General features: G+C 42.4%; 1 protein-coding gene and 2 long non-coding RNA genes across 10 annotated transcripts; 2 read left to right on the plus strand and 1 right to left on the minus strand.

The window, feature by feature from the left end:
* The first annotated feature begins 7,610 nt into the window (after positions 1–7,610).
* LOC130923832 (uncharacterized) lies at positions 7,611–12,880 on the plus strand. The gene is made up of 6 exons (XR_009064791.1): positions 7,611–8,174; positions 10,538–10,853; positions 11,668–11,742; positions 11,849–11,983; positions 12,078–12,449; positions 12,544–12,880. It is a non-coding gene; the product is annotated as an uncharacterized LOC130923832 (long non-coding RNA).
* Positions 12,881–28,279: 15,399 nt separating this feature from the next.
* On the plus strand, positions 28,280–40,358 carry LOC130920536 (uncharacterized). Of its 8 annotated transcripts, XR_009064174.1 has the most exons (6): positions 28,555–30,335; positions 30,464–30,616; positions 30,826–30,852; positions 34,126–34,198; positions 34,260–34,439; positions 34,550–40,358. It is a non-coding gene; the product is annotated as an uncharacterized LOC130920536 (long non-coding RNA). The 8 variants fall into 8 exon arrangements; XR_009064173.1 differs by having other exon boundaries at positions 28,280–30,335; positions 30,826–34,198; positions 34,282–34,439; XR_009064169.1 differs by having other exon boundaries at positions 28,283–30,335; positions 30,826–34,198.
* A 4,510-nt stretch (positions 40,359–44,868) lies between these two features.
* On the minus strand, positions 44,869–55,397 carry LOC130920528 (collectin-12-like). Its single transcript, XM_057843834.1, has 8 exons — positions 55,232–55,397; positions 51,738–52,531; positions 51,574–51,677; positions 47,526–47,650; positions 45,851–45,915; positions 45,656–45,741; positions 45,410–45,587; positions 44,869–45,310 (listed from the first exon to the last, which is right to left on the minus strand). Exons 1-8 carry the CDS (start codon positions 55,293–55,295, stop codon positions 45,161–45,163), a joined length of 1,566 nt encoding a protein of 521 aa, XP_057699817.1. The 5' UTR covers positions 55,296–55,397; the 3' UTR covers positions 44,869–45,160.
* Between the last annotated feature and the right edge of the window lie 2,344 nt (positions 55,398–57,741).

Consider the following 57,741-nt stretch of genomic DNA (forward strand, 5'->3'; position numbering starts at 1 on the left):
TAAAAGATATAAATGTTTATTGAATATGCATCTAACGGTATTGTTTAACTGAAAATTCATTGCAAAAGAGAGGCTTTAATTTTTTTTATTATTCATTGTCACAAATGTGATCACACAGAACGCAACCATGCATCTCATCCCCGCATTTCCTTCTTCTCCTGAGTCCTCCCAAATATAACATAAAATTGACGGCGGGGGGGTCAGGCTCTGGGCCTGCAAATCAAGTGAATTGATCAGGCTCGGGCGGGGTTGGGCTGGATTTTTTTAGGCCCAATCTAACCTCTACTCTGACGATGTTCAAAGGACATACATATTCATACAGTCAATGGGACTAAACATATATCACCCTGCTTTATGTGGTAATGCACGATAAATTATTTCTTACACTTAACGTACCAAATCTTATTTTATTGTCCTGACAGCAGACTTTATTTCTTTTCATGTACATAAGTAAACTGGCATATTGACGCATTCACAAATCACACGATCTGTAATTCGCTGCCAACAGACCAGTCGCGCTCTACTCGCTGGAGCGGTGTTGGATTTCGCGGTGAGGGTGGCTTTTAATTCTTCATAACTCCGCATTACTATCGCGCATTCCTCCTCCGTGAAGTAAGGTGCCCGTGCCATCGTCACAAGTAGTTTTTGACTCTGGTCTCCGCCCCCTTTTATGTGAACGCGCAGTAACTCTGATTGGGTTGACATAGGTTCGACTAATCAACCTCATAACTAGCGTCGTAGCACTGATTGACCACAAACTAGATAACCAGGTTTCGTCAACTCCGGTTAGCCGCTGGTAAGCAGGATTACTTCAGTACAGTACAGTACAGTACAGGCCACTGGCATTCACAAAGTCACGATCAAAATCAGTGACGTGCGGTGAGGTTCATGGTTGGTGAGGCACTGACTCCTTTAGTGTCCGATTTCCAAATATATAAACCAAAAACGGTAGCTTATTCAATTGGCTACTGGTTATTTCATATCTCATCAGCATTCTTCACAAAACACGCACACACGGTACATATTATCGATACGTAAAAGTAAGAAAATAGCATGCATTTGCTCTACACCCTCAATGTGTTGGTCGTCGCAATTCTATAATTCATGCAACATAAATGAGAGTAAAGAGTGGTGTACAAAACCACAGAATTCAATTCTGACCTTTAGTGAAATATTCAGTTGTTTTTAAAACTTTTAATTCTGATACTTTAATCAATTTATTACAGATTGCTAAACAAAAAGTGTGAAAAAAAAACAAAGAATATTTTATTTAAGGCCAAAATTTAGTTTTTAAATATTCTATTGTATTTTTCTTGGTCTAAGCTCTTTTTTTTTTTTTTTTTAATTTTTTTTTTTTTTTTATAAGATTGAAATGAAAACTGTTTGTGGTCTTGCGCCTGTCCTTCACCACAAAAACCGGCGTTACTTTGGAAGGGCATAGGTTTGGTCTCAACATTCGTAGGGACGATATAACAGCATAACCTGCATGTAGGTACACTTTTTGCTGGGGACGGGACATTAATTAGACCAAACAGATTGGATGAAGGGGGCAAAGGGCCACATTTCTCATGTATATGAACCTAATTAATTAATAGGCAAAATGATCAATGCAAAATAAATCCTTATCTTCTGATAATAACTTTTACGTGCATTGGTTCAGATGATACACTGTTCGATTCAAAGGTTTAGTTATTGTTGGGTAAAGAGACATACTATACATTATACATAATGAATCAATATTAAAATCTCCACAGATGAAGAATTTTTTTTTGCTTAATAGTGGAAAACAATTGGCTCATCCATTCAGTGAAGGACTCAATACATGAACCTCGTGATTGATAGATTCAACTGACAATTATATTTTTCTTTTTTTCATTGTAGATCTCTATTGTCAAACATTCCAAGTGTTCTTGACATATCTATTCAATTCAATTTTATTCGTATAGCCCTAAATCACAACAAGGTTGTCTCAAAGGGCTTTGCAGAGGCAATGTGATACACAATCAGAAACAGCAAATGAAGCAATAAAGATGAATACATACATTTCGAATCCTGGGCATCCCCCATCCGTAGACCCTCCATGTCGGCAAGGAAAAACTCCAAAAACTCCAGAGTCTTTGGGGAAAAAATGAGAAACCTTGGGAAGTACCACAGTGAGGAGAGATCCACTCCCAGGACAGATAGGCAGGAAGCACCAGGACTGGAATTAGCAGGCGAAGTTACAGTCCGTAAAGATACATTGGAGTAAAGGAACAAGAAGAGGTCCATCTAGCCAGATGAGACGGGGGTGTGACTTGTCTCTGTGATTTCACCTGTCGTGCCTGCACATAGTGAGTCCTCCTGTATTACCCAGCTGTTCCTCGTTGTCTCGTTACCCCTTGTCTGCATGTGTGTGTGTATAAAAGCACCCAGTTTCTTTTCAGTCCTTGTTGCGTCATTGTCAATGTAAGTGTCTATGTCAACGTCAAAGTCCATGTCAGGTTCTCATCAGCAGTATTCACGCCTATCCAAGCCCTTGTGTTCCAAGTGAGTTTTTGAAAAGCAGTCTTTTGTTAGTGACAGTTTTTGTTTGCCTCAGTGCCTTCTTTGGATTATCACAGCCTTTGTTTGTACTTTGTTTTTCGTTGGCTTTAATTAAATCATTTTTGCACCATTCATCTGCCTCGCCTACATTTCCCTGCATTTGGGTCCACCTTGCCCGCCCGCGCTCCCTGACAACTAGCACCTTAGAGACGGTCATTTGCTTTGCTAAGCCCCCCCCAAAAAACACTTGAGGTCAGAAGAGGCAAGATGGATATACATCATTTTTTCAAACCTAAGCTTTCAAAAGCGACAACAACTACTGAGCGAGAACCAAGAACTGAAGATGTGGACCATGAAACACCGGAGAGCATCGCCAAAATGGTGAGCGGAATTTCAGTTGGCTCCACTTCAGACGTTAACCCCCAAAAATGGAAACAAGGTAAAAAAAAAAAAAGTTCATTTTCAACGTATTATTATAAATTATGTTCCTGGCTGGAAATAGCCAAAACAGATGTGGCGTCTACTTCTCCACGAGGTAAGACAGAAAAACGCACACGCTCACACACGCAGACACACACACAGCTGGGGTGCCTGTATGTACGAGCATGGGCTAAGCTACTATCGGAGCATATATCGTGTAAGTTGATTTTATTGCTGACACTGCGTTTCGGGGTCATCAACATTTTTGGCCCCTCTTGCCAGAAAAGTCAAACTCCACCTTATGGTTTTACCACGCGATACTTTTTACTTTGACTTGAGTAGATTTGTGATGAAACACAACTCTTACGCCACTACTTTGGGCTACACTAGAGTCATTACATTTTTCGTCTTTATTGTACATATTGACTTTATTCTCGCCAGAGGTGCCGACAGTGGCCGTCTCAGTTGTACCAATGAGACGTCGCAACAATAACCACCTGACTCCATTATACGTTATAAGTAGCGGTAACAATGTTTGTTCTCCGCTAGAGGGCACTCATGCTCTGGGTGATGTTTCATCGTGTTGTTCTGGTCTGAATTTGAGGGTTTGTGTGTCATCTTTTTGGCCGGATAGGTTATAGTACAGTAATGTAATGACAGTTCATCTACTAGTAGATGAAGTTGTGCTGAGAAAAAAATATATAACATTATTATTATTTTTTTTTTTCATAAGACATTGTAAGCAGTTACTGACAAAGTTACTCCTTACTAGAGTATTCTTTTCAACGAATATTTTTTACTTGTACTTGAGGAATGTTTTGGATAACTACTTTTGCTTTTAACCACCTCAGGTCAGACCTCGAAAAACTCTTGAGTCTGGTCACTCGTACATCGAAGCGCCACTATTTTTGCTATTTGACTATCACTTCACCATTAGCAAATGGACTGGACATTTGTCGCCGTCAATGACACAAAAACACGATCATTCAGAGGCAGCTCTGTGTGTTAATCTTGTCTTAACACAAAATTGGAATTGCCAGTGGGTCCAATGCGTGTCCATTGGCTCTTGATTCAACTCATCGTTGACCATAGCAAATTGAGCCAAGTCTTATCACCAAATTCACAACAACATTAGGAACGTCTTGCAGTCCTCTCCAGCATTTACCACCTACAATATATGCAAGCAGAAAGCTGTTGTGGTGAGAGTTAATACTGGCTCGGAATAAGACTGGTTTGGTTTAACAGAGGTCAGAGGGGGGTTTGAATGACATGAGAAGGTAATCCCATGAAAACGGGAGGTGCGACTACAACAGTTGGCCGATATCCAACCTTATTCTGACCTACTAACGAGCACATGAAATCAACTAATTTTATAGATCAAAAATGTCATTTATTTACACACTGTGGTTATGATCCCCCCCCCCCCGTGAGTCATCACCTTATCGTGGTGGAGGGGTTTGCGTGTCTCAATGATCCTAGTAGCTATGTTGTCTGGGGCTTTAAGCCCCTGGTTGGGTCACCAATGGCAAACAGGTCCTAGGTGAGAGGCCAGACAAAGTATGGCTCAAAAAGACCCCTTATGATGAGCAACATTAATGAACCCCAGTTTCCCTCGCCCGGACGCGGGTTACCGGGCCCCCCCTCTGGAGCCAGGCCTGGAGGTGGGGCTCGAAGGCAAGCGTCTGGTGGCCGGGGCTGTCCCCATGGGGCCCGGCCGTGCTCAGCCCGAAAAGGCAACGTGGGTTCCCCTTCCCATGGGCTCACCACCTGTGGGAGGGGCCAAAGGGGTCGGGTGCGTAGGGAGTTGGGCGGCAGCCAAAGGCGGGGGCCTTGGCGGTCCGACCCCCAGCTGCTGAAGCTAACTCTTGGGACATGGAATGTCACCTCTCCGACTAGTTCCGACTAGATATAGTCGGACTCTCCTCCACACACAGCTTGGGTTCTGGTACCAATCCTCTCGAGAGGGGTTGGACTCTCTTCCACTCTGGAGTTGCCCATGGTGAGAGGCGCAGGGCAGGTGTGGGCATACTTATTGCCCCCCGGCTTGGCGCCTGTACGTTGGAGTTTACCCCGGTAGACGAGAGGGTAGCCTCCCTCCGCCTTCGTGTGGGGGGACGGGTTCTTACTGTTGTTTGCGCTTATGCACCGAACAGCAGTTCAGAATACCCACCCTTTTTGGAGTCCTTGGAGGGTGTGCTAGAGAGCGCCCCCTCTGGGGACTCCCTCATTCTACTGGGGGACTTCAACGCTCACGTGGGCAATGACAGTGAGACCTGCAGGGGCGTGATTGGGAGGAACGGCCCCCCCGATCAGAACCCAAGTGGTGTTCTGATATTGGACTTCTGTGCTCGTCACGGTTTGTCTATAACGAACACCATGTTCAAACATAGGGGTGTCCATATGTGCACTTGGCACCAGGACACCCTAGGCCGCAGTTCGATGATCGACTTCGTAATCGTGTCATCGGACTTGCGGCCGCATGTTTTGGACACTCGGGTGAAGAGAGGGGCGGAGCTGTCAACTGATCACCACCTGGTGGTGTGTTGGCTCCGATGGCGGGGGAAGATGCTGGCCAGACCTGGCAGGCCCAAACGTATTGTGAGGGTCTGCTGGGAACGTCTGGCAGAATCCCCTGTCAGAAAGAGTTTCAACACCCACCTCCAGCAGAACTTCTCCCTTGTCCCGGGGGAGGTGGGGAACATTGAGTCCGAGTGGGCCATGTTCCGCACCTCCATTGTTGAGGCGGCTGATCAGAGCTGTGGCCGTAAGGTGGTTGGTGCCTGTCGTGGCGGCAATCCCCGAACCCGCTGGTGGACACCAGCGGTAAGGGATGCCGTCAAGCTGAAGAAGGAGGCCTATCGGGCCTTTTTGGCCTGTGGGACTCCGGAGGCAGCTGACAGGTACCGGCTGGCCAAGCGGACTGCGGCTTCGGCGGTCGCCGAGGCAAAAACCCGGACATGGGAGGAGTTCGGCGAGGCCATGGAAAACGACTTCCGGACGGCTTCGAGGAAATTCTGGTCCACCATCCGGCGCCTGAGGAGGGGAAAGCAGTGCACCATTAACACTGTGTATAGTGAAGATGGTGTACTGCTGACCTCCACTCGGGACGTCGTGAGCCGGTGGGGAGAATACTTCGAGGCCCTCCTCAATTCCACCGACACGCCTTCCTTTGAGGAAGCAGAGTCTGGGGACTCCGTAGTGGGCTCTTCGATCTCTGGGGTTGAAGTCACTGAGGCGGTTGGAAAGCTCCTCGGTGGCAAGGCTCCGGGGGTAGATGAGATCCGCCCGGAGTTCCTGAAGGCTCTGGATGTTGTAGGGGTGTCGTGGCTGACACGTCTCTACAACATCGCGTGGACATCGGGGACAGTGCCTTTGGATTGGCAGACCGGGGTGGTGGTCCCCCTTTTTAAGAAGGGGGACCGGAGGGTGTGTTCCAATCATAGAGGGATCACACTCCTCAGCCTCCCTGGTAAAGTCTATTCAGGGGTGCTGGAGAGGAGAGTCTGCCGAGAAGCCGAATCTCGGATTCAGGAGGAGCAGTGTGGTTTTCGTCCCGGCCGTGGAACAGTGGACCAGCTCTACACCCTCGGCAGGGTCCTCGAGGGTGCATGGGAGTTCGCCCGATCAGTCTACATGTGTTTTGTGGATCTGGAGAAGGCGTTCGACCGTGTGCCTCGGGGAGTCCTGTGGGGGGTGCTCCGGGAGTACGGGGTACCGAGCCCCTTGGTAAGGGCTGTTCGGTCCCTGTACGACCGGTGTCAGAGTTTGGTCCGCATTGTCGGCAGTAAGTCGAATTCGTTCCCAGTGAGGGTTGGACTCCGCCAAGGCTGCCCTTTGTCACCGATTTTGTTCATAATTTTTATGGACAGAATTTCTAGGCGCAGCCGAAGCGTTGAGGGGGTCCGGTTTGGTGACCTCAGCATTGAATCTCTGCTTTTTGCAGATGATTTAGTGCTGTTGGCTTCATCAAGCCGTGACCTCCAACTCTCACTGGAGCGGTTCGCAGCTGAGTGTGAAGCAGTTGGGATGAAGATCAGCACCTCCAAATCCGAGACCAAGGTCCTCAGTCGGAAAAGGGTGGAGTGCCCTCTCCGGGTCGGGGATGAGATACTGCCCCAAGTGGAGGAGTTCAAGTATCTTGGGGTCTTGTTCACGAGTGACGGTAGGAGGGAGCGGGAGATCGACAGGCGAATCGGTGCGGCGTCTGCAGTAATGCGGACTCTGCACCGGTCCGTAGTGGTGAAGAAGGAGCTGAGCCGAAAGGCAAAGCTCTCGATTTACCAGTCGATCTACGTTCCTACCCTCACCTATGGTCACGAGCTTTGGGTCGTGACCGAAAGAACAAGATCCCGGATACAAGCGGCCGAAATGAGTTTCCTCCGCAGGGTGTCCGGGCTCTCCCTTAGAGGTAGGGTGAGAAGCTCGGTCATCCGGGAGGGACTCGGCGTCGAGCTGCTACTCCTCCGCGTAGAGAGGAGCCAGCTGAGGTGGCTCGGGCATCTGGTCCGGATGCCTCCCGGACGCCTCCCTGGAGAGGTGTTCCGGGTATGTCCCACCGGCGGGAGGCCCCGGGGACGACCCAGGACATGCTGGAGAGACTATGTCTCTCGGCTGGCCTGGGAACGCCTTGGGATCCCGCCGGAGGAGCTGGTTGAAGTGGCTGGGGAGAGGGAAGTCTGGGCTTCCCTGTTAAAGCTGCTGCCCCCGCGACCCGACCCTGGAACAAGCGGAAGATAATGGATGGATGGATGGATGTGTTATGATCTCCAATAAGACTCCAAAGTCGATCTTTTTGTTCTTCTTAGTATTTTACTCATTGCCTGCTATTGACAGCTGTAGACATCCAACTCGTTTAAACTGGAAAGAATGGTTGTGAATGCTCATCTTTCAGTGTCAGTGGCGACACTAGACATCCAATTCATTTTGACTGGAAGGGTTGGCAGTAGTCATTCGCTGCTAGCCTCTCCTAGCCAAAATGGATATGGACGTCTGGTGCCGTCAATGGCAACCAAACGTTGTGTAAAAATGAGTGCCCTATATAGGATTAAAATTGCAAAATCTTTCACTCCAAGTCAAGAAAATGAATGTTTAATAGTTAACACATTTTCTCTTTTTAAGAAATGAACTTCTGATGGAAGGGAAAAAAAAAAGAGCAAAAGTCACTGACCATCCACGTCAAAGTGTTTCCAGATGTCGATGAACTGGGCGGCTGTGAGCTCGGCCAGGTGCAGGTGAGGTTGCTGAGTCTGGGCTGCCATCTCGTCTGTCCCCCGTGGATTGGATGCACTTGCACGCAGGGCCGGCCCAGGCCACTTGGGGGCCCTAAGCAAAATGCCAAGGGGCCCATATTTTTGGCCCACCATTTCGTCACAGAGTACTGTGAAACCCATACATGCAATCCAACCCATACGTCCACATTTTGTATATTAATCAGATTTTGTTGCACTGCATACTTCAAACTTCTCACCCCAAATGATTGTCAGTACTTACAGTAGATGGCGCCAAACCTTTTTCTGATTGGTATACTACTTGATAATAATGTCCGATATAAATGAAATGACTATATCTACGCTCTCCAGTCCAAATGCATATTATGCCAATATTTCGTTTTACTACAATCAGCGGAAGCCGTACATTTGCCGTTGCCGACAGGTGACAGCTTGCTCCGCTTTACTTGATTCGCTCCAGGCTTTTGCCCTGCAGCTAATGGCAATTACCAGTACGACATATTGACAAGCTCAGCTGACAACAGCGTTCAAGTCGGAGTGTCTTGCACAACAACAACAACAACATAAACAACATGCTCAATTACCGCGATACTGTTGTAGGGCTGCAGCTATAGAATATTTTAGTAATCGATTAATTGATGGACCAGTCAGTTGGAATATTCGAGTAATCGGATTAGAAACATGAAAAATTAAAATACCTGAGCTCAGCCTCAAAGAGTATAATTTTTTTTTTTTTTTTTTTTAATGAGGATCTATGTACAACAAAAGAACAATTGGCTAACTTGCATAGAAAAAGTCAGCTAGCTTAAATGCTATAAAATGCTGAAGTTTTTTTCACAATGCTCTTAACAAATGATTCAGACACATATTCCCACAAAAAACGGCTAAATATACCTATAAACTAAATTATGAATACATTAAAAAAACATTAGCTCAAACAAAAACTTAGCTCACGTTGGTCTTAACAGGGAGCAGTTGGATTCAGCCATGTAAAAAGAGGCAGACCAGAGGGCAGTGCATCCACCCTAATCAATAAAAGTAAATGCAAACAATTTCAAAATAAACCATTACAATGCCACTTTCATTAAACAAATACTCAAAGCAACAACATTTAATTCGAATGTTTTTTCTAATCGAATACTCGAGTTCATCGATTAATCGTTGCAGCACTATACTGTTGTTTCTTTTCTTCTACGATTTTCTTCTTTCCTTTCTCTGCTCCAGAGGGATAAATTCTCTTCCACATATCCGTGCATCTATTTTCCAAGCAAGTTTGAGCACCAATCATCGCAAAGCAGGTTTAACGTCACTCCCCAGGTTGCCAGATTGTAATGACAAGAAAATGGATGTTTGCATGGATCAACGGCAATGCGCCCCACATTATTCACGATGCCCTATTAACAACCTATAAAATGAGGTTTCCAGATTGGGGCCCCGCCCCCGAGTGGTCAGGGGCCCTAAGCAGCTGCATAGTCTGCGTATAGGCTGGGCCGGCCTTGATCCAATCCTATTGTTTAGCCACAACTGGATTCATTACCTTGTTACTTTTAATCCTTCACACAGCCGCTGGAAACAAATGTTTTATCCATCTGCAGGCGACCATCGTGATTTTACAGCACTATTTGGGTGTGTGTCTGCCTTAAGGCAAAACACCACCGCTTTTGTCCAACGGCGTCGCTGAAATCGACTAAAACTGAAAAGTGACCAAGTGTTGCCATTGACAGCACTTAAACCTCCACTCCATTTGAACTGGAAGGGCTGGAAGCGAACGAACGTATTCGCTGTCCCCCTCCTTGTTCAAATGGAGTGTATGTTTACTAGTGACAAACAGATTGAAATTCACAGACAAAAAAAAAATAAACTAAATGATTGTACACGTACATGACAAAGCAGTACTAACAAAGCATTTGTAATTGCAATCATTTTCTGGGAGAAATTGAGCATTAACTGACAGAATTGCATGGGTGCCAATACTTTTGGCCAGCAGTGTACGTCGGCTCCTTCATTGATGATGTGAGTATGCGTTGTAAAGTGAATTAATGTCGCTGCACATAGACTGTGAACATTCCTCACAATGCTTGGTGGAGAAACAGTTGTGATGATGTCTTCTTGGGTCCGTTTTTTTCCCCGATCGTACACAATCGTGATCTAGTTTTTATCGGCCATGACTGTTTGCTTGGATGACCAAACGTCCTCTTTGCCCGGACATGTCCACTTTTCACGTCCTGTCCGTTGCATCCGGCTTGATTTATAAATTCTGATGATCTGATGGGATGGTAGCATGTCTGATTAAGTGTTTACGAAAGTGAAATGCCATGGAAATATCCAATCTTGCCTAGCTTTCTAAATAAAACCTGTGATTGCAGGTGAACCAGCTTATGAAATGAGGGAGACTGACCCAGACTGGGCACCACCCCTACATCTGGGACACACATCTGTTACACCGACAAACACTGCACGCTCTGCAAGACGAACGTGAGCAGCTACGGAAAGAGACACTGCAAGCACCAGAGATGGGGGTCCAGCAGGATGCAAACATTGAAGAGCTGCAGACCAAGGAGGGACCATCTGAGCCTGGTGAAATAAACAGTCACCAACAGAATGAGGAAGGGACACCTGACGCTGGAGAAGAAAGTGGTCAGCTACAGACTGAAGAGGGGACACATGAAGCTGGAGAAAAAGGTGATCAGCTAATCACGGAGGATGAGACGCACAACACCAATCAGGATGTGACACAGACTGTGATTATTGACCGTTTTGAAATTTTCACAGAAAACTCATCAAATCTGAAAGCACGTGCCCAAATGTTTTCCAGCTACAAGCACCACCACACTATGAAGTATTTAATATGTATTACACCCAAGGGAGCCATTTGTTTCTTATCAAAAGGCTGGGGAGGGCGTACAAGTGACAAACATATAACCCTGAACAGTGATTTTTTTGTTTTTTAAATATTTGTTACCTGGGGACAATGTCTTGGCTGACAGAGGTTTTGACATACAAGAATGTGTGGGCATGTAGTGTTCAGATGTCAAACTCCCAGCATTTACAAAAAGCCGCTGTCAGCACATTTGAGAATCCATGTTGAAAGGGTCATCGGAAATGTTTGTCAGAAGTATAAGATCTTAAAAGGGAACCATACCCATAAACATGATTCTTCCATGTGAAGGGGAAGAAGCCCCAATGTTGGATAAGGTCACTTTCTACATACTGTACTACATAGACGTCATCATTTTGTAAGTGGGCCAATTTTGCACTTTCCCCAATAAGTTCGTTTTTATTTGGAATTTGGGAATTAGATGAACTCAAGACACCCCTCTCAACATTTTAGCATCTCTGAACATCGTCATTTTTGTTTTTCTAATTGCCAGCTAGGAATGGAGGCATCGTCTTCACAACCAACAAAAATGCAATTTTATTATTACTATCATCTAGAATTTTTCCTCCGTGTCATGTCCTGCTTTTTTGTGTTGACACTTGCCTTTGTGTTTCTCAGTGTACATCAGAAGCGATGACCGGCCACCATGCTTTGCTGCCTAAACTGCGCCTGAGAAGTACATGTACAAACAAGGTATTGTTCTGGATGCCTTTTAAAAAAACAACAACATCTCCTTCATTTAAAAAATGAATTGAACTACATTATTTCTTCTTGTCTGATGTTTTTTTACGCCTGACAGCTAGGAAAAACTGCCATGCCGTCACCGCAGCTCCAACAGACCAGCAGATCCTTGGCCAGCTCACGGTGACCTTTGGGAAATACAAAGGCAAGACCTTCTGTGGCTTATGGAGGAAGATGTCTGCTATGTCAAGTAGTGAGTATAAATAAGAAATTGATGTGTGTCTTTGTTACCCAAAAGAAAATTAAAAAATCAGTTTAAAACAACTACTGCATGCTCTCTTAAAAAGTCTCCTCGATAGCCACGTGAAGGAGAGGCGACGACAGATGGGAAGGTGCGACACCAAAACTGGGGAGTGGTGGCTGAAGGAGCAGCTTCTACGCTACGTGGATATGTTCCCTCCGGTGTCATGCCACTTGGAGCAGAACATCGACCGGGCCATCTGCGGGCATGGCAGCTTCCGGTCCTTCACGTTCGAGGAGATGTGGCAGTTTTATGACCTCTCCAAGTTCTTCCGTAACGATCTCGCCAAAAGCGCAGAAGAATGGAAGATGGTCCAGGAAGCCTTCTGCTTCGTGCGTCAGTGGCTACTGATGACAGAGTAGGACATCAATGTCACGTTAAGCGATTTCGACTGTACATCCTCACAAAGGAGGAGGAGGTCAGTAGGTCGATAAAAAAATAACATAATTTCCTTTGCCAGTGTTTTAATGCATTTCAGGGCTTACCCGTGATATTTATTTTTTGTTCTGTAGCAAGCTAAAGGCAAAGTTGCACCAGCTACGCCCCTCACGTCAGCTTGTGCATCAGCATTAGCAGCATTATCAACATGACCTGCTGTAGCAAATACACCATCTTCAGCAGCAGTAGCAGCAGCACAACAACAAGCACCACCACCACAAGGTGATGATGAAGACTGGCAATGTAAAATACTACGCGCCTGTGCGCTTTTTGCCCAATCTGCACAGGGTCACAAAAAATATTGATAAAAAAAAAAAAAAAAAAAGACCTACATGGTCAAGGCGTCCACGTCCAAAGGACTTTCTGGCAGGTCTTTTGAAAACTTTGTAAATTTTAAGGAGGCGGTCAATGACCTTGTAAAATAAAACATATTGAGATGTACTTCATGTCTCAGCTACTTCTTTTTACACACACAAATAACCATATTGCTCGGCATAGCATATAGTCCTGTATATTGTGCACTTTCCCAATGAGTGCTCACAGAAAATTAAAAACCTAGTCCTTATTTCTCAACACGTCAATATCTGCAAAACACTTGCTTATCATTAAACTTATTTAAGACTCAATACAGGCTGCTTAACTTTTACTGTGTACTATATCTCCTTTATTTAAATACAAGAAAAAAAAAACTGGAATTTGAGTGTAATAACAAATACATTTAAGGCATACAGAAATTGGGAAAAGTCCAAATGCCCATAATTGAAAGTGGGGAAAAAATAGGCCAAGACAACACAACAGCTAAAACAGTAATGAAGAAATCTATAATGCTGCGCTTCGGACCACGACGCCACTTGAAGGAAACAACGTCGAACTTTGGTCCCGCCCTCCCGCAGCCTCTGAACAGATGCTCAACCACCCTGCAGAATGGAAAGATGCCAAGGCCACCCAGAGTTAACTTGTTACCTGTTGGGCAGAATGACATCGTGAATGAAAATTTAAAACCTAGTAACTTACTTCTAATGGAATACTAGTTTCTTAACACTTGTATATCTGATTAACACTTGCATATTGCAGTTTGCTATTGGCCTAGTTCAGGAGTCGGCTATCATTTTATTTATTTTAACATCAACACTACCTCCTTCGTACACTTAAATTTATTTTTAGGTAGTACTAGTGTATATTATTTATTTATGTACTATTGACATTAATTTATTGTGTGATGCACTAATAGGGTGTTGCTATTTTTAATGTCATTGTACTATTTGAATGACAGAGCCTATTCTATTCTAACATTCAAACAGCCGTATTCAACCGCCTGCAACTACCACAGAAAAGACAACACACAAATGGACCTAAAATATGAATGAATGAGCTCATCTGTGTATACGTATTTTATATATTCTGCGGGGGAAAATTCACCTAACAAAGGCATTTAGGATTCTTTTACATTGGCCAAAAACACACCTCCTTAAAATAAATTTAAAAAGCTTTGAAATGTTATAAATATTCTTAATTCCAGAATAAATATGGTTCAAAACATTATTTGAAAGCAGATTTTTCTTGATTTAGGTAAAAAATGACCAACGTTTAGATGTATGTGCTTAATAAGAACAAATGGCAATATTTACTGAAGTAAGTAAGTGGGATAATCTCACATTCATCTGTTAGTCTTTAACGCGCAAAACAAGATGGAGAAAATGATTTGACTAGACTATGTGGGCCTAAAGTGCAGTAAGTAACTGGAATTAGTGCTCATTGTTTAAATACACTTTCAACTCATTCATAAACTGTTTTACAAAAAACTCATAGCTGCCACCCTGGAGGGGATGTTCAATCCGAGTGGGTTCGGTCACAGATTGCAGACCGGAAGAACTGGCCAATCAGAGCAGGGTTGGGGTACCACCCCACACTCTGGACTGATGACCAATCAGAGAGAGCGTCTTTAACAGTAGGGCAGAATGCTACAAATCAGTCAACTTTTTGCAATTTGAAGACAGAGGCCGCATCGCTCCTGACCTTTGACCCTTGACCCTAATGTTTGACCCAGGGCGTCAACGTTGCATGCAGGTGTCGCCAGAGTTCGATTGCACTTCACGTGGGAGGAGGCCCCAAAAGACTGTAAGGTGGTTGTAAAGTGTATTGTGTTAGGGCTCCTTGATTGCAGGCTGGGAGACCAGACGGGCGTAGACGCCGACAGCTGCAAGCCATCGAAATCAGCCGCCTTTATAAGCCAGCTCGTCGTTGCCGCTCGTCGCCAGACCAAACTTTCAGTAATCCCGTCAGTGAAGTCCAGCATTCAGGTATTTACCACATTAATTCTTACCCGGCTAATCAGACCTCTTGTTCCGTCCCAGGATTCCCCGTGCCTGCTCCCTGAATTGTACCGACGCCTGATTGAGCTCCTGTCAACACCTGCCAGCTACACGCCAAGTGCACGTGCGGTGCTGCGACTTGTGCTCAAATAAACTTTTGAAAATCACCACAGCCACCCTTGTCTGCTTTGGGGTCCACTTCCCAGCGCACCCTAACAGCTTGGTCTGGCCATCACGGACCCCGCGGACATGGATCCGAGTTATGCTTCCCCGTCACCCCCCGCCGTTGATCGACACGCTCAAGCCCTCGAATATCTTTACCAAAAGGTAGGAGAAATTTCTGAGGCACTACAGTCTCTCCAGGCGCAGTTCACGCCGCTTCCCCTGCATCCGACGTCACCACCCCGCCGAGACTTCATCTCCCCAACGCCTCGCGAGCCGCACGTGCCACCCCCTGCCCCCTACGATGGCGACTTGGGCTCTTGTCGTGCCTTTTTAGTGCAGTGCGGTCTCGTGTTCGATCAACAGCCACAAACATACGGCAGCGAGCGGGCCAAGATCGCTTACCTGATCGGGTGCCTTCGCGGTCCAGCTTTAGCCTGGGCCACAGCTGAGTGGGACAAGGGCTCGGCGGCGTGCGCCTCATATGACTGCTTCACAGCCGAGATGCGCAAAGTTTTCGACCACCCGGTCCGTGGTAAGGAAGCCGCCAAACGCCTAATGTCCATCCGTCAGGGGGGGCGCAGCGTCGCAGAGTTCTCCGTGGAGTTCCGCACGCTTGCAGCTGAGAGCCAATTCAACGACGCCGCGCTTCAAGAGGTCTTCACCGGCGCACTCAGCGAATCGCTCAAGGACGAGTTGGCTTCCAGGGACGAGCCAGGGAATCTCGATCAGCTCATCGATCGTTCGATTCGAATCGACAATCGACTTCGCGAAAGACGACGTCAACGCAGCGAGCCGCCGCCTTTCAAGTTTCACTGTCCCGCTGCCCAGAGTATGGCCCCTACTTCCGGGTATTCCCCACACATCGTCGCCTCTACACTGCCCTCTGCTGAGAGCCCCGAGCCCATGCAGCTAGGGAGAGCCAGGCTCACTGAGGAGGAACGCACACGTAGGCTCGCTGCCCAGCTATGCATCTACTGTGGCCAAGCAGGGCATTTCCTCCGCCATTGTCCGGTGCGTCCGGGAAACGGGCAGGCTCACCAGTAGGTGAGGAAATACTGGTGAGTCATGCGTTTAACAATTCCTCAGCTCGGCTCCAGCTCCCCGCCACACTTACTTGGAAAGACCAGTCCTGCAGAGTGAAGGCTTTTGTTGATTGTGGTGCTGATCAAAGTTTTATTGATCGCAGGTTGGTGAAACAGCTGGGCGTCGGAACGCGCTCGTTACCTGTCCCGTTAAAGACCATCGCACTCAATGGACAGGTGCTGTTTAGTGTGGGGGAGCAAACCGACCCTGTCCACCTTCTTCTATCGGGTAACCACCAAGAGGTACTCAGTCTATTAGTAATCGATTGCCCTCACACGCCGCTGGTTCTTGGCCTACCCTGGCTCAAGACTCACAGCCCAGCGGAGGATTGGACCCATCCCAAGCTCACTGCATGGAGTGCCTTTTGCCATAAAAATTGTTTAAAATCTGCCCTAGCTCCGGCCTATCCTGTCCAGAACCCAGACCAGCTAGACCTCTCATCAGTCCCTGAGTGCTACCATGACCTGAGCCTAGTCTTCAGTAAAGACCGAGCAGTGGCCCTGCCCCCCCACCGCCCTTATGACTGTGCCATAGACCTACTTCCTGGCGCCGCCCTGCCAAAGGAGCGCATTTATAAGATCTCGGAAGCTGAGAGGGAGGTGCTGCAGTCCTATATCAGAGTCCTTGGCCACAGGTATAATTCGTCCGTCCTCATCCCCGGTCGGCGCCGGCCTCTTCTTTGTGGGGAAAAAGGATGGCACATTGAGGCCCATCATTGATTTCCGTGGCCTCAACAAAATCACCATTAAGAACACGTACCCACTCCCCCTGATGGACTCGGCGTTCACACCCCTCCATGGCGCGCGTATATTCACCAAGCTCGACCTACGCAGCGCTTATCATCTGGTCCGTATCAGAGAGGGAGATGAGTGGAAGACCGCGTTTAACACTCCCCTGGGCCATTTTGAGTATCTCGTCATGCCTTTTGGACTCACTAATGCCCCGGCGGTTTTCCAGAACCTGGTCAATGACGTGCTGAGAGACATGATCAACAGGTTTGTTTTTGTTTATCTTGATGACATCCTGATTTTCTCTCCTAACCTCACAGAGCACGAGCAGCACGTACGCCAGGTGCTCCAAAGACTCCTGGAAAACCGTCTGTTTGTGAAGGCAGAAAAGTGCGAGTTCCACGTCCCAGAGACCAAATTCCTGGGCTACGTCATTGCCAAGGGTGAACTCCGCATGGACCCTGGTAAGCTAACCGCAGTGGTAGAGTGGCCACGGCCCACCGATCGGAAACAACTCCAACGTTTCCTCGGGTTCGCAAACTTTTATCGGGGGTTCATCAGGAATTACAGCAGGGTCGCAGCACCGCTAACGGCCCTCACATCGACCGTTTCACCGTTTCGCTGGTCTGACTCTGCTGACGCTGCCTTCAGGTACCTTAAGCAATGCTTTACTTCAGCCCCCGTGCTGGCACATCCTGACCTTGCCTTACAGTTCATTGTGGAGGTGGATGCCTCTGAAATGGGCGTGGGAGCAGTCTTGTCCCAACGACAGACTGGCGATGGCAAGGTGCACCCCAGTGCATTTTTCTCCCGCAGACTAACCCCCGCCGAGCAAAACTATAGCATTGGGGACCGCGAGTTGCTGGCTGTTAAACTTGCCCTGGAGGAGTGGCGGCACCTGCTGGAGGGAGCTCGCCAGCCTTTCATCGTTTTGACTGATCACAAAAACCTGGAGTACCTCAAGGCTGCCCGGAGGATCTATGTTTTTGGAACGTTTTAATTTCTCTCTCTCCTATATCTCAGGGGCACGTAATGTCAAGCCAGATGCCCTATCCCGCCAGTTCCTGCCTAGTGAGACCAGGGTGGACCCGGCCCCCATTCTCCCTTCCACCTGTTTTCTTGCTGCAGTGGAATGGGAGGTGGAGTCCAAGGTTAAGGAAGCCCTTGGGGAGCACCCGGACCCCCGGCAGGGGTCTCAGGCTAATTTGTTTGTTCCCGCATCAGTCCGGCAACAGGTGCTGGAGTGGGCCAACTCGTCTCGCCTGTTCTGCCACCCGGGTATCCGCAGGAGCCTCGCTGTGTTGCGCCAATGGTTCTGGTGGGCCACAATGCCTGAGGACACACGGGCTTTTGTCACTGCTTGCCACGTTTGCGCCCGCAACAAGACCTCGACCAAACCCAGCTCTGGCCTGCTTCGCCCTCTTCCCATCCCTAGCCGCCCGTGGTCCCATATCGCCCTGGACTTTGTCTCCGGTCTCCCCCCTTCCCGAGGTAACACCGTAATACTCACTGTGGTTGACAGATTTTCCAAGGGGGCCCATTTCATCCCGCTTCGCAAACTCCCATCGGCGAAGGAGACCGGAGAACTGCTGGTCCAGCATGTCTTCCGCCTGCATGGCATCCCGTCTGATATTGTGTCTGATAGGGGTCCCCAATTCACCTCGCAGGTGTGGAGGGCTTTCTGCGCAGCTCTGGACGTTGGTGTGAGTCTCTCCTCAGGTTACCATCCTCAAACCAACGGCCAGTGTGAACGCACAAACCAACAGCTGGAAGCAGCACTCTGCTGTGTCGCACAGTCCTGTCCCAATTCCTGGAGCGACCACCTCTCCTGGGTCGAATATGCCCATAATACCCTGCCGAACGCCTCCTCAGGCATGTCCCCCTTCCTGTGCTCACTGGGCTAACAGCCCCCCTTGTTCCCATCCCAAGAGCAGGACATAGCGGTTCCCTCGGTGCAAAGGCACATCAACCGGTGCACCAAGGTTTGGAGGAGAGCACGCGCTGCGCTAATCCGCTCGTCCGAAAGTTCCCAGGCCCAGTCCAACCGTCGCCGTACACCAGCCCCTGTCTACTCTGTGGGGCAGAAGGTATGGCTCTCCTCAAAACACTTGCCACTAAGAGTTAATTCCAGGAAACTGGCCCCACGTTTTGTCGGCCCCTTTGAAGTAGAGAAGGTAGTGAATCCCTGCTCAGTCCGCCTCAAGCTCCCCAGGTCTCTGCGTGTCCATCCCACCTTCCATGTTTCCCAGGTAAAGCCGGTCTCGTCATGCCCGTTGTCCCCTCCGGTGCAGACTCCCCCTCCTCCATTGTTAATTGACGGGCACCCAGCCTTCAAAGTGAGACGTCTCTTGGACGTCCGCCGTCGTGGCCGTGGGGTACAGTACCTCGTCGACTGGGAGGGCTATGGGCCTGAGGAGCGAAGTTGGATCCCAGCCAGGCAGGTGTTGTGCAGGTCCCTGATACGCGACTTCCATCGCGCCTATCCCGATCGCGTGCCTCGGGCGCCTTGTGTCGCCCGTGGGGGGGGGGGGGGGGGGGGGGGACTGTTAGGGCTCCTTGATTGCAGGCTGGAGACCAGACGGGCGAAGACGCCGACAGCTGCAAGCCATCGAAATCAGCCGCCTTTATAAGCCAGCTCGTCGTTGCCGCTCGTCGCCAGACCAAACTTTCAGTAATCCCGTCAGTGAAGTCCAGCATTCAGGTATTTACCACATTAATTCTTACCCGGCTAATCAGACCTCTTGTTCCGTCCCAGGATTCCCCGTGCCTGCTCCCTGAATTGTACCGACGCCTGATTGAGCTCCTGTCAACACCTGCCAGCTACACGCCAAGTGCACGTGCGGTGCTGCGACTTGTGCTCAAATAAACTTTTGAAAATCACCACAGCCACCCTTGTCTGCTTTGGGGTCCACTTCCCAGCGCACCCTAACATATTGAGTGTAATAGTGAAAGACACATATCAGCTCTGCACCCTGGTCCACCGGCTGAAGCTACACACCAGACTACAACCAACAAAGACGACAGCGGGGAGCAAAGTGAAAGCTCATCATCCTCAGTCAACTCCATGTGTACGAAGATTTGTGGAAGCGAAAATGGCTCACGTTCATGTTCCAAGATCTGCTTAGTGAAGCTGGTCAACGAGAGAAAGCTGTTAAAGTGTATGCTGTGTTGGACGAACAGAGCAACAAGTCTCTTGCTAAGACTGAATTCTTTGAAATTTTCAGTGTAAACTCTCAGATGATGCCATACACACTGAAAACATGCTCAGGTATACAAGAGACAGCAGGTCGACGAGCATCGAATTTCATACTGGAGGCTATGGATGGGAAATCACAACTTCCTTTGCCCACTTTAATCGAGTGTGAGATGGTACCAGACGACAGGACTGAAATTCCATCTCCAAATATTGCACTCCACCACGCTCACTTACAGCCAATTGCCAACAAACTGTATCCTGTCGATCACGACGCTCCCATTCTTCTGCTTTTAGGAAGAGACATCTTAAGAGTGCACAAAGTAAGAGAACAGATCAACGGACCAAATAATGCTCCTTATGCACAACGGCTGGACCTGGGGTGGGTCATCGTTGGAGATGTGTGCCTAGGAACAGTCCACAAGCCTTCGGATGTAAATGTATACAAGGCAAATATACTATCAAACGGACGCACATCTCTTCTTCATCAGTGTCCAAATATTATCAACGTCAAAGAAGACTACAGCGGTATGCAGAAACATCGTGGTTTAACATCACAAGCAAGCAAGGAGAACGAGCATGCTTAACCGAGCACCGATACTCTTGGATGTTCAGTGTTTGATAGAACTCCAGATGACCATAAACCAGCTCCATCAATAGATGACAACGCATTTGACTCTCATGGAGTCAGAGGTCTACCAAAATAATGAAAATAGACAAGTGACACAACCTGGAGTCGGCGCCAAAGATCGTGTGCAACGTCTACGCGGCAAGCTCTGAGGACCGCTACGTCTGTGTGACAGCGCGAACGCCCCTGGAGATGGGCAAAGACGACAGGCTAAAGACTGTCACCACCCGCCACAACACCGACAACCACCAGTGGCAGGACGTGGACTCGCTGCCTCTGATCTACATCTACGACAAATTCCAGATGGCAGTAGCTGCCACCAACCTGGAACGCATGGCTTCCTACTGCCCCAAGAGCTACGCCGAGCAGGACGAGGCGGCCCGTCAGAAAACCGGGTCCATGGATCTGCATTATATATATATATATTTTTTTCATCATTATTCATTCTTTTTTTTTTTCTTTTTTGCATATTTATTGTCTGCTTTTTTTTTTTTTTCTTCTTTCTTTCTTTAGGAAGAATGAAGCCTCTCGAGTAACCTCTGAGAATTTGAAATTTTCTTTGGTTGTATAACATATACTGTACAGTAGATATATATACAGTATATTATATATTTAAAATATATTTTAATAAAACTATTTTTTTTTTCTATCCAAACGGAGGAGGCACATTATAAATATGGCGCAAAACACTCAGATGACTTGAAGTTCTGCTCCGAGACCCCCAATTTGGCCAAATTTCAAAATTGACCTATATGCATGTGTGATACATCATTGGAAAGCTTAAAATCTCAATTTTCTGGGGGAAGAAAAAATTTGAACAGGTGGCCATTTAAAAAAAAAAAAAAATGTTTTTTTTTTTTTAAACAGCGGAAGCCTATCTGGAGGTGAGAGAACGCGACAGCAGAATTACAGACGCCATGACTTTAACGAGATCTTATCGTGTACTTTCATTTATCGATCCGAAAACTCCATGTAGCATGTATCACCAAGTGTCAAGACAGAGCTGTGAATGGCCACAGCTGTTTTTTTGGCGGATTTTATGGGTAAAACATGGTAATATAACAAGAATCGCCACGCAGAAATCACGGACATCAAGGAGTAGTCGAGATTTTCTTTTTCATATATTTACCCTTTTAAACGTCCCCCCCCCCCCCCTAATTTTCTTTGTTTGGATCGATTATGAATCATCTAACATAACGGGGAAAATGCGACAGTAACAAACAAATACAGTTAAGCGATAGTTATGAGGTAGATATCTGTGACTTATTTACAGACGCCAATTGTTTTCATTGTGACGTAATGTAATTAAAAGTTTAAAATATGTCATGTTTAAAAATGATTCAAAATTAAAATAAATATATTCAATAATAATATTAAAATAATAAAAAATTAAAAATATTTTTTTTAAGTCGTTTTTCTTAAACGAAATATTAGACACAGTTTAATGATTCTAAACTCAAAATGGCAGACATTTTGGATAATAAATATAATTACTTTCTTTTTATGGCTTGGCAGAAACAAAAACGGTTGCGTGACGTCTGTAAACGGGGGTTTCCAGGGTAAAACGGACCAACTAAAAATAGTTCGGGGGCTTAATGCGCCATGAATCTGCTATGGCAGCATATAGACATATTGTTCTATCAAACACATCGGTTCTTTTGGCTCAAAATGCTACAGTTTATTTTAAAGAAGGGTGCAAGAGCAGAAACTGCTTTTTCAGTCTTGTCTGTGTTTTCCGCCATATATTAACGTTATATAGGCATCTTTGAGTGAACATCGAGTAAAATTCAAGTGACTCAAGGCCGGGCCAAGTGTTCTCTTTTTGGGGGAATCAATATATGGTCTCCCTACTGTTAGCATCATATCAAAACAAATGAATGTGTCAACAGTGAATGTAGTGGTTTGAAGGGAGATGGCGTGCAAATGTTCACTGAAGTTGGTTTATAGTTAAAATGATGTTGTTTAATGTTTAATAAACTAACACATTAAGAGGTCAGTGAATGTTGACTATATTTCTGTAGTCTACGTTATTTACCAGATACTAAATGTGTGTACATGTATGCACACCTGCACATGAGCCCCACAAAATAATTTGTTTTCATCTTCCTGTGCTCTCTAACCAGAGCCGCTGTAGTGATCAGCACGTCTGAGCCAAATCGTCACAAGTAGAATGTTCTACACTTTTTTTGTTATTATCATTTCGACAATATTTTATTGTTTGTGATGTTAAATTTATATTATCTTGCACATATCTAATGTGGTATAATAATCATAATAACGTTGATATTAAATAAAGAGTCATTTTCATTGGTGAATGACTTTTTGTCATGTGTGGATACATGGTTAAATAAAAAAGGGTTCGATTGATAAATAACATGTTGTTTCATCATTTAAAAAACAAATCATTAAAAAAACAGATTTGGATTTAACATTTTAATTTCGTAGGGTGCGTAATTTTTGAGCCATAGGACAACGGGAGATGAACAACGTTACGATCGCACCTGAAATAAAACGTTGGTTGCGCTTTTGATATTTGACCACGAGATGGAAACAACGTACTTTATAACAATGTCTGAATTGCGTCGTGCTCGCAGTTTTTGGTTTTGTTCATGTATTTTAACTAGATTGCTGGTTTCTTTTCTAAATACAACCCAAACACGGGACTAAGCGTATTGTTTATTCCCCCTGTGAGTGCCGTTGGGCAGAAAGTAAAGTTAAAATAATAATAATAAAATGTAATGCTTTGTCACCAAAGCTGAAGTTGATAAAAAACTAAGAACATCATGTTTTAGCCTACACTCAAAGTTGTCTATCATAGTGTATCATATGGGATTTTTCATTATGTACAATTCGGTTCAAAAGTCTGGGGTCAAAGCGACCCCAAACTTTTGAACGGTAGTGTATGTATAACAAAACTACATACTGTGGTATTGAAAGTTCCCAAATGGCTTTAAAACAGAAAAAAAAAACTTTATTTATATTACATATACATTCATATATGCTGTTTTTTTTTTTTTTTTTTTTTTTTTAACTGTTTTGTTGGGGGTAAGCAATTGAGCAGATAATTGGAACAACAGTTATTAGGATGGGCAGGGCTGCAGGCAAGCAGATAGATGGGCAGGCAGGCCAAAAGACAGGCAGGCAGATAGATACATTCCTATTCTGAGTGCCCTGCTGCCACTTTAAAGGGTACCACGAATAGAAAGACATGTGTTCTTAAACGATAAATTCTAGTACGAGTTATAATCATTTGATCTTAAAACCCCTCTTAATGTTTTCGTTTTAATACAAGTTGCAAAATTTTAAATCAAAAAAGTAACTAGTAGCTCGCCATTGTTGTTGATGTCGCAGGGCGGCGATGTCACATGAGTACACTGCTGTACTTCCACAGTGTCACTCTTTAACTATGTTAGGTAGTGATTTAAATACACCACAAGGTGTCAGTGGCGAGTATTAAATTATCAAGCCAATGACTACATTTGTCCCTCGACGGACGCCGTAGTTTCCTTTTTCGTGCGGGTCCATTTGTGCCTTACGTTCATTTGTACGTTGTCTTCACAACATACAAGACTCTTGACATAGTTTGTATATTGTGACTAAATATTGCCATCCAGTGTATTTGTTGAGCTAAACGAGTTGCTAAAATGTTTAAATACAGTTTCACCAAAGTCTTATGCGTATTTTGCATAATTCAGTGACGTGCGGTCAGGGGAGGCTCTGCCTCACCTGTCATCATGACAAAAAAGTAATTATAGCATTGATTTTTTATTCATATTTGTCCATTGCTCTTTATGTATGACTCATTTCAAACATTTTTATAGTCAAAATCGCTGAATTTGCCTATTTCCTGTTCAAATAAAGAAATGAAACGAGAGGTGCGGCAGCAACGAGTAAAGCCTCACCTCTGATTGCGCAATCCATAACAAACCGGGTTGATACATGGAATTGGAGCGTGCTGGTTGCCGTACATCTGCATGTCGCCATTATAATGTTTCCACATACGTTTATTTGACCTGATTTTCCACAGTCTGGCTAATGTCTTTATCCCTTAAAGTTTAATGTTTGTTAGCGACATATTTAGTTTTGCTGATGGGAAATAAAACCGCAGTGAAAAGGCACAGGCTGCGGCAGATAGTACTCTGCCGCACTGCAAAGGGGCGTACGTGAAACTAGACTTTCCGTTAAAAGTGGACGCGGTTAACACAACACCGGAGCTAAAAGGTTTGCTTCAAACTACGGGACAGAAGATAACTCGCGCTTTTCAAACGGACTGGTACACCGGAAAAGACTGGCTATGTGGCTGTCCTTCGAAAAATCGCCTTTGCTGCTTTCCCTGCCTTTTCTTCTCAACTTGTGCCAATGTCTGGACTAACACGAGATATTGTGACATTAAAAAACTACCACGAAGCCTCAGCAAATATGAGAGCTCGACCACTCACATTCAAAGCCTGATTGCTTTAAAAACTTTTGGAAGCTCAAGGATCGATTTGGCTTTGAAGAACAGCGGAAGCTCAACGGTAGCATCCTCAAGGCTAAGGTAAAAGAAAACCGAAAGAGTTTGAAAGACCTCATTAATGCAACCTGCATCCTAGCTAAACAGGAGTTAACATTTCGTGGTGAAAGCGTGTAAGCTCTTCTAAACGTGGCATATATGTAGAACGATTACATGGTTTTGCTGAGAAAGATGAAAGGTTAGCTAGACATTTGGACACGTCCACTGTGTTTTCTGGCATGTCAAACAGAACACAGAACGATCTAATTGAAGCAATCCTCTCCATTGAGGCGGAGAGATTTTTTTTTAAAGTAAAGGAAAATAAGGAGGACTTTTACAAAAAGGGCGTAGGTTTGCATAGGGACGGTAGGTACATAACACTACCAACTTTTCAGGATGCTAAAATTGTCCCCACAAACTTTTAATTAGCCTTACCTTTTTTGCATGATATAATGTTCAGTTATATAGAGAATTTAGATCTTTCAATAGTTCCATATGTTGTAAGGATAGAATTGACCCTACCATTATTAAGTGAATCATTTTCATTATGTTTATGTTTGCTAATAAAAACCAGACATTTATTCAGGAAGTTTTCAAAATGTTTCTTTAGTATTTTTTGAAAACAAAGGTTTGAATCGAACAGTGTATCATCTGAACCAATGCACGTAAAAGTTATTATCAGAAGATAAGGATTTATTTTGCATTGATCATTTTGCCTATTAATTAATTAGGTTCATATACATGAGAAATGTGGCCCTTTGCCCCCTTCATCCAATCTGTTTGGTCTAATTGATGTCCCGTCCCCAGCAAAAAGTGTACCTACATGCAAGTTATGCTGTTATATCGTCCCTACGAATGTTGAGACCAAACCTATGCCCTTCCAAAGTAACGCCGGTTTTTGTGGTGAAGGACAGGCGCAAGACCACAAACAGTTTTCATTTCAATCTTATAAAAAAAAATAATAATAATAATAATAATAAAAAAAGAGCTTAGACCAAGAAAAATACAATAGAATATTTAAAAACTCAATTTTGGCCTTAAATAAAATATTCTTTGTATATTCTTTTTGGACAAGCGTTCAGGAGGCATCCAAACCAGATGGCCGAACCCCCTCAGCTGGCTCCTCACAATGCGGAGGAGTAGCGGCTCGATCCTCCATCCCGGATGATCACTTTTTCACAATTATCCAAGAATGAACTCTTTACACTCTGCGTAGTAAAATCGGGGACGCGGCGTCCCCTTGATATGTGTTGGCCATAACGTCTGTTGTACCATAAAGAAAATAAATAATTTTTGGGCAGTACATAGACGAATAGTAGCTCTTTCATTCAATACCAGATGTCCTGACAGATCCAGATACCTGTTGCATTGTACCCAAATGAGTTTTCCGCAGAGCCAGGCGGTTTACCAAAAATTGACCGTTACCAAAATTCTTCACGATGACCGACGTAATTTTGACCATGTCGGTAAATTTGGTCATTTAATAAAACAAGTGAATATAGTCTTTTCATCCCGCTTTGACGCTGTGTTGTTCGGCTACGTTCGTTCCCCTTTAAGAAAGCAGTCAGTGTGTTTACATGTGAAGTCACGTGGTTATCAGGAAATCAAGCAAACAGCAGCCCAGTAGGCTAACGCTAGCGGCTAATGCTACAAGCAAACGTGATGGAGTCGGGCTTAAGGGAGCTTAGCCAAACTTTCACCCGACATTAAGTAGACTCTTGGCGGCCTCCAGGCAGGCTTTCACCCGCTTTCCTCACGATTTCATGAGAGGGTGCTTCTATTGCTTTCTACTGGCTGACGCTAGCGGCTAACGCTACAAATGAACGTGATGGAGTCTGATAGCGGCTCTAACCTTGTCAAAACGGCTGAACTTAATGAGTGGATTGGGCACCGACTGCATCTAGCAATTAGTATGTCGCGTTATTTTGTATCTGTGTGTGTGTGTGTGATTTCTTTGACAGCTTTTATGATGGTAAAGCATTCACCATAAATTATAATCCAACAGTGGGGCTTATAATATCACCATTTAATGGCCACCGCTATTTTTCTGTATGTGCTTGCTTTATTCTCTGTCATTACTGCCATCATAAAATCTTAAACGCTTCATTGGCATAAGAGCAATATAGCTTTAGCGTGTGTGTCTCTGTGGTGGGGGTGCATATGTGCGTGCATGTATTTAAAAAAATGCTCTGAAAAAAAGAAGAAAAAAAAAACAAAAAACAGAAACATTGAAGTAAAAAGCAAAAAGTAATAATGTCACATCAGCCATGAACAATAAGTTGTCTGTTTGAAGTGTACTGTTCAAGTCGTATGTCATTTGTGTTACAATGACATGTTTGCACAGTCGTCGTATTGATTTGTATAATGTTGTTCAAGTCATACTAGCTGTTATAAATGTTCACACTTGAATTCTTACTGTTTACAAGACATTTTCATATACTTAATGTTTAGACTGCATGTACAATTGTTAAACATGTTAAATTGAAAGCTGGTAAATAAAAAAGAGAAACAGTACAGAAAAGCAGTTTCTTTTCAGGTCAGTCACGTCAGCCTCTCGCCATAGTACACGCACACACACACCCACGCATCCCCCACCCCACACACACACAATTTAGTTTTTGTGTCTCAGTTTTTGTGTTTGTTTTTGTGTCTGTCTGTTTGTCAGTTTTTGTGTTTGTTTGTCTATCTGTCAGTTTGTATATTTGTTCGTGCCATGTGAGAGAATATTGTCAAAAGCTGGAGAGGTCATTAGCAAAAAGAGGAACCGGCTGAAACCAAATGCTGCTGAGATGATTCTGTTTTTAAATAAAAATGTGTGAAACACCCAAATCCCCATCCCAGTGTCACTAGCATTCTATACACCTACCATCAAGAGTTCCCTATTGCACAAGCATTTGCGTATTTCATTTAAAAGTAACACAACAGCTTTTTTTTGTTTGTTTGTTTTCATTATTATTATTATTATTTATTTATTTTTTTTATTAATCTGGGGGAAGAATAAATAATACATTTCAGGCTAGTGGTCAAACCCACTACTGCTCGCACATCAGACATAGTATATAACCACCATACCACCCACAGGTTTCATTGTTCAGATGACACTTGGTCATTTGGTTAGATGAAAATTCAATATATTTTTGTCCAGAAGATGTCACCACACTGAATTGTGTCAAATGCCTCGTAGCACGGAACCATCTCAACACATTTGCTTCAGCGGTACAGAAAGCAGCGGTGAAGCAGTGTCGTCTGTCGTGACTCACCACACTGATTCGTGGCAAATGCTTCATAACACTGAATGAACCATTTCGACACGTTGCTTGATATATATTTACTGCTTCAGAAAGCTAAGGTTTCTCCATCACTAGTACGACCCTAATTTCCAAATGTTCCACGTGACGTTGAGACGTGTTTGATGCACGAATTCTTCTTTGTTTGTATGTTTGTTTTCTTTTGATGCACGAGTTCTTTAGAGCGTCATCCTCCAGCCTTTGTGTCGTTGGACGTGCGTGCGTGCGTGCGTGACGTAGTCAAGCTTGTGTGTCTGTCACAGAGCGAAAGAGGCTTGCGTCGTATTAAATTCTCCTCTGAAGTTTATCTGGCTGATCTTCTATCTGGACCTGAGAGATGAAGAAGGCACAATCGCTCCTTTTCCAAGCGTTGACCGTGCTTGGCATTTGGGCTTCGCTTGGTGAGTTCACGTTTTTATTTGACTTCAAGGTGCCTCACTGCAAACGTTGTTGGGACTGGATTTGTTTCTTCAGATCATTAGGGGATCAATATAAAAGGGCATTTTATTGGCCCCACCTCGGGGAAATGTATACTTGTCAGATTACTAGACATATTAAGCAAACTGTCAGTCTCATTTGAAACAATGGAAACAATACGTTATACATCCGCGGTTTTGAGACACTTTCTGATCCGACTGTGAACTTTTGAAAAAAGGGTGTAGTAAAGCCTATTTAAAACTAACGACTGACTTTAAGCATTGATATACCACTCATTTAACTCACTGACCGCCACTGACTGAAAACCTGAAACATTCACTTCGGTTTGCCTTGGAAGGCTGCAAATGGATTGGACGTCTAGCACCGTCATTGGCACAGAAACGTGAGAATCCATAGCCAGTCCTCCCAGTTAAGAATAAGCGCACTTCTGTTGTTGTCAGTAGTAAGCTAAACGAACCAAAATTATACATTAATACAAATGTATATATATAACTATTTTAAAACTATTAAAATTATTATGAATTAAAAAAAAATAACACTAAATATTACTATTAAATTGTATAATAATAATTTTAATTTAATAATAATAAATTTAATAAATTCATAATAATTTATTTTTTAATTTAATTTTATAGTATTATATAATACTATATTATTAGTAGTAGTAGTATTACTAAATATAATAACACTAAATATATAATACTAAGTATTGACTAATGGCAGTTAAATACTCTTGTAGTTTAGTTTTGGTTAGTTTTAGTTTTACACTAAAGGGTCATAGTATTTACCTATGATATAAATAAATATCTACTTTTTTTAATTCCATTATAATCTTAATGATTTTTTAATCAATAAATTATCAATAAACCCAATAGATTTGTATTAATGTATAATTGTATTTTTTCATATATAAATAAAATTAACATTAAAAAATAAAAAATAAATACATATATGTTACAGTTCTACATGGACTGAGGTTTTCAATGCAACGCTTCACATTCCAGGTGTTTTGTTTCACATTGCGAGATGGATAATTTTGTATGTGGTGCTTGTGTGTGTGTTTTGTCATAATGTATCAAACGTAGGAAGAGAATGTCCAAAAGACATGTGCTTCAACACAACAGAAAACTTAGCTCCAAAACCATTGTCTGTGATCTCAATTGATCTGGATCATGAATACATATAGGTTGAGGTGCTGGAGGGGGAGGGATAATTGAACTTTTAATGACCGAAGGGAAAACAAACAACAACAAAAAACCTGCAGTTGAACACAATCTTGATGACTTTTACAATTGTTGTTACAATATGATTAACACCCCCCACCAACACAAACCTATATAAAGACAAACCGAACACTTTAAAATGCAACTTTTTTTCACCTCGACCTATAACCTTACTCACCTTGTCTTCACTGATGCAAAAGCATCTATTGCACTTTCATATGACAGTTGTTTTGGAAGGGCACTTCTTTCCTGGACTTGGTGGGCTTGGACTTGGTGCTGATGTGGATAAGTTCGCTGTAAAATGACACATTTCAAAGGTAAAGCGTTGGTCAACAACATGTCACTTGTATTCTGCTTGCCTTTAGCCAAAGCATCGAAAGCGTTACTCTTTGCACATCCTAAGTGTGTGTGGGTGTGTGCGTGCGTGTGTGTGTGTGTGTTTCAGACAACCCTATGCTGAGAGCTACAAACTCTTTTGTGAACAAGTGATCCGTCAAAGGATTATCGTTGACAAAGAAGTGCTCAGAATGGACAAGCCAAGAAGGTTGTTCGTGAACATCGTGAAGAACCATGAGGATCTTGATGCTTCAGACTACAGGTAATTTATAAATATTCATACTAAAAAGTATTTTTTTTTTTTTTTTATTTAGTCTCTGAAAAAAAGCCTTGAGAGAACGTTTCATTTTGTTCTCTTTGGTGTATTTGTGTGAATGAGAAATATAAGCGCAAGAGTGAATGTATTATGTGGGTGTGTGTGATGTGAATATGTGTGTCTTGTGCTCATCTTTCCCTTTAACTTTGTTTCAGGCGGGATATGCTGAAAAGAAGATTGAAGTGTGATTTCCCCCAATTAGTTTTTTATGGGGAGAGATTTGTCTCAAAAATATTCTCACAAATGCTTTCGCGATTCACACATATCTTTTGTAGATGCACAAATATATCAGAGATTTTCACATGTATTTTCGAGATCCACAAATATATCCATGAGTTTCACATGTGTTTTTGTAATTCACAAGTATATCCTCGAAATTCACATGTGTTTTTTTTATGTAGTGCGTGCACTCATCATGAATTATTGTTTGTAAGCATTCGAATTGTATATGGGAATCAGCGGCCGCGTGCATTTATTTTTGAGACAAACATAACAAGAAACGGTCAAATTTTCTCACACAAGCGCATTCGCGATTCACACATGTGTTTTTCGAATTCACAAATACATCCGCGATTCTCACAAATACATTAGTGATTTTCACACGTGTTTTTCAGATCCACAAATACGTCCGCGTTTTCCTCGTGTGTTTTTTAAATCCACAAATACTTCCGCAAATGTCGCATGTTTTTTTAATGATGTGCGCGCAATTATCATGACTTGACATTTTTTAAGCATTCAGTTTTGCTTGTGAATTGCTGGAGCTGTGTTTTTTTTTTTTTTTTTTTTTTTTTTTAAACAGCGAACACGCGCATTTCTTTTTGAGACAAACGTCACTCGATGTTTCACCAAGATTTTCTCACACACAGTAAACCAAGAATTTTCACGTGTCTCAAATAACCTCCGCCTCAGTCCGATAGGCGGCAGTATTGAGCGCATAGAAAGGTCAAAAGTGCCCATCAACACAGATGGCAAATGGTGTTCTACTTATGTAGCGCTTTTCCACCTTTCAAGGCGCTCAAAGCGCTTTACACTACATCGCCATCTACATACAGGTGACGCAGCACCAGGAGCAATGTGGGGTTCAGTATCTTGCTCAAGGATACTTAGGCGAGTTCATCAGGGCAGAGAATTGCACAACCTCTGGGTTGGGGGACAACTACTCTACCGCAGAGCCACGCCATCCCCATCCCCATCCCCAGGTCACATACGGACACCTAGCGGGTGACATTACACCGGGCAACAGATAAACAGGTGTCTTGGGTCCGTTGGAAAACCTACCCTATTCCATTTTTTGTTTTTATGTGTGTTAATAAAAAAAAAAAAAAAAAAAAAAGAGAAATGAATCATCTCCCGTTTCCCAATTAAAAACTGCTAATTCAATAACGGAAACGAGACTTAATCCATTTTACCAATTACTGGTTTTGAGCTGAAGTCGAAAAACAAAATATGTCCAATATTTGTTTTTATTAACAAAAAAAAAAAAAACAACAGCACAAATATGCCAGGGGGTTATAAACATTTCAAACATTGCACATCAGGAAAATAACAAAACAAAACAAAAACAAAAAAACAATGAATAATGCTGTGAGCAATTATTCACAAAGAGATTCAAGTTTTTCCACAAATATTGTTATTTTCCGCTTTTAGATTATTTGATTTTTTAAACAGATTTATGTAGCACACAGTCTCGTTATGAAAGTGAGAAAAAGAAGGTAACAGCTTGCTAAATTTACATTTGTGTAGGTAGAATTTCGACAAAATGACAAGATTAATAATAGAAACAATCTCTTTCTTGAGATTCTTATAGAAACAAAAACAAAAAAGACATTTTCCCATTTGAGTTTGAAGTCCACATGTGTAGGCTCCTGATTCTGAACTTGCAAAGTTCTTTCCAAAATTTATTGGAAAAAGAGCAGGTCCAAAAAAGGTGCTGAACTGTCTCTGTATCAATGTCCCACTTTAATTTTTTTCATGTAGTGGTTTGCAGGATAGTACTTATCTATAGATAATTTTGAAAGCGACTTCTTTGACCTTACTTGTCAACCGAAACATATTGGGGATAGTCCATACTTAGGCGTGGACCAAATGATATCTCCAAAAAGACTTAACATATGCTTTGGATCTAATCTCGTTCTGAAATAGAGATCGAGTATATCTATTCAAATTTTTGTTATGTAGTAAACATAATTTCCCCACACTTGAATTTAGTATATTTGGAGGAGATAAAGTTTGAAATGGCATGTTTACATTTCTGCACAGCATAATGAATCCTGAAGGAATCGCATCATCAACACTAGCATATTGCTTAGGTCTAACTGGTAACTGAAAATAATCCCAAAACTCCGCGTAAAACATAGGTGCCATTAAAAAGTTGTGACACAAAAAGTGTCTTCTGCCTCTAATTGTCCAAAAATAAAGATTTGTTTTTGCAAAGAATTCAATGAGCCATGACCCGGAAGACGAGGCCTTATTGAAGAAAAACATCGTTTTCCGGTTCAAGGCTCATTGTAAAAGCGAACTCGGAGGAAAACAAATATTGGTCGTATTTTGTTTTTCGACTTCAGTTCAATAAATTGACATTGTAAAAACGGATTAAGGTTCGTTTTTCGTTTTTTATTTTCCCAAATTAGAAGGAAAAACAAACGGCCTCAAGGTACACGGACAGTCTTGATAGTTCTTGAAGTTTGGGAATCATACTTTTATAGTCTATGCGCTCAAAACTGCCACCTATCAGATGAAGGCGGAGGTTATTTGAGACACGTGAAAATTCTCGGCTTACTGTGTGTGAGAAAATCTTGGTGAAACATCGAGTGACGTTTGTCTCAAAAAGAAATGCGCGTGTTTGCTGTTAAAGAACACAGCTCCAGCAATTCACAAGCAAAATTGAATACTTAAAAAATGTCAAGTCATGATAATTGCACGCACATCATTAAAAAACATGCGAAACTTGCGGAAGTATTTGTGGATTTGAAAAACACTTGTGGAAAACGCGGACGTATTTGTGGATCTGAAAAACGCATGTGAAAATCACTCATGTATTTGTGAGAATCGCGGATGTATTTGTGAATTTGAAAAACACGTGTGAATCGCCAATGCACTTGTTCTTGTTATGTTTGTCTCAAAAATAAATGCACGCGGCCGCTGATTCACAAATACAATTCGAATGTTTGCAAACAATAATTCATGATGAGTGCACGCACAACATTAAAAAACACATGTGAATTTCGAGGATATATTAGTGGATTACAAAAACACATGTGAAACTCATGGATATATTTGTGGATCTCGAAAATACATGTGAAAATCTTGGATATATTTGTGCATCGACAAAAGATATGTGTAAATCGCGAAAGTATTTGTGAGAATATTTTTGAGACAAATCTCTCCCCATAGTTTTTCACACCCCTTTCCAGCGCAACATGTCTGAAATGTTTTTTTTGTTTTTTTTGTTGGAGACTTTATCATCAACAGAAACTTTTAGACAGGATACCTCAGTCATCAGGTACATCAGCTACCGACTCTACTGAGGTAAGACAAGAAAGTGACACTGAACAAATGGCTAGCACACCATCTGGTTGGAAATCCACAGAACAAAGAAGGACACTTTACAGTGCAGGGCTGCTATTGAGGACCATTCTAAGCGAATCACCCTCACTGAAATGCCCATGGCCTCCCACAGCAGAAGATTTAAATGTATGTGAAGCGAAAGCTGTTGTGCCTGTTGAACAGTACAATCGATTGGTGCAACAGAAGAACCAACACTAGCCGGGTATGTTGATATTCCTGATGATGTGAATCTAAAAGTTCTCTCTCTATGTCAAGACATTGTGTATCTGGAATGTCCATTCCTCCAACAAGTGATGCTCTCTTCCAACACAGCAAAAGGGCAAACTACGAGGCAGCAGTAATGCGACATTGTCTGACTGGTATGATGTGTGCCCCTTCACCAATTGGCAATGGATGGGACATTGAGGATGGTGAATTAACAGTAAAATGGATGACTAGAAATCCTGCCCCAGATAGTGTGCTACAGGTAATCCACTGTGGTTGCAAGATAAGCAAGTGTGAGACTGAAAGATGTTCATGCTTGTCTGCAAAAATGTCCTGTACAGATTTATGCCACTGCCAGGACTGTGAAAATATTTCAAAGGAAATGGGATGATGACACTGATGATACTGATATTGATGAGTAATCACCCACCATCTCTCCTATGTTTAGTTTCATTATCAAAATGTTACTCTCCATTTTAACACCTTTAAAACAACAACAAAAAAAGGCTCTTTTCCCTTTTCCAAAAAAATAGACCTTTGTTCAATTTGACTGCCAAAAAAGATGGATGTTCCAATGAAGTGCTATTGTTTTATTGAGAGTGCACATTTCATATATGTGTGTGTATATATATATATATATATATATATATATATATATGTGTGTGTGTATATATATATATGTGTGTGTGTATATATATATATGTGTGTGTATATATATATATATATATGTGTGTGTATATATATATATATATGTGTGTGTATATATATATATGTGTGTGTGTGTATATATATATATGTGTGTATATATATATATATGTGTGTATATATATATGTGTGTGTATATATATATATATATATATGTGTATATATATGTGTATATATATATATATGTGTATATATATATATGTATATATATATATACACACTGATACACGGCCCATGGGAAAACCCATGGACAGTGTATCAAATACTTGTTCTCCCCACTCTATACATATATATTCCTAGATTTTGACAAAATTGGTGCAGGGAAACGTTGGGTGAACTTTTAACCCAAAGTTCAGAAGGGTATTATCTTATCAAAAAATGCATTGAACAAGTAGTGCCCAGACAGTGGAACGAAACCCATTTTCTAGGCACTTTTTCAGGGTCCACCCCAAGGCCTAATTCTATTTAACACAAGACTTATTTTTCATCCCATACAATTTATTTAGCAATTGGGGGAAATTACTTAGATACATACTGTAAAAATATTGGAGTAGAGAGATAAAAACAATGATGACATTTTGCTGCTGTCTGTTGCATTTTCCGCGTTCTGAATCTTCCCCATTGGGCTGATTTCTAAATCAGCTGAAATCGTTACTCTGCCGACGTCATCACCTAGATGGAGGCACTAGAGTGCTACAATGATAGGCGGGGCTAAACGGCAGATTAAAAGAAACATTTCTCTTCATCTGCGCTTTGCCAAATTGTTGTATATAGTCGAATGATCTCAAAATATGATTTTAATTCACATAATAATGCTATTTAATTTCATCGTGTCACAGGCGCTTTAAAAGTCAGTGATTGCAGGACTGGTTTACTTTCAAAAAGTGCTTGAGCCGAGTTTTGAGGGTTTGTATTGCGGGACACTCCCTGATGGCCCTACTATGACCCTAGTCATGGGGGCGGGGGCAAATCAAATACTTAAATAGTATTTTTTTAAATTAAGAAACAAAGCACATGAAAAAAAAATACATAGTAATGAAGTAATAAAATAGAAATAATTCTACATGAAATGAAATTCATTCTAAAAAAAAAATCAAAACTTCAAAATATAAATGAAAAATTATTGAAATAAATCAAGATTAAAAAAAAAAAATAATAATAATAACATTAATTCAAATAAGTGTCCCATGTGTGAATTTTGCTGTGGGAAAGTTATTCATTTAATTTTGTTTTGTTTGATGAATCTTGTGACCTCTCATATCTTAACTCTATGGCTGCCTCTTACGGTATTCAATCCATTTCAACTGATTGTTCGATCGCTTCCAGCCCCTCCCAGTTAAAATGGATTGGACGTCTATCAATATCTTTTACTTATTACCACAACAAAAATTGTGACCTGGGCTGGCGGTGGTGAGGTAAACTAATGATAACTTTTGGATAGATGTCCACTGATGTGACCACTGTAACCGAAAGGGTTAAACATCATCCTCAAAAATAAAAAGTGCAAATTACCACACAAATGTTCCTTTTTGTGCTATACACAAGTGTGGATGCAACCCCGTTGGTTACATAACTCTGTCGGAATGGCTGACGGTTACCCATTTGATTATTTCACCTTATAACGCATACTGTAGCTTGATCTGAAGCTGAAATGCATCCCAACTCTTCTTTCTTGATTTCTGTCCCAATTTACATCCATTGTCCAGTTCACTGGCGCCTGTGGCACAGCTGTGATGGTGTGTGATGTAATCCTACTTGGTTTAGTTATTGTTGGGTAAAGAGACATACTATACATTGTATCCAAAAAATTGTCCATTGCTGCCAGTTTGCTTGGATTTAATAAATCAATATTAAAATCTCCACAGATGAAGAATGTTTTCTGCTTAATAGTGGAAAACAATTGGCTCATCCATTCAGTGAAGGAATCAATACATGAACCCGGTGATCGATAGATTCAACTGACAATTATATTTTTCTTTTTTTCATTGGAGATCTCTATTGTCAAACATTCCAAGTGTTCTTGACATATCTATTCAATTCAATTTTATTTGTATAGCCCTAAATCACAACAAGGTTGTCTCAAAGGGCTTTGCAGAGGCAATATGATACAAAATCAGAAACAGCAAATGAAGCAATGAAGATGAATACATACATTTCAAGTCCTGGGCATCCCCCATCCTTAGACCCTCCATGTCGGCAAGGAAAAACTCCAAAAACTCCAGAGTCTTTGGGAGAAAATGAGAAACCTTGGGAAGTACCACACTGAGGAGAGATCCACTCCCGGGACAGATAGGCAGGGAGCACCAGTACTGCTAATGGGAATTAGCAGGCGAAGTTACAGTCCGTAAAGATACATTGGAGTAAAGGAACAAGAAGAGGTCCATCTAGCCAGATGAGACGGGGGTAGCAACGAGGACATCCATCCAGCCAGGGGTCCGGACAGTCAGGAGGCTGCAGCTGAAAAAGGGGTGGGGGGAAAGGGGAGACCGGGTGACGAGTGATGAAGAGACTAGACAGATATTACCATATTACTAGATATTACCATTGGAAAATAGAAATTAAGTAAGACAAGTGGTACTGTAGGTAGAGTGAGAAAAAGGAGATAGAACTCAGTGGCTGTACTTCCCCCAGCATTATAGCTTCTAGTGCAGCTGTATCTGTTAATACCATACATTTAATTGATTTATGAATATATAGGGCAACTCCACCACCAGTTTTCTTTTCTCTATGTATTTTAATTCGTAATCATCCATAAGAAAATCAATACCTTTATCAATATTAAACCACGTTTCTGTGATCGCAATTATGCTGAAGGGGTGTGTAAATTGGTGCAGATAGTCTTTGGTAGAGCTGACATTTTTGTACATGCTTCTGCTGTTGAAATGTATAATTGACAGTTTTGCCCATTGAGTTGATATGATTTTCATACAGATCTTGTGTAAAAATAATCGCAATTGGTAACAGTAGAAGAAAAGAAATGATTGTCAGGATCACTTTCTATATTAGGGACTCTTTTGTTGGACTCGTTGGATTTAAAGGCCTCAAGTTCTATTTGTTTGTTCTGAAGGGTTCGCAGAAGTGGATCAATGTCGCTCTTATTCCTGAGTACAGTTCGTGTGTTTGATGTATCGTTCATAGTCATTGTATGCAGAGATGGTACCTGGTCTTGATAGGTATCAGTACTTTTCAAGCTCTTCAATATCTCGCACCATCAGCACTTTTGCTTCCTCAGGCGTTCCGTTCCATTTAATGTATATTTTACAATTGACTACCCACGTGTGTTGAATCTTGCGTTGCTTTTTAAGATACCTTGCCTTTTTGGCGATATCAGCATTCTTCCGTGTTAAGTGATCGTTCATATATACGTCGGTACCCTTCAACTTGCGACCTTGTTTCAGCAGCATTGTCTTGTTTTTTCGACTGATAAATCTCACGATGATGGCTGGCGGTCTGTCATTCCTCATCGGCATTGAGTGGCACGCCTCGATGTGCTCCAAGTCCAACGTTATTCCCTTGCTCCGAAGGTAAGATGCCACTTGTTGCTCCACCGAGTTTTCCTCCTGCTGGCTGGGTTCCCCGTTGTCCGTGGCCACCGCACGCGCATAAGTGCGCGGTCGGATCTTATAAATGACTTTCCAATATATGGATTTAAAATTAAGACGTTGCCGGTAAAATGTTGTCTGTAAAAGTTGTAAAGCAATAAAACAAACAACAAAAATGAATGAAATGAACAAAAAACATTTTTTGTAATGGGTAAAAAAAATATTTTTCAAAAAGATCATGTGACTAGTGTTGGGTTTTGTGTTGTTTTTTTCCTTAGTGTGACTTGTCTCTGTGATTACCCATTGATTTCACCTGTCGTGCCTGCACATAGTGAGTCCTCCTGTATTACCCAGCTGTTCCTCGTTGTCTCGTTACCCCTTGTCTGCATGTGTGTGTGTATAAAAGCACCCAGTTTCTTTTCAGTCCTTGTTGCGTCATTGTCAATGTAAGTGTCTATGTCAACGTCAAAGTCCATGTCAGGTTCTCATCAGCAGTATTCACGCCTATCCAAGCCCTTGTGTTCCAAGTGAGTTTTTGAAAAGCAGTCTTTTGTTAGTGACAGTTTTTGTTTGCCTCAGTGCCTTCTTTGGATTATCACAGCCTTTGTTTGTACTTTGTTTTTCGTTGGCTTTAATTAAATCATTTTTGCACCATTCATCTGCCTTGCCTACATTTCCCTGCATTTGGGTCCACCTTGCCCGCCCGCGCTCCCTGACAACTAGCACCTTAGAGACGGTCATTTGCTTTGCTAAGCCACCCCCAAAAAACACTGGAGGTCAGAAGAGGCAAGATGGATATACATCATTTTTTTCAAACCTAAGCTTTCAAAAGCGACAACAACTACTGAGCGAGAACCAAGAACTGAAGATGTGGACCATGAAACACCGGAGAGCATCGCCAAAATGGTGAGCGGAATTTCAGTTGGCTCCACTTCAGACGTTAACCCCCAAAAATGGAAACAAGGTAAAAAAAAAAAAAAAAGTTCATTTTCAACGTATTATTATAAATGATGTTCCTGGCTGAAATATTCAGCCAAAACAGATGCGGCGTCTACTTCTCCACGAGGTAAGACAGAAAAACGCACACACGCAGACGCACACACAGCTGGGATGCCTGTATGTACGAGCATGGGCTAAGCTACTATCGGAGCATATATCGTGTAAGTTGATTTTATTGCTGACACTGCGTTTCGGGGTCATCAACATTTTTGGCCCCTCTTGCCAGAAAAGTCAAACTCCACCTTATGGTTTTACCACGCGATACTTTTTACTTTGACTTGAGTAGATTTGTGATGAAACACAACTCTTACTCCACTACTTTGGGCTACACTAGTCATTACATTTTTCGTCTTTATTGTACATATTGACTTTATTCTCGCCAGAGGTGCCGACAGTGGCCGTCTCAGTTGTACCAATGAGACGTCGCAACAATAACCACATGACTCCATTATACGTTATAAGTAGCGGTAACAATGTTTGTTCTCCGCTAGAGGGCACTCATGCTCTGGGTGGTGATTCATCGTGTTGTTCTGGTCTGAATTTGAGGGTTTGTGTGTCATCTTTTTGGCCGGATAGGTTATAGTACAGTATGATAATGACAGTCCATCTACTAGTAGATGAAGTTGTGCTTTGAAAAAAATATATAACATTATTATTTTTTTTTTTTTCATCAGACATTGTAAGCAGTTACTGACAAAGTTACTCCTTACTAGAGTATTCTTTTCAACGAATATTTTTTACTTGTACTTGAGGAATGTTTTGGATAACTACTTTTGCTTTTAACCACCTCAGGTCAGACCTCGAAAAACTCTTGAGTCTGGTCACTCGTACATCGAAGCGCCACTATTTTTGCTATTTGACTATCACTTCACCATTAGCAAATGGACTGGACGTTTGTCGCCGTCAATGACACAAAAACACGATCATTCAGAGGCAGCTCTGTGTGTTAATCTTGTCTGAACACAAAATTGGAATTGCCAGTGGGTCCAATGCGTGTCCATTGGCTCTTGATTCAACTCATCGTTGACCATAGCAAATTGAGCCAAGTCTTATCACCAAATTCACAACAACATTTGGAATGTCTTGCAGTCCTCTCCAGCATTTACCACCTACAATATATGCAAGCAGAAAGCTGTTGTGGTGAGAGTTAATACTGGCTCGGAATAAGACTGGTTTGGTTTAACAGAGGTCAGAGGGGGGGTTTGAATGACATGAGAAGGTAATCCCATGAAAACGGGAAGTGCGACTACAACAGTTGGCCGATATCCAACCTTATTCTGACCTACTAACGAGCACATGAAATCAACTAATTTTACAGATCAAAAATGTCATTTATTTACACACTGTGGTTATGATCTCCAATAACACTCCAAAGTCTATCTTTTTGTTCTTCTTAGTATTTTACTCATTGCCTGCTATTGACAGCTGTAGACATCCAACTCATTTAAACTGGAAAGAATGGTTGTGAATGCTCATCTTTCAGTGTCATTGGCGACACTAGATATCCAATTCATTTTGACTGGAAGGGTTGGCAGTGGTCAGTCGCTGCTAGCCTCTCCTAGCCAAAATGGATATGGAGGTCTGGTGCCGTCAATGGCAACCATACGTTGTGTAAAAATGAGTGCCCTATATAGGATTAAAATTGCAAATCTTTTATTCAGGGTCAAGAAAATGAATGTTTAATAGTTAACACATTTTCTCTTTTTAAGAAATGAACTTCTGATGGAAGGGGGAAAAAAAAAAGAGCAAAAGTCACTGACCATCCATGTCAAAGTGTTTCCAGATGTCGATGAACTGGGCGGTTGTGAGCTCGGCCAGGTGCAGGTGAGGTTGCCGAGTCTGGGCTGCCATCTCGTCTCTCCCCCGTGGATTGGATGCACTTGCACGCAGGGCCGGCCCAGGCCACTTAGGGGCCCTAAGCAAAATAATGCCAAGGGGCCCATATTTTTGGCCCACCATTTCGTCACAGAGCACTGTGAAACCCATACATGCAATCCAACCCATACGTCCACATTTTGTATATTAATCAGATTTTGTTGCACTGCATACTCAAACTTCTCACCCCAAACGATTGCCAGTACTTACAGTAGATGGCGCCAAACCTTTTTCTGATTGGCATACTACTTGATAATAATGAAATGACTATATCTACGCTCTCCAGTCCAAATGCATATTATGCCAATATTTCGTTTTACTACAATCAGCGGAAGCCGTACATTTGCCGTTGCCGACAGGTGACAGCTTGCTCCGCTTTACTTGATTCGCTCCAGGCTTTTGCCCTGCAGCTAATGGCAATTACCAGTACGACATATTGACCAGCTCTGCTGACAACAGCGTTCAAGTTGGAGTGTCTTGCACAACAACAACAACAACATCAACAACATGCTCAATTACCGCGAAACTGTTGTAGGGCTGAAGCTACAGAATATTTTAGTAGTCGATTAATTGATGGACTAGTCAGTTGGAATAATCGAGTAATCAGATAAGGAACATGAAAAATTAAAATACCTGAGCTCAGCCTCAAAGAGTATATATAAATATATATATATATATATATGTAATATACATATATATATATATATATATATATGTAATATATATATATATATATGTAATATATAGATACATATATAAATATTTTTTTAAATGAGGATCTATGTACAACAAAAGAACAATTGGCTAACTTGCATAGAGAAAGTCAGCTAGCATATAAATGCTATAAAATGCTAAAGTTTTTTTCACAATGCTCTTAACAAATGGTTCAGACACATATTCCCACAAAAAACGGCTAAATATACCTATAAACTAAATTATGAATGCATTAAAAAACATTAGCTCAAACAAAAACTTAGCTTACGTTGGTGTTAACAGGGAGCAGTTGGATTCAGCCATGTAAAAAGAGGCAGACCAGAGGGCAGTGTATCCACCCTAATCAATAAAAGTAAATGCAAACACTTTCAAAATAAACCATGACAACGCCACTTTCATTAAACGAATACTCGAAGCAACAACATTTAATTCGAATGTTTTTTCTAATCGAATACTCGAGTTCATCGATTAATCGTTGCAGCACTATACTGTTGTTTCTTTTCTTCTCCGATTTTCTTCTTTCCTTTCTCTGCTCCAGAGGGATAAATTCTCTTCCACATATCCGTGCATCTATTTTCCAAGCAAGTTTGAGCACCAATCATCGCAAAGCAGGTTTAACGTCACTCCCCAGGTTGCCAGATTGTAATGACAAGAAAATGGATGTTTGCATAGATCAACGGCAATGCGCGCCACATTATTCACGATGCTCTATTAACAACGTATAAAATGAGGTTTCCAGATTGGGGCCCCGCCCCCGAGTGGTCAGGGGCCCTAAGCAGCTGCATAGTCTGCGTATATGCTGGGCCGGCCTTGATCCTATCCTATTGTTTAGCCACAACTGGATTCATTACCTTGTTACTTTTAATCCTTCACACAGCCGCTGGAAACAAATGTTTTATCCATCTGCAGGCGACCATCGTGATTTTACAGCACTATTTGGGTGTGTGTCTGCCTTAAGGCAAAACACTACCGCTTTTGTCCAACGGCGTCGCTGAAATTGACTAAAACTGAACAGTTTCCAAGTGTTGCCATTGACAGCACTTAAACCTCCACTCCATTTGAACTGGAAGGGCTGGAAGCGAACGAACGTATTCGCTGTCCCCCTCCTTGTTCAAATGGAGTGGATGTTTACTAGTGACAAACAGATTGAAATTCACAGACAAAAAAAATAAACTAAATGATTGTACACGTACATGACAAAGCAGTACTAACAATGCATTTGTAATTGCAATCATTTTCTGGGAGAAATTGAGCATTAACTGACAGAATTGCATGGGTGCCAATACTTTTGGCCAGCAGTGTACGTCGGCTCCTTCATTGATGATGTGAGTATGCGTTGTAAAGTGAATTAAAGTCGCTGCACATAGACTGTGAACATTCCTCACAATGCTTGGTGGAGAAACAGTTGTGTTGATGTCTTTTTGGGTCCGTTTTTTTTTTCCGATCGTACACAATCGTGATCTAGTTTTTATCGGCCATGACTGTTTGCTTGGATGACCAAACGTCCTCTTTGCCCGGACATGTCCACTTTTCACGTCCTGTCCGTTGCATCCGGCCTGATTTATAAATTTGTGAAAATGTCGGATTTTCATGATTTTTCACGGGAACAATTTGAGGAGAATCGCCTGCCTGCGTTGACGTGGCTCCTACTAGTAGTGTGAGAAGTAGTAGTTCTGAGAGACGTTTATGCTGTTGTATTGTGTGTCGATGTGCTGACTTTATGCAATAATATGGGCCATCAGTTGACCCTTTGCGGTGCGTTGCTGCCACCTGCTGGTCAGAATAATTCGCGGCATCTGTTTTTTTTTGTCACGGTTTTGCCCATAAGCTCATTCACTTTCACAGTGCGGTTGTCTAGCGGTAGCATTGACACTCGTGAATGCTTTCGGTTACGTTTCTGCCTCGGAAACAAATGTCTAAGTATTTTATGTGTATAATAACATATGGATGGGCAGTGTATGTATACCTAAGTGGTGAAGGGTCACATGTACAAAACTTCTTAAGTTGTGGTGTCTTGTAGAGGCCAGCCAATCGGAAGGCCACAGTGCATTGTGGGTTGAATCGTTATTTTGAGTGTACACTTATTGTAAACAACTGAGCAGTGAGAATCGTCTTTGCTTTCATCATTGTCTTTGATAAATGGGACACTCGTGTTGTTTGAAAGGCGATAATTCAGTACATTTATTTATTCCATGGACAGCACAGAGCTCTCCTTTGCTGCAGCAGTTATAAAGTACGAGGAGTCGGGTCAATGTGCGCATGGACTCATTTTTCCGTTCAAAATTAAGGCGATAAAAAAAGGGCAATTCAACAGAAAATTGCTCAGCTCTTTCAGAGAGAGGAAAGAATTGAAGAGGCTTATTTCATTAAATTTTGTTACATTTGTTAGATGGGGAGGTTCAGAACATCTTCCATGTCAATGTGCGATCTTCAAAATACATTCCATTTCACTGTAAGTCATTTGTATTTTTTGTGACATGATTATTTGACAAAAAATTTTCACAATTGTAATTCTATGTTCTTTCGGAGTTCAATTTTTGCATTTAGACGTGAGGAAATGAGGGAAAATAAAGAGATAGAGGTTGGGAGAGGTTGGGGTTTCTGCTATTTTATTAACTGTTACATTGAAAAATACAATTTTGAATGAAAATCAACTTCTCATGTTTACCTTGTGATAGGATGTGTAATGCAGTAGCCTAATGCATGTGTAATACCGTTTTATTTTTATGTGTGTAAAAAAAAAATTCTGGCTCCGTTCATGTCGGGGAGTTCCAGCAATGAATTCTAGCCACTTTCCCCTCTGGCGGTCACCCTAGTTAAGAGCCGTCATGGCGTCAACATCCTGAGAAGAAGCAGCACCTCCCATTTTACTGCGCTGGCAGCCTCAAATCAGCCTGACGTTGGTGACTGTCACATCATCCTCCACCAACAGCCTGTGGATATCTTGCAGATCATAACCATCATTCTCGTATTCCACCTCAAAGTCGTTGCCGACGGCCAAGCGGAAAATGTCGTCGCCGCACTCGATGGTCATCTGTAAAAGAATGCATGATTAGTCCAGCCGACGTGAGAAGAAGCTCCAACCACCTCAATTTTTTGTAATTTGATGGTGTGCCTAAAATGACATAATGACCTCAAAGTCGCTTCCGGCTGCGAAGGGGAAGGAGTCCTTTTTGACGATCTTGTTGACATACTTTCCATCAACATGACTCCCGATGCGGGTCAATAGCTCAAGGTCCCCATCTTTGAAATCAACTTCGATGCGCATCGGGGTGTCTTCACCGTGGCCCAAAGATAGGTGGACGATAAACCTGCAATACAGACAGGTAGTTCTTGTAACAGCGAACCTAACACAACGTGGGGGAATGGTGACAATTACTTGGTTGGGTTCGGCTTCACTTTTCCTTGGATGACGATGATGCAGCCAGCGTATAGACGCTCTTTGAACAGCACTTCGGAAACTTCCTGCACGCACACATAAAGGCAGCGTGAAATTGATATATCAGTCAAGCGCTAATCGCTATGGGCAACCTCCAGAACATGCCAACTACAACTCATACAATTGTCAACTCACCTGGTACACATCCACTTGGAGGTTGCAAGTGCCTTTAATGCCGTTGTACATAATCTCATCGCTATCTGGTATTGAAACAAACATCAACCAAGGTAGGACACATGAGATTTGACATTAAGATTTTAAGTGTGAGTGAGCACATTGCATATTAGGAAGCCATGAATCTTCCCAGCTAAATAATCAGCACACCATGTGATCCTGTGCTCCATCGGTAGACCACATTCAAGCTGCGTCCGCAACACGGTCACGTTTCACAGATGTATATGAGCGCAGAACACTTGCAGCCTCGGAGTCAGAAGTATGATAGTGCACAATTTGCCAACTAAGCAAATGTATTTGATTGATAGGCAGCTAATAATGATGCCTGAATCTCTCAGAATGGAAAAAGTATTAGTGGTACAAGTAGGCCTCTATTATCAATCGTATGCAAGCTCATTCTTAAAGTAGACGAAAGACTAACTGAACTATATGAGGGGCCGTACAAGACATTTTTCATTCTGGCCCTCACACACACATACATTCTCCATTCACATACATATTCACCCTCACACACATATATTCTCTCACATTCATATATTATTCACTCTCCAAACTACGGCCCGCCTCCACATTCGGTCCGGCCCCCTGAACAATCAATTTCTTTTTTTTCCAATAGTGTTATTTATTTCCTGGCTTTTTTCTGTGAAGAACCCAGAGGGCTATTTGGTTATTATCTATTTAATTAATAGTGATAATATTATATTATGTTGAGGTAATTATCGAGGTTTGATTGATTAAATATTTGCTTGGTTGATTGATTGAATATTTGCTTGTGCTCATACATACCATAAATACATAATGCCATATTTTTCTTACTTATATAACCAGTAAATGATTATTGCTTGCTATACCAGGTTGTAGTATAATGCTTAAGTGTTACAAAGGGTAAAAGAGGGTCGGGATGACAACTATTTTGCTTCATGGCCGCATCATTGCGTAACTAGACCTTCCGAGGCATCTTCAGCACCTGGCGTCTGGACTTCCGTCTAGACCTTCGAGGACAATTTTCCATCCATGGCCGCAGCGTTGCATAACTGAAGTGTCTGGATTATTTTGACTGTTTATATGATTGTTTACATAAGATCTTGCTTCCACATGTGTATTCACTTAGTTCCACCTACATGCACACACATATCCAATCGAAAACCACATGGGTGTCTCCAGCTTGCTCTCCCCTCCCTTAGGGCGACATCCATCTTTGTTTAGGACAAACCCCTAAATAAAATACCAAGGAGGATATTTTTCCTCGAGATCAATTTTGGTGACTCACGAGTCACATGTTGCTCTCCTTGGCCAAGAAAACTGAGTGTCTTCTCTCCTTATGTCTACCTAAAGATCTATTTTTGAACTTGACATATTATCTTTATTTTATATTATTATTTTTATTTTATTTACTTTTGTTCCGTGAAGAATCCAGAAAGGGTTATTTGATTGTGGCTTTCTGAAAAACAATTCATTTTTGCATTTAGGCACTCCTGCAATCGTCACACTTTTTCTGTTACAAACTGACCCGGCCCCTCATCAGAGAAGGGAAAAGTTATGTGGCTCTCACAGGAAAAAGTTTGAGAATCCCCTGCTCTAATCGAAAGCACAGTGTAGTATAGTTGGTGCACACCAACAGAAGGCGCCAACTCACCTTGGCATCGCTTGCAGATGTAACGTCTAAGGGAGGTGCAGGAGAGGTCGTTCAAGCGACCTCGACGTCCCCCCATCTCAACACAGTCTTCATTTTGGAGGTTAGGCTCACCTGCATCCCAGAGCCTGCACAGAAGTACCTTTCATACCGAGATCCTGCTATAAAACAACCTTTCGGCAGCTGCTCTGAAGCTCATCCCTAGTTGAGCATCAGTCGCATTTACAAATCAAGTGCAAAAAAAAAAAAACAAAAAACAAAATCAATACATGAAATTATCCTTAAAAATATATAGTTAAAAAATATATATATATGATTTTGCTCAGTAAGAAGATTTTTTTTGTAATGATCACGTGTGTTTCTTAGATGGACTTTTAGATGGAATTTTGTAAACCAGTGAAAAAATAATGGATATATGGGAATCAGTTTCTCATTTATGCCTCGTTTCACTGTAATGCTGTAATGCATGTGTGAAACCTTTCATTCATTCCATTTCTGAGCCGCTTATCCTCAAGAGGGTCACGGCTGGAGCCAATCCCAGATAACTGTGGGCGGTACACGGGGTACGCGCTGAATCGGTTACCAGCCAATTGCAAGGCATAAGGAGACGAACAACCATTAGGCGGGGTACGCGCTGAATCGGTTACCAGCCAATTGCAGGGCACAAGGAGACGAACAACCATTCGCGCGCACACACTCGTACCTAGGGACAATTTAGTGTGGTCGATTAGCCTACCATGCATGTTTTTGGGATGTGGGGAAACTGGAATACCCGAAGAAAACCCAAGCAGGCATGGGCAGAACATGCAAACTCCACACAGGAAGGCCAGAGCGTTTTTCAAAAAACCCTTGATCCCAGGACTGTGAGGCCGACGTGCTAACCACTGTGTGTGTGTGAAACCTGTTGTGTTTTATTGTGTGCTCTATTTAAAACTGTGCGAAAAGCACAACCACCCCCCCCCCCCCAAAAAAAAAGGGCTCCGTGCCTACCCTTATGTCAGGGAGTTCCGGCAAGATATTCTACGCCGTTAACACACACGCGCGTAACGTAAACGTTGAAGGACTGTGATTGGTCCGCTCTTTTTCCGGTTCAGCACAACACCGCCGCCATTTTCAAACATTCGCACACGTCTTCTGTGTTGCCCACGCGTCAACATTTGTTGTTCAGTATTGATTAGCTGCAGCTGCAAATACACTCTTTTCGGTTGCGCAAAATTGTTCAAGCCCACACCTCCTCTAGTGGCATGGTGGTGAGTTACAGAGCAAAGTGTTCCCGTGACGCAGAAGTTCAAGTGCGCAATGACGGCGTAGGGCAGGCTTCACTAAATCCGGACCTCGGTGCCACTTTTCCTGTCGTGTTTTCCATGTCTCCCTCCTCCAACACACCTGAATCAATATAATCAGGATCATTATCAGGCTTCTGGAGAGGTTGCTGATGACATAATCATTTGATTCAGGTGTGTTAGGGGAGAGAGACGTGGAAAACACGACAGGAAAAGTGGCACCGGGGTCCGGTAGTGTTGTATCGGTCGCGAATGATTCGTTCTTTTTGAACGAATTGTTTGGGTGAACGAGACCGAACTAATCACCATCTGCACTGATTCGTTCTATGAAGTTGGTGCTTGTTCACTGCGTGGGAGGGCGTTGAGCAAGCGGCAGCGTCTTCTGACATCGCACACGACCAATCAGACGCCAGCCTCATCGCGGGCAGGGGAGGGACCGGAAACAGAATCAGGGCGTATGTCACTCACTTCCACGTGTGGCCAATAAGCAGCCAGCGTGCAGGCAAGGGGGCAAGACTGAGTTTTGTCACTTCCCGTTCAGTGACTCGGTCCTCCGGTTCCTGACCTAGCTTGCTGCTAACGTGACTTTCCAGTAATGACTATGCGGTGAACGAATCAAAAAATGAAAGGAAAGGACTTTGTCACATATTTGTTAACGTGGAGCCTATCAAATGCAGCTCAAAAAGACAAAAACACCACACAAATCTAGCGAGCATGGTTTAGTGTACTACTTTTCTCAACAGACTCGGGACTACCTATTACGACATACTATCAAATTTACAGTAATTTAAAACACGGGTAGCTACGAGGCAAGCAAAAGCTGAGCTGCGGTCGCGTGACGGCAATGAAGGGGGCAAAGAACTGTCACTATATGGAGGCTTCATGGCAGCGATATTTACCTCATATGTGCACAGAAAAAAAGAATAGTATGATCACCATAATACTGATTTGCAATGAAACGGTATACACATGTCCATTTTTTCCAAGTGTTTTATTTTTTTTTTCCCATGTCAGGTGTTGGTTGGTTTGACAAATTATGTCAATCCGTCCATCATGTGCTACTCAAGCGCCCCACAACAACGCACATGGACACGGGAGATGTCGCAATATGTCTACATTTTTCTTAACAGACTAATGAGAGTAGAAAGGCGATATCGTAAAGAGCAAACAATTATTTCTCGTCAGCATTTGACAATCTGAGATGCGGGGACGACAGGGGAGCTGACCGGATTATTTTATTTATTAATACCAGTGCAAAACGTCAATACGATCACCATAATACTGATTTGCAATGAAACTGTATATACATGTCATTTTTTTCCGAGTGTTTTATTTTTTTCCCCCGTGTCAGGTGTTGGTTGGTTTGACAAATTATGTCAATCCGTCCATCATGCACTACTCAAGCGCCCCAAAACAACGCACGCGGACACGGGAGATGTCGCAATATGTCTACATTTTTCTTAACAGACTAATAAGGGTAGAAAGGCGACATCGTAAAGGGCAAACAACCATTTCTCGTCAGCATTTGACGATCTGAGATGCGGGGACGACAGGGGAGCTGACCGGATTATTTTATTTATTAATACCAGTGCAAAAATTCAGTACGATCATCTTAATACTGATTTGCAATTAAACTGTCAAATATCAAAATGCAGTATTGTCTTTATTTCAGAGCAGCACATTCGAAAACTAGCTATTTACACTTATAGTTTTAACAATAGTGACTAAAAATAATAGTGATGAGCATGAAAACAAAAATACAACAGAGTGAGAGGTAAATATGTGTTGGTCGATCCATTTAGAAATTAAACTTTCGATTTATTTTTATTTTCGTGACAGCAAGCATGCTGCGTTGGCTGGTAGCAGGCTAGCAGCAGCATTGTATATGTGATCGAGAACATGCTAAAGAAAGTCCGTGCGCCCCCGACCCCAAACCCCCACTCCTCCCACAAAAGGAAAATGTTTAACCGTGTCCTAAATCGAAATGCAAGCACGAGCCATGATTTTGAGCCCATAGAACTAGGACAGACGACGCGGAAGTTCTCCCTCGCTTTTGCAGCAGCGGGTGGGAGGGAGACGAGGCTGTCTGTGAAAGCAGAATGATATTGCCTGTCACTCATTACTGAAACTACGACGAGTGGTCAATGTGCAAGAGAGGGAGGGACCAAGAATGTCACTTCCCGTTCAGTTATACTGCGAAGCGGTCTTTGGTGATTCGTTCGGCAACGTCACTTCCCGTTCAGTAACCGAACGATTCATTTGGACGGGGAGGGAGATGAGGGGGGCGAACGATTCGTTGAACGATTCGTTTGAACGAATCTTTTTACTGAACGATCCGGAATGGATTCGTTTACTCAAGTGAACGACAGATCCCGTCACTAGGGTCCGGATTTAGTGAACCCTGGCGTAGGGCCTACGGCGTCGCTCCGCTGTCACCGGAACGCAGAAGCATAAATCAGCCTTGACTAGAACCATTCTTCTTAACAAAACGGCCTGTCAAAAAACATTTCAGAAATTCTTTTTAACTAAACGGCCTGTTAAAAAGCAGATACGCTGAGGGATGTTATTTTGATCGATTCTGATTCGGTTGTGCTTTACCAATCATCTTATCGATAATAGTCGCCACATAAGGCTGTTCAGTTCCCTATAAAGCAAAGAAGAAGCACTTTTCCTTGGGTGCAGCTGTCATTTTGGGTGTTATAGTGATGAGTGAGTAGGAAGTACCCAAATTTTACGTGTCTACATTACGCTTTCCTTATACTGCTTACGCTAGTTCTGATTTCAAAGGAGTTCCGTCAATCCACTTCCACGGGTATGGGCTCTTCAGGCCGATCCAGTAGTCAAAGCCATCGAGTTGCTCTTTCAACCAGTCCTGAAACAAATTGCATCAGTACTAAAGGGCACGAGAGACACTTAGTGAAAGGCCGCTCACCCTCTCCGCGCTGCTCCGGATTATCAGCAGGTGCCCCCCATTGGATGAACAGTAGCGTTTGGCATCATCCCAAGATTTAGAGTCATTGGCAAAGCAGTAACTATGTTGGTTGTTGAGCCGCCAGGGTGCCTGACAGCCCTCAGCAGACTTGGGCCGTCGAGTAGGCGATACAACCTTCTTATCAGGGCCCGTAAGAGGAGGGCCCGTAGCACGAGGGCCCGTAGTAGGAGCGACCGTAACAGGAGCTACCGTAACAGGAGGGCCCGTAGGAGGACGGCCCGTAGCAGGAGCGACCGTAGCAGGAGCGACCGTAACAGGAGGGCCCGTAACAGGAACGCCCGTAGCAGGATGGCCCGTAGCAGGAGCGACCGTAAGAGGAGGGCCCGTAGCAGGAGCGACCGTAACAGGAGGGCCCGTAACAGGAGGGCCCGTAACAGGAGGGCCCGTAGGAGGAGCGACCGTAGCAGGAGCGACCGTAACAGGAGGGCCCGTAGCAGGAGCGACCGTAGCAGGAGCGACCGTAACAGGAGGGCCCGTAACAGGAACGCCCGTAGCAGGATGGCCCGTAGCAGGAGCGACCGTAAGAGGAGGGCCCGTAGCAGGAGCGACCGTAACAGGAGCGACCGTAACAGGAGGGCCCGTAACAGGAGGGCCCGTAACAGGAGGGCCCGTAGGAGGAGCGACCGTAGCAGGAGCGACCGTAACAGGAGGGCGCGTAACAGGAGGGCGCGTAGCAGGAGGGCGCGTAGCAGGAGGGCGCGTAGCAGGAGGGCTCGTAGGCCTGCAGCAGCGTCCTAAGGGCGTCAAGAAAAATATTCAAATAATATTTGATGATAGCAGTATTCAAAAAATTCAAAGAAAAGAAGAGCAAAACCGTTCATAATAAGTCTTTAAATAATAATGAAATCATTTTTCTAGTGGACCCTCTGCCCGTTTCACTTTTTCCTGTGATGTGATAATTTCACCACAGACCCCAGTCTCACCACCCAGCAGACGAGTGAGCTACCTGAAGGTGCTATTTTTAGCCTCCGCAATTGAGCGACGTTACGGTGACGTCAACTTCATGAAAAGACAAAAGCCCTCCGGGTCAGAAGAAAAAGAAAGAAGAGACCATAAACGTGAAGAAAAACAGAGGTTTGTTGTGATGATTTTTTTTCAACAGCATAAGCACGTAGACTTAGCGCAACTGCAAGCTAGTGGTTATTCACATAGAGTTTATATGACTTAGTGCTAAAGAAAGATTATACTGTATCATTAGCCAGGCTGTTGTTTTAGAAATATTTTCAGTATTCAGCCAGCTGTTGATTAGTTTCAGTTAAATTTACTCCCCCTCCAATTTTTGAGAAATTTGGACAAAGTCTATGGGGGACCCAAATTGTCTTGCTTACTTTCATGTGATGTGAACCACTTTTACCTTGTGTGAAATTTTGCCTTTCAAATAAATTTGCCTTGCCTAAAAAAGTGGCAAGGTTAATTATACAAATACACCATAAAATATGCATTAATAATTTCAAAGTTCTGTGGTATGGGGGACTAAAAGTGCCATGGATTTAAATGCAAACATTTGTTTTTAAATGTGTCATTAATTCATTAAAATGGCAATCACGTTCATGTAAAAAAAAAAAAAAAATTCAATAGGTATTTATTTGCTGTCTTATTTTATTTAATTCATTATTATTGAATAGTCCTGTGTAGTTGCAGTGCTTCAAGAATGTATTTTCTTTCAACTACGCCCATCAAAGATAGTGACCGGGTCCAATAGACAGGTACAGTAGGCTGCAAGACTTTAGGCGCTATCATGCTGGTTTGACAATGAGCAGCTATTTGACAAATATAATGTAAGATTCCACTTTCTTCTCTAGATGCTCTTCTGAAATATTTTCCTTCTGCCTCTGTACATTCTGGGCCATCTTTTACAGCGAACTTATCCACATCAGCACCAAGTCCAAGCCCACCAAGTCCAGGAAAGAAGTGCCCTTCCAAAACAACTGTCATATGAAAGTGCAATAGATGCTTTTGCATCAGTGAAGACAAGGTGAGTAAGGTTATAGGTCGAGGTGAAAAAAAGTTGCATTTTAAAGTGTTCGGTTTGTCTTTATATAGGTTTGTGTTGGTGGGGGGTGTTAATCATATTGTAACAACAATTGTAAAAGTCATCAAGATTGTGTTCAACTGCAGGTTTTTTGTTGTTGTTTGTTTTCCCTTCGGTCATTAAAAGTTCAATTATCCCTCCCCTTCCAGCACCTCAACCTATATGTATTCATGATCCAGATCAATTGAGATCACAGACAATGGTTTTGGAGCTAAGTTTCTGTTGTGTTGAAGCACATGTCTTTTGGACATTCTCTTCCTACGTTTGATACATTATGACAAAACACACACACAGGCACCACATACAAAATTATCCATCTCGCAATGTGAAACAAAACACCTGGAATGTGAAAAGTTGCATTGAAAACCTCAGTCCATGTAGAACTGTAACATATATGTATTTATTTTTTATTTTTTAATGTAAATTTTATTTATATATGAAAAAATACAATTATACATTAATACAAATCTATTGGGTTTATTGATAATTTATTGATTTAAAAAATCATTAAGATTATAATGGAATTAAAAAAAGTAGATATTTATTTATATCATAGGTAAATACTATGACCCTTTAGTATAAAACTAAAACTAACCAAAACTAAACTACAAGAGTATTTAACTGCCATTAGTCAATATTTAGTATTATATATTTAGTGTTATTATATTTAGTAATAATAATACTACTAATAATATAGTATTATATAATACTATAAAATTAAATTAAAAAATAAATTATTATGAATTTATTAAATTTATTATTATTAAGTTATTAAAATTATTATAATAAAATTTAATAGTAATATTTAGTGTTATTTTTTTAATTCATAATAATTTTAATAGTTTTAAAATAGTTATATATATACATTTGTATTAATGTATAATTTTGGTTCGTTTAGCTTACTACTGACAACAACAGAAGTGCGCTTATTCTTAACTGGGAGGACTGGCTATGGATTCTCACGTTTCTGTGCCAATGACGGTGCTAGACGTCCAATCCATTTGCAGCCTTCCAAGGCAAACCGAAGTGAATTTCCAAGGCAAACCGAAGTGAATGTTTCAGGTTTTCAGTCAGTGGCGGTCAGTGAGTTAAATGAGTGGTATATCAATGCTTAAAGTCAGTCGTTAGTTTTAAATAGGCTTTACTACACCCTTTTTTCAAAAGTTCACAGTCGGATCAGAAAGTGTCTCAAAACCGCGGATGTATTATGTATTGTTTCCATTGTTTCAAATGAGACTGACAGTTTGCTTAATATGTCTAGTAATCTGACAAGTATACATTTCCCCGAGGTGGGGCCAATAAAATGCCCTTTTATATTGATCCCCTAATGATCTGAAGAAACAAATCCAGTCCCAACAACGTTTGCAGTGAACCTTGAAGTCAAATAAAAACGTGAACTCACCAAGCGAAGCCCAAATGCCAAGCACGGTCAACGCTTGGAAAAGGAGCGATTGTGCCTTCTTCATCTCTCAGGTCCAGATAGAAGATCAGCCAGATAAACTTCAGAGGAGAATTTAATACGACGCAAGCCTCTTTCGCTCTGTGACAGACACACAAGCTTGACTACGTCACGCACGCACGCACGCACGTCCAACGACACAAAGGCTGGAGGATGACGCTCTAAAGAACTCGTGCATCAAAAGAAAACAAACATACAAACAAAGAAGAATTCGTGCATCAAACACGTCTCAACGTCACGTGGAACATTTGGAAATTAGGGTCGTACTAGTGATGGAGAAACCTTAGCTTTCTGAAGCAGTAAATATATATCAAGCAACGTGTCGAAATGGTTCATTCAGTGTTATGAAGCATTTGCCACGAATCAGTGTGGTGAGTCACGACAGACGACACTGCTTCACCGCTGCTTTCTGTACCGCTGAAGCAAATGTGTTGAGATGGTTCCGTGCTACGAGGCATTTGACACAATTCAGTGTGGTGACATCTTCTGGACAAAAATATATTGAATTTTCATCTAACCAAATGACCAAGTGTCATCTGAACAATGAAACCTGTGGGTGGTATGGTGGTTATATACTATGTCTGATGTGCGAGCAGTAGTGGGTTTGACCACTAGCCTGAAATGTATTCTTTATTCTTCCCCCAGATTAATAAAAAAAAAAATAATAATAATAATAATAATGAAAACAAACAAACAAAAAAAAGCTGTTGTGTTACTTTTAAATGAAATACGCAAATGCTTGTGCAATAGGGAACTCTTGATGGTAGGTGTATAGAATGCTAGTGACACTGGGATGGGGATTTGGGTGATTCACACATTTTTATTTAAAAACAGAATCATCTCAGCAGCATTTGGTTTCAGCCGGTTCCTCTTTTTGCTAATGACCTCTCCAGCTTTTGAGAATATTCTCTCACATGGCACGAACAAATATACAAACTGACAGATAGACAAACAAACACAAAAACTGACAAACAGACAGACACAAAAACAAACACAAAAACTAAATTGTGTGTGTGTGTGGGGGGGGATGCGTGGGTGTGTGTGTGCGTGTACTATGGCGAGAGGCTGACGTGACTGACCTGAAAAGAAACTGCTTTTCTGTACTGTTTCTCTTTTTTATTTACCAGCTTTCAATTTAACATGTTTAACAATTGTACATGCAGTCTAAACATTAAGTATATGAAAATGTCTTGTAAACAATAAGAATTCAAGTTTGAACATTTATAACAGCTAGTATGACTTGAACAACATTATACAAATCAATACGACGACTGTGCAAACATGTCATTGTAACACAAATGACATACGACTTGAACAGTACACTTCAAACAGACAACTTATTGTTCATGGCTGATGTGACATTATTACTTTTTGCTTTTTACTTCAATGTTTCTGTGTTTTTTTTTTCTTCTTTTTTTCAGAGCATTTTTTTAAATACATGCACGCACACATGCACCCCCACCACAGAGACACACACGCTAAAGCTATATTGCTCTTATGCCAATGAAGCGTTTAAGATTTTATGATGGCAGTAATGACACAGAATAAAGCAAGCACATACAGAAAAATAGCGGTGGCCATTAAATGGTGATATTATAAGCCCCACTGTTGGATTATAATTTATGGTGAATGCTTTACCATCATAAAAGCTGTCAAAGAAATCACACACACACACACAGATACAAAATAACGCGACATACTAATTGCTAGATGCAGTCGGTGCCCAATCCACTCATTAAGTTCAGCCGTTTTGACAAGGTTAGAGCCGCTATCAGACTCCCATCACGTTCATTTGTAGCGTTAGCCGCTAGCGGCAGCCAGTAGAAAGCAATAGAAGCACCCTCTCATGAAATCGTGAGGAAAGCGGGTGAAAGCCCGCCTGGAGGCCGCCAAGAGTCTACTTAATGTCGGGTGAAAGTTTGGCTAAGCTCCCTTAAGCCCGACTCCATCACGTTTGCTTGTAGCATTAGCCGCTAGCGTTAGTCTACTGGGCTGCTGTTTGCTTGATTTCCTGATAACCACGTGACTTCACATGTAAACACACTGACTGCTTTCTTAAAGGGGAACGAACGTAGCCGAACAACACGGCGTCAAAGCGGGATGAAAAGACTATATTTACTTGTTTTATTAAATGACCAAATTTACCGACATGGTCAAAATTACGTCGGTCATCGTGAAGAATTTTGTTAACGGTCAATTTTTGGTAAACCGCCTGGCTCTGCGGAAAACTCATTTGGGTACAATGCAACAGGTATTTGGATCTGTCAGGACATCTGGTATTGAATGAAAGAGCTACTGTTCGTCTATGTACTGCCCAAAAATTACGTCTTTATGGTACAACAGACGTTATGGCCAACACATATCAAGGGGACGCCGCGTCCCCAATTTTACTACGCAGAGTGTAAAGAGTTCATTCTTGGATAATTGTGAAAAAGTGATCATCCGGGATGGAG

This window comes from Corythoichthys intestinalis, chromosome 1, assembly GCF_030265065.1.
Source record: "Corythoichthys intestinalis isolate RoL2023-P3 chromosome 1, ASM3026506v1, whole genome shotgun sequence".
NCBI lineage: Eukaryota > Metazoa > Chordata > Actinopteri > Syngnathiformes > Syngnathidae > Corythoichthys > Corythoichthys intestinalis.

Excerpts from the sequence above, each read along its gene's own strand:
- LOC130920528 (XM_057843834.1), bottom strand. The coding sequence starts at position 55,295 with ATGAAGAAGGCACAATCGCTCCTTTTCCAAGCGTTGACCGTGCTTGGC. Across the intron at positions 51,678-51,737 it reads TCCGGAGCAGCGCGGAGAGG|GACTGGTTGAAAGAGCAACT; the intron begins GTGAGCGGCCTT and ends AATTTGTTTCAG. Across the intron at positions 47,651-51,573 it reads CCTTTGAAATCAGAACTAGC|GCTCTGGGATGCAGGTGAGC; the intron begins GTAAGCAGTATA and ends ACTTCTGTGCAG.